The sequence below is a fragment of the Crinia signifera genome, chromosome 1, assembly GCF_055691185.1.
Source record: "Crinia signifera chromosome 1, ASM5569118v1, whole genome shotgun sequence".
In the NCBI taxonomy this organism is placed as follows: Eukaryota; Metazoa; Chordata; class Amphibia; order Anura; family Myobatrachidae; genus Crinia; species Crinia signifera.
In genome coordinates this window covers 250922071-250994159 of record NC_139217.1, presented here as the reverse complement: position 1 = coordinate 250994159, position 72089 = coordinate 250922071, and the positions used below count along the sequence as shown (strand labels likewise).

Here is a 72089-nt window from a genome sequence, read left to right as displayed (position 1 = left end):
GGGAGTAAAACTGTATAAAAACTGAAGGTGGAGCATGACAGTCGAAAACTGGCTCCATAATTTGCCCTCCTGTGTCCAAAGCCTTACATATGTGGTTAATCGTAGCTAAATTATTTATTTTGACTTAAAATATGTCCTTTATGTTGAAAGACAGCATGTACCCTCGGGATCCTGCGGATCACAAAAACCCTCATTTACCTGGGTGCTGCTGCTACAGCATCAGGGGAATTGCTCTTCTTCTCCCTGCACCCGGAAGAGGATCAGTGTTGGGAGGTTGGAGCACAGGTCCATCCAGTATAGCTATGTGCTGCTCCGACAAGTGTAAATGTCTTGCAGTGTGTGACCTTGTAAAGTGGGTTACTGTTGTATAGCTGGGGGTCGTGGTTGCAGCCCATGGTATTCTACGGTGCCGATCTTGATTTTATCAGTTAATTGTACCTGGCAAAGCATGCTTAGTAAATTCGGAATCGTGTCTAAAATATGCCAAACTTTATATATTTGACAAATTAACATTGTGTTTAAAGAATATACCCCTCTCTGTAGCTCTCTCTCTCCCTCTCTCTGTATCTCTCTCTCCGTCTGTACATATGTCTATCATGATTTAGTATTTCAATAAGTTGATTTCCTTATACTTCTGATGACTATCATTAACATGCTTGACCGGGGCTGAAATGCGGTAGTTTTTCAAATAAGTTTTCAAAAGTTTCTTGGTATTTATTGTGGAAACATTGTTGGTCCCTTTTACAACATCAAACCACATTATGGTGGTGTTTTTTATGAATTCTCTATGTTTTATTTAAAAAAAAATTAATGTGGTTGTTGTTTTTGTTTTTTTTATTTAACTTTCAGATAATTTTAAGTCATCATAAATATGTCTTCGGAAGGCAGTGAACAAGACAATGTTTCCCTAGTTTCTACAATATATCATACGGAAGAAGAATCCTCGTAATCGGAAATAAATGGAAAAAAGAATGGAAAAGTTTCGCAAAGAAAGCGTGCACCCAGATTTACAAGTTCGAAGAACGAAGTATTAATCGAGGAGATTTTGCGAAACTATAAAGTTCTATTCGGAAAATTTTCTGGTCTAAGCTATTCTTTTGAGAAAAAAAGAAGCTGTTTGGAAGAAGATTGCCAAAGAAGTTTCAGCTGTAGCCCAAGTCCCACGAACACCACTTGTATGTAAAAAGCGCTATTCAGATTGTAAGGTGTTAGTTAAGAAAAAGCTGTCAATGCAAAAACTGCATGCGCGAAAAACTAGTGGCGGTGGACCACTGAATATTGATTTGGCCAATTGGGAGATGAAACTTAGAGACAAAATCTCTCCGACTGCCTTGGGTGGAATTGAGGATAGCATTGACACAGAAGTTAATTCCTTCAAAGCTCATGCTGCAGGTAATTAGTTATAAATGTTTTAAAATAATAATGCTATTTTGGTCTAGATTATTATGTTTGCAAGTTGCTATATATCTCTTGTACATTCTAAAATACTGTATCTTTATTTATGATTTAGCGAATAACCTTTAGTCATATTTTGTTCGTTTTGCAGATGATTCTCAAATCAGAGGATTTGTACATAAATTACCTAAACGGAAGAAGTTAGTTAGCACTAATGCAGGTACAGTAATATTTTTTTTTTTTTTCAATTGTTTGTTTTTCCCACTTTTTTTTTAAATCAAAATTTCCCCTTTTTGTAAAGGTTTGGCTGCCATTAAAAATTCAAATTCACTGCTTCAAAGTAAGAAAATCCGTTCCAAATGTAAAGATGAGATCCAGTACTTGGGTTACTCAGATTTAAGTGCAGTGCCCAAACCTTCAAAGGAGAATTCAACATATTTGAAAGGTAGTTTTTTTATTTTTTTTATTTATATAATTGTAAAGTAACCATGTGATACCAAATTTTGGAATATATTGAAGAAACCAGGGTCTCTATTTCCCGCACTAAGAATGTTGCTGGAGTTCTGTAGGCTGTGATACGTAATCTTTGATTCATTACACGTACCAACCAAATCTATAACTAAGTTTATCATTATGGTATGATGAAATGCATGTGTCCCAGTTGCATATTTGCCTTGTATCAGGTGTTTGTTTAAAAATGTAGTCAGACAACCTATACCGGTTTTTCCCAACCCTGTTCCTCAAAACCCCCCATTAATGCATGTTTTGTTGGTCTCTAGATCCGAATGTCAAGGGTTTTCATTTTCACCACCTGTGGTTCCTTAAAATGTGTGCAATGTGTGAACCCGGCCCATTTGCTGTTTGATCGACCGCTAATTGTCAGATGGTATTCTATGTCATTGCAGCCGATGGACGCAAATGGGGTGTGTCCACTGAACCGTCCTAAGATTGTTGAACTGCGGCCTTTATACTGATTAACCATGGCCGTTACCAGCAGAACGGGCTGGACAGCTCCAAAAGTTGGGTCCGTTCTGCCATGATACCTTATCAATGTTGTTGTTAATGGCATCGACTGGTGATTTCCCCCAATTTTTCAACATAGATAAGAGCGTCAGCAGATTGAATATCCCCTTAAATAAATTTTTAGATGTTTTATTGTTTTTTTTGCATTGGGAAGTTTCAATTGAAACTTCATCCCAATAAAAAATTACCAGTTCAAAGACTGATTCATCCAATTCAGATTTTTAAGTAAAACAGTTTAGATGTTAGAGATTAGTATATCTTGAAGAGTATATCCAATAATGTGTGAATATTGTCTAAATGCTAATGTTAAAAAAAAAGCTAATGTTTAAATATTGTCTAAATGCGTAAAATAGTTTGTCTGCTGCAGTAAATTAGAATTATTAATAGTTGGATTTCAGTAGTGTTAATACCGATGAATGCTCTGTAAATCAAGAATGTAAAATATCCATTTTGTACTATTCTTAAAACAAATTATTTTTTATTTTCATTTTAGATTTTCCAAGCACCCTGACTAAAAAAAACCTTACATTGTGTGGTGAATTAGATTCTGATTCCCAATCAACCATTTTTAACACTGCAAGCACAAGTAATGAGAAACAAGTTTCTTCAGTTACAGTACACAAAGGGTCAGAGCCAAGTTCATATAGCAACGTCATAGAAAATTCTGAATATTGTGAGGTTCCTGATAGCTCAAATTCGGATTCACCACTACTTGTTAATGATAGTCCCCCTATTGTAATGAGTAAGCCAAGCACAAGTGCTATCCGAGAAATTTTTAAATCTGCTGTTGAGGATAATACCAACAAAGTGCATGCAGAGGTCCAAATAATTCAAAATGAGATTTTTGAATTCAGACAGGCTTTCAAAAGCTACAGTACAAGGAGCTTAGAAATAATGAACTCAGCAGTATGCCATTTTGGGGAAATAACCAATGCTCTCTCTGAAATGGCCAAATCAGTGAATGCATACTTGGAATTCCGGAAAAACAAAATGTTGCATGACCATGCAAGCTTTCAACTTAATGAAGATCATAACGTAGATGCTGACGATACACCAGCGGAAAATGGAAAAACAGAAAAAGAAAAAAAAGAATTGAATAGTAACAGTGACGATAGAAATGACCCTCGGCCAAGGCGTGTCTTCAAAAAACCTCGCCGATTCCAGGACCTTAGCAAATAATATCAAATAAGTATATTTTATAAAAAAATTAATTAGATTTTGAAAACTGAATCTCCAACTTTTCATTGTGCACAAACCCCTTGATTGGTATATCTTTAAATTTTCCAGAAACAGCTGTGCAGCCACATACATTTCTCCCTTTTTTAAGGCCATAACATTAATTTATTAGAGGTGTCTGCTAGTGGGGTCCCGTTGTGCACCACTAAAGCACCAACTCTTGAGCTCCCCCCCTTACCCTTGCTAATTTCCTTTCGGTTCCCCCAGTTTCAAAAATCTACTTTTCAAAGACGATTGCTGCACCCTAGCTCCCTGCCCTGCGCGCTAGCCATTACTCTTTTTACGGTGACGTTGGTGACAGACTTGGGTATGGTTGCCAAGGCTCCTGGGTACTCTGGAGCACTCAGGCACCTGAGTACACCCATGCCTCTACGAACATCCCTCTGCCTCCAACTAACGTCATTGCTGATTTTGCGGCTGGTAGTGGATACAGCGACTGCAGTGAAGCTCTGGATTACTGACGCCTGAGCAGAGGTGAGGTGGGTGGGTTGGGGGAGCATCCAACTTGTTTTTGGATTTGCAATGGCAGGACAAGCCTGGCCTTGTAGGTTTGATTAGCCCCAGTAAAAAAACACCAACCTCTAGTCTGTTAATTTAATCTGCACATGCATCTAGCTTTAGGTTTGACAACAGGACATGCAGGCTTTGCTTTATAAAAGCTTCTATAGGGTATCGCCACCCAGAGGGTGGTGATACCCTGCCAGGCGGAGACAGGGCGGATGGGTAATGGTACACAGGAAAATGCGGTAAAAAACGCGTTTTACTGCATTTTCCCTTTAGTACATCCCACTTTACTACGCTCCCTCTATGTTGACGGTAAAAAAAAGAAAAAAACTATTTACAATTTATCAATTTTTAAAAGATATTACAATAAAAATATTAAATAAAAAAACACTGTACTCCACTGTACTTTAACACTGTAAAAAAACACTGTACTTTGCTGCAGGACCTCAAAATTGTCTCATAACCACCAGAGACACATCATTTTCTTTAAAAAAATACCACATAACAGAGAACCACAAGAATGGGGGGAAAAAAACACAGTTTACATATAAACATTTATTTATATACATACATACATAAAACAGCGGCATGAATCGACTTTAGCAATGAACTCTATTTAAAACCAGATTACTCTACCTCTCCGCTAGTTAGATGAGGCGAGTTGTTACTGAGAGAAAAGGCCGCGTCGGGTCTTTCAGCATAAGGTGCGCGCGCCTCTCAAATACAAGTCTATGGAGAGAGCAGCGCGCACCGAAAGACTGAGGAATGCGGAAGTGCTGGGAAAAGCACAACACCGCAGGGGGACACAGAATACGGGGATATAATAACGGCGCCGTTAAAGACATTACAACGCGGCGAAGCAGGTTAGAGCATCTCCCCCATGAAAGTTTTCCCTGGAAGCAGCTCTGAACTCAGTCCTTTCCAGGAGGAATATAGGAGCCTTACTGAGGCAGAAGTCATCACAGAAGAGAGCCCAGAGTTGGACGTAGTTGAAAAACCTACTAGCCTGACATCTGTGCTTTCTCCACCAAGCTCTATTGCAGAAGACAATGCTTTTGTTGACCAACAACCTTGCCAAGCAACTTCCATGGATTGTGACGTAGTTGAAAAATCTACTGGCCTTACATTTGTGCTTTCTCCATCAAGCTCTATTGCCTTAAAAATTGCTTTTGTTGACCAACACCCTTACCAACCAACTTCCATGGAATGTGACAACATTCCATTTAAGGAGGCAGATATTTATAATAGTTAAAAACAAAACGGAGACTATGTTAGGCGCTCTTGGCTCACATTTCAGGTTAAAAATCGTAAGCGAGAATCATTTTTCTGCAGCATATGCATTGCTTTTTCAGATGCTACCTCACCATTTGTCAGTGGTTGTAAAAATTTCAGACACTGCCATCAAGCAGTAAATAAGCATGAATCCTCAAAAAGCCATTGTGATGCTGCTAATGCATACCTTATTGTGAAGAATACCAAAGGCATTGATACAATGATAAATAAAGATCATGTCATAAATCGAAATAAAGCAATATGTCAAAATATCGAAGTCATGAAGCGCATATTCGAGGTTGTAAAATTTCTAGGGAAGCAAGGCTTGCCATTTCGTGCCCATGGGACAAATGAATCCCTGTACAATCTTAATAACAGTGAGATAAACCATGGGAATTTTTTTGAAATTATTTTACTTCTATCCTATTATGATGTCCCGTTGAAAAATCATCTTGAAAAATGCATTCGAGAGAGTGAAAAAAGAAAACGTTTGCAAGAAAGAGGAATAGTTTCTGAAATTGGTGAAAAGAGATTTAGCATCCAGGTTGATTCCACACAAGATGCAGGAATTGTTGACCAAGCAACAATTGTCCTGAGGTATGTGAAAAAAAGAAGAGATCCAAGAACGACTAATCTCTGTTCTTCCAGTTACAGATGCATCAGGTCAAGGATTCAATAAGCTACTGATGGCTAATTTTAAATTGCTTGGACTTGACTACCATAAAATTGCTGGTGAATCATTTGATGGTGCAGCAAATATGAGGAGCTCCTATGTGGGTTTACGAGCACAGATTGCTAAAGAAGTGCCAGATTCCATCTACATCTGGTGTTATAGTCACATCCTTAATCTGTGCATCTCTGATTGCTGTGACGTACTAGAAGCAAAAAACTTCTTTGGTCTCTTAAATCGCATGGCATCTTTCATCCGAGATGTCCACAAACGAATGAACATATGAGCAGAACAACTTCATAATAGACAGGGGCAAGAGAAGTTTTTACGATTGCAGAAAATTGGTGACACGATGGTGGACAAAGGAGAAGACCCTTAAATGGCTATTTGGAGAGAAGCAAACTCTAGATTTGGATGCAATTGAGGTTTTATTTTCAATGTCACAATTGGCCAATTGTGATTCAAGGGCCACTTTTGAGGCTACAACATTATATGAAAAGCTGTGTGAGTTCAAGACCATTTTAACAGCAAATGTCTTCATTGCTATTTTTGATGTGATTGCTCCAGTTTCAAAATATTTGCAAACTAGCGGCCTTGACTTCATGGTTGCATGGTTGAAACCACCATAGACCAGCTTAAGAAAATTGAGTTTGATCAAATCAAAGACAAGGCTACACATTTTGCTTTAAAAATGAATGATCTGATCAGCACCAATGAAAATCCTTCTTTCGTACAGATTGAAACTGAGCTTCCACTGAAAAGAGTTGCTAAAAAGAAGCAAATGGCAGGTGAGAGCTCAGTTGATGAACGTCCAACTGAGGAAATGAAATGTTTTCATGTAGAAGTCTACAGACCAATTTTAGATCAAATTTCAGCAAGTCTCAAAGAAAGATTTTCTGAAAATAAGCCGTTGGTGATTGACACAGTGTATTTGGATCCTCGATTTTTTTAACATATTCGAAATGATTCACGACTACTTGAAGAGGGGACTCTTAAAAGAATTTCAGAATTGGCAAAAGTCAACAAAGAAACTCTTATTAGTGAACTGACTAGTTTTGCAAACCTTTTTCAAAGCTGACAGGGCACTTGGATGAAACAGACAGACAAGATACTCTACCTGAAGGAGAATGTTGGGATGTAGATGAAAATGAAGCTGTATTTGTTGGAATAGAGGATGAGAGAACAATGCAAGTCTTGTAAAAACTGCTTCCTCTGCTGTCATAAATTACTTCTGAAGCACAATCTTTATTCAGCTGCTTATGAAAATCTGTCTGTGGTATACGAGTATCTATTGACTCTATCGTTCACACAAGTTGAATGTGAAAGAGCTTTCAGTTAACTGAAAATCATAAAGACAAGACTGCGTGTTGCGATGGGACAAGACCTGCTTGAAGCACTTATGATAATGTCTGTCGAACGGGATCTTTTAGAACTTCTCCAATTTGAAAAAGTGCTAGAAATTGTCTGCGACAGTTCACCACTGATGAGATCATTATTAACTGTGTGAATGAGCTTCACGGGTTTGAGATATTTCGTTTTCAAACAGTTTATGCTTCATTATTTTATGTTATGCAAAGTACAAAAAAAGTTAATAGTTTTGCACCTCTACATAATGTTCAGCATTATGTGAATTTTTGTTAAAAGAAAAATCTTTACACATATTTTTGCATTATTTATGTTTTATTATTTTGCTATGAAAAAGTTATAATAAAGTATTTATAATATAATCAACTTCAGACCTAGGGGGTAATTTACTAAAGGAAATTTGTAAAAAAATAGGTGTATTTGTATCCAGAAATACACTTATTTTTGACATTTACTATCCCAAAAATACGGCAATTCGTATTCATATTGATAGCACATCAATACGACTACGAATTGCCGTATTTTCGGGATAGTAAATGTCAAAAATTAGTATATTTCTGCATACAAATACACCTATTTTTTTTACAAATTTCCTTTAGTAAATTTCCCCCCTAATCTTTTTTTAATTAATACATATTTATTTTAATTAAAAACCTGCATTTAACAATGCGCTGCTTATGGGCTACTTATGGGCTACTTATGGGTCAGTGCTTTAGACTTGCCCCCCAGGCTAAAATTTGCCAGCCAGCTCCTGGGTCACGGCCGTTGAGATTGCTCAACATGCATGTCCCTGTTATGCTCTCGGTCTGCAGAGAAATCATAGAGGGTATTTAATGTCCCTCCAGCCGCAGTATGTGAATGGTGCCTGACTGCAAGCTATATCCATGAAAAGGAAAGCTTTTCTTGGCAGAACAAGACCAACTACTTGTGTAATTGGACTCAGTGTGCAATACTTCCCTGTCCAATTATGTCGGGATAGACAGCATTGATTATGGCCCTGCTGGCCATCTTTGCCGTTGACAGATGCCCGCGAGTGATTGAATAATCCCCTTTAAACTTGTTATCCCTTCTTTCTGCTTCTTTAAAACTACAGATAGATACCTTTTTTGGGCAATGAACAATATTTTAAACAGGTGATTTTTGTATGGTTGATTTGGGCTCAAATCTATGATATACCCAGCAGTAACCTGAACATCCTGATATGGAAACAAAGATTTACCATAGGTATTTAGGAGGGCTGCTGACACGGCTATGTATTGCAAATGTATTGTAAGTGTATAGTGGTGCGGTGTACTAGTACAATGTAATGTATTACGATGTAATAATGAAGCTTATTGGAGTGACTGTAGCATCATCAGGGATTCATCAGGCTTGTTCTTAAGAGGGGATTGATATAAGATCTCTGTTTGGCCCTAACACTTGTATTATATCTATTATGTGTGGACAAGGGAATGTGGGTGCCTGTCAGGCGGCATGCTGCATCAATGCGACTACTGTCCCGAGCCGACCTCAGCACAAGGTGTTTATGAAAATACACCTATTAATTGCCCATAAATGAGAGAAACTCCAAGAGCCCGCTATGAAATCCAGAGCTCTATGTGTGATGGTCAAATAGAAGGGAACTGCAGTAGTATGCCAGTGACCGGCGGCGGTGGGCGTGACTCGCCCAGGCGTCCGCTGAGTGACAGCAGAAACTGCTATCTAGGAATGCTGTATAGGCGGGCTCTCTGCCTGATGCGGCTGTTGCTATGACTCCCGAGACGCTAGAAGCCGGATATCGCACAGACGGATATGACGTGTGCGGTGCACAGCCGTACTTCCGGTGCGTGTCACCGCTGAGCTTCCTGGTAATAGCAGGTGTAGGAGGTGATCGCTAGAACGGAGTGCATGGATAGGTGGCTGACAGGTAAGTCGCAGGTGCGGTGTGATTTTGGCGGGCACCCCGTTCCCTATTTAGCCATGAATGTCTGTAATCAGACCTTATGCCCTTGAGGAAGGAGGAGGACCTCCGAAACAGCTGTCGGGCAGATAGGGCCACGGGGTTAAGCTTATGTTGCTGTGAAGCTCCCCTTGAATGGATAAGTACTCCTGATATATTTTTTGCTTGATGCTTGGAAAATATTTATGGCTCTTCATGGAAATTAACTAAAAGTTTTTTTGGCTCAAAATGGTGGTGTGCTGGTTCTTATGTTCTAATACCAGAAATGGATTGGATCTCTGAATATATATATATATATATATATATATATATATATTTAATTATATATATTTAGATATATAATTATCCCTTATCATATTTATTGGATGCCCCATCCAAAAAAAAAAAAAACACAAATGTCCTCAGAACCAAAACTAACCATCAATAACCATAATGGCCAGTGTACAGGCGCACACCTTAATTAACTGTACACATAATTCCACACACCGTAATGACCAGAAGATATTATAGTACACAACCTAATGCACATGTTGAAATTACAGCACACACTGTAATGGCCTGTAGAAATAAAAGCACACACAGTAATGTGCAGGAACATACTATATAGCACACATAATAATGGCCAATAAATATTATATATTTGACAGTCAGCTGACCTCTACGGTCAGCTGACGACTGTCGTCTCTCCTCCACCCTGATCACTGCTTCCCATGCTAGAGTACAGGACTTTGCCCGTGCTGCACCCCTTCAGTGGAACGCACTCCCTCGCTCCATTAGACTCTCCCCGACCTTGCAAAGCTTCAAACGGGCACTGAAAACTCACCTTTTCATCAAAGCGTACCCTTCCACTGCATAAACCAGCTGGTTATCTGACCCCTTGCCTGTTTACATCCTGCTATCTAACCACCACCCCCTCGCTTGCACCTCTTGTAATCTGTCTGTCTCCCCTTCCTACTAGATTGTAAGCTCCTCCGAGTAGGGCCCTCTTCCCTCCTGTTGTCAAAGCCCACTTCTCTTCACATTTCACTCACTGCTCTCCTTTACTCCAACACCCAGTGACCATCTTCATACTTATCTCCATCATTGGCCTCAAGCCTCTAGTTGTATGTTGATTGGGTCCTCACTACTTACATTTAAGCTGTAATGTGTATTGAACTGTGGTGCTCTTTTATTTGTACTGTATTTTTGTTATTTATTCAATGTTATGCCAAGTTTTGTCTCCCTGTATTGTTCCTTTGTACGGCGCTGCGAAACACTTGTGGCGCCTTATAAATAAAATTATAATAATAATAATAATATATGTCACACCAGAGCCTGTCAAAACTGTCAAAAATCTAGGTACAAGGATGAAAGTATAGATGGCCAAAAAATAAGAATAACAGGCAAATGCCCGCTACACATGTCACAATCCCATGAAAAATTTACAACACAGGCCTCAATGCCCAATACACATTATGCAACACACCGTAAAACCTACTGCATACTACAGGACACACTGCATTGTCAACTACATAAACCGCCCAACATAATTAACATTACTGAGTAAAGTAAAAAAAAAAAAATACACATTGGGCGAGATTCACCAATATTATTCCTAAAGTTGCGTTAATTAACTCCTCCATTCGCGTTTTTTTTCTATATTATTTTATCAGCATGCACGATTTTTAAATGAAAATTTTCATTGTGCGTTATATGAGTGTACCTGCGATGTTCTGGTCTGCATTTTTTTTTCTGGAGCATGCGCAGTAGTGGCCAGACTATGCAGGTCCCTTTTCCCGCTTCTGTCAATCCCAGCCTGCAGACTGCTGAGCAGTAACTGGCCAGAGATGGAGCTGAGAGCTCCTCTGCTTCATCAGGTGGGGAGCTGTTTTGGGCTGCTGGTTTTATTTGGCTGCTTTTGGTCCTTTTATTATTTTCTTTATACTGCTGTTTTAAGTGTAATGCAGAGTGTTTTTTTGTCTCTTCATTTATATTAAGCTGTTTGCTTGTTTAGGGACTATTTTATTTATGTGCATGGATATGAGGGGGGAGGGGGGCTTAGGTTATTATTGATCCCGCCACCCATCAGGCTATCTGATTCCCTTACCTCCTTCAAGCGCTCCCTCAAAACCCACTTTTTTCGACTAGCCTATCCCTCCTCCTAACCTCTTTTACTCCTCCTATCCTGCCTCCGTTCCTACTTATCCTATCGTATTTCGTTGGTCCACCCACCTATTTTTAGTATGTTAACTCTTATGAGTAGGGCCCTCCTTCCGCACGTACTCACCCTACCTCATTACCTCACCTGTGCTCCTGTCCTGTTCTTCCCTTCCTCTACTTCATCTTCAGTCTCCTCGACAATTTTGACACCTACTTCTGAACTGATGCTGATTTTAGTTCTACCAGCTATACCCCTATTTATACTGTATTTTTCAACACACCCTGTATGTTACCTTGTAATTTGTTTTTTTGTTTGCTATGTACGGCGCTGCGGACACTTTGCGGCGCCTTATAAATAAACGTACTACTACTAGTGGCCAGACTACGCAGGTCCCTTTTCCCGCCTCTTTGCCATCAATGGTTACCATTTTTTGAATCATCGATGGTCGATGGCCATCCCTACTGAGCTGTAACTGGCCAGAGACGGAGCTGAGAGCTCCTCTGTTTCATCAGGAGGGGAGCTGTTTTGGGCTGCTGGTTTTATTGGTATTTGGCTGCTTTTGGTACTTTTATTATTTTCATCGTAGTGCTGTTTTAAGTGTAATGCCGAGTGCGTGCTTTTATCTGTTCATTTATATTAAGCTGTCTGCTTGTATAGGGACTATTTTATTTATGTGCAGGGATATGAGGGGGGTGTAGGTTATTATTGATCATGCGCTTTTCCTGCCTCTTGCAATCGCATCTAGGGATGGCCATCATTGTCTTTGCCATTGATGGTAAAAGTGCAACTGACCATCGATACTGTAGAAATATTCAATGGCTTACCATCGATGTTTTTACATATCGATGGTCATCCATTTTCAATGATTGTTTGGTCTGTGGGTAAATCAAAACGCGGGGGTGGGGCTTTGTGGGTGCCGGGGGCGGAGCTATGCTCCGCATCCCGGCACCTTGGGGAAAAAGCAGAAACGAAACTATTTGTTTAATCTTTACATCGATAATGGGAAATTATCTGGTTCTCCCCCATCGATGGCAAAACTATTCGACATCGGCCATAAACCATCAATGATTTCTAATCATCGATGGTCGATGGCTATCCCTACTCCCAGCCTGAAGACTGCTGTGCAGTAACTGGCCAGAGGTGGAGCTGAGAGCTTCTCTGCCTCATCAGGTGAGGAGCTTCATGTCATCACCCTATTCTTATGTAATTGGCACCCTAAGGGGTACTTGTGTATTAGAGAGCCCATTACGTAGTTTGCGTAGTGGTGCATTAAGAATACCAATACACCACTATGCTGGCTACGTAAACTACGTAACTTACATAACTTGTTCAGGAGCTGTGATCCACGTCATACCCCCAGTATCCACGTGGGTGAGGAGTAAATTTTATAAAGTGTGTCCAGCCACCGAGCCCGAAGCATGGCGAATGCAGCAATTCCCGCAAGGGGAGGCGGAAAGGCGTCCCCTTGCGGGGCTCGCTGCGCTTACCACACTTTATAAAATTAACTCCACGCCCACATGGATAATGGGGGTATGACTTGGATAGTGGGGATATGACGTTGTTAGTGTGTTGTGCTTTATACATACCCTCCTCCGGTCCGTCCACCACTATCCCCGCTGACGGTCACTCCCCGGCGCCAGCGTTCGGTCCCCCTCCTCCAGCAGTCACTCCCCCGCGCCAGCGTTCAGTCCCCTGTACGTAATTCAGCATACTGCCGCTGGGAAGCATCACATGGTTTCTAATTGCGTACATTATCCGCTGCGAGTGCCAGGGGACTGAACGCTGGCGCGGGGGAGTGACCGTCAGCAGGGATAGTGATGGATGTGTTGGCCGGACTGGAAGAGGGTAAGTTTGAAGCCCATTAAACACACACAATCAACTATATTATCACTGCGCCGGCTACACTGACATCGTACCTTAGGCTACATTGTCAGCGTAGTGTAGCCGGGCGCCCTGAAAAAACACATGTACCAAAAAATTTTCAGTAAAAAAAAAACAGTGTTGGGTCGTCCCCCCCCCCCCCTACAGCCGTAACCCGCACCTGGCTCAAAGAGCTGGGCCTTGTTTTTTTTCCCAAAATGAAAGTAAAGAAAGGGTCCCCTTTTTAAAACACCAACACCAGGCCCAATGGCCGATCCTGGCTCACAAAATTATGGATCACGGACCGGCAATTGGGTTTTGCTATTTAACGAAGAGTCCCAGCAAGCCTAGAACGCATACTGGGACTGGGATAACCACAAGTCTGGGGGTATGACGTGAATGAGGCCCGTTAATGAGCTTGCTGGACTCATATTACATAAGCATAATCTATAGTTAAATAAAAAGTCAAACATGTGTAAATAATTTATTACATTCTGAGCCCTTTCATCCAAATACTTACCAATGTTGGTAGGTCCCCTCCATCCATCTGTTTCTCCCGAATAGAATCTGTTATGGTACCTGGGGAAATAAGGCATACTCACAAGGGTTCGCTAGTGTAGATCACATCCTCTGGGTTCCATGAAGGGTGAACACGTGTGCAGAATGAAAGAGGGAGGGGGCATAGATGGGCAGAATGGAAGGGGGCATTGGCAATGATGGAAGGGGGAACAGATGGGCATAAGGGGAGGGGAAACAGGCTGGAGTAGGTGGCACAGACGGATTTGAGCCTGGGTGGGCCGCCATGCGGTGCTGACCAGGAGGTGGAGTGTAGGTCGGCCGTAGGGACAGATGCAAGTCCGGTGGTGGACTGAGTAACTGAACCGGGCTCGTGGAGCACAGCTGGATGAGAGGGCAGGTGGGCATGCGGCGCAGACCGGGAGGAGGAGGCCATCACCAGGTAGACATAAGTTGTAATTTAATAGTAGAAGATATTCATGTAGTGTGTTACGTGTTCAGGTTTTTTTTTTAAATATAGTTAATATAATTTAAAACTATTAAGTCAGGCAGGAGTGCCTTCTATAGAATTGAAATTTATTAATTTTGGAATCCTCTTACATATCTTCTCTTTGCCCTTTGGCTTCACTCACTCCCTCTAAAATTCTCAACCTTCATCTTCTATTCTCTTCTCTTTCCCCCACAGAAACTTCCATTTTTAGGTTTGCGTTTTGAATAGAGCACCGGTCTTTACCTAGGTCGCTATATAGGAGTGGGATCTGACAGTTTACCTTTGCCTCATTTTATCTTCTTGATACCGGTTGCTTGGTAAGTATGAATTTAAATTTTACCGGGTGGGGGGGGAGAGAACATTGTTTGTCTATATACTTTTTCAGAGTGCCATATGGACGCCTATGCACTTATACATACACATGTATTTATAATCCTGCCCGCAAAACACATAACTGCATATAGACTCATACCCATGTTCACACTTGTCAGACTACCTGCCCACATTTGCATTACATTTGTGTCTACCTGCACACCATCCAAATGAATATCCGTCAACATATGGAATTGATACAGTATGCTTTTTTTTAATATTTTGTTTTAAAATGTTAAATTTATTAAAATGGTCAATTATAGGGTTTTTAATGTTAACTTTTGAAAAGTCCTTATTTCCATTACTGCAAAAAAAATATGTAAATGTATATAATTTTATTCCTAATGATTTCATTTTGTAGCCCGACAAACCTGCTTTGTATGTTTTTTACAATGTTATATCTTAATTAAATACAGTACACCCTTTTTTTGTTTAAATTAATAATTTAGACTTTAAACAAATGGAAAGTGATGACTTCACTAACGAAGAAAAGGAAAATGTTCCTTCAGAATCTACATCTGAAGATGAAGATAATTTAATGCATAAAAGAGAAAAAAATACAAAAAAAAATATCTCCGAAATTCAGTTCCATTGAAAATGAAGTTATTATAAATGGAATTATTAAAAATTACAATAAATTGTTTGGAAAAGTTGCAGGACAAGCGTTCAGTCTCTCAAAAAGAGAATTAGGTGGGTATTCAATCCAAATGATCATGTCTTTAAAGTCGAGCATTTCATTATCTCGTTTAACACGACTAAAAAAATAGTGCCTGTCATCTCGACACCTCGCCTATGCAAAGTGTCAATCCTCTATTACTCTGCCTGTCGACGTGTGACCATTGACTTGTGACTCTGTAGGCATGACTTGCTCTCTTTCCGGCCTCGAATGACATTATATAAACCCATGTGCCTCGTGGCTTGGTGTCATTTCCTGGGTATGTCCGCTGGACGTCTCGGATTACTTCGGCAAGAGAAGCAAAATACTCAGATTTTTTTAATAATTCGGTGTTCTATTAGGTTTGTTAAACTGCCTTTTCACTGATATGTGTGCTCTTCCTTTGTGTTGATTTGTGAATGAGTTTTTGATTTTACTGTGTTTTTTTTTTTTGGGGGGGGGGGGGGGTTTGCTCCCCAATGTTGAGCAATGGTCTTCCATATTTTTTAAGTAAATTCTATAATTTGCCTGATGTTATTGTTTTCTATGTTGTGCTGTCTTGGTTGGTCCTTTTACGTCTGTTTGTGTTCATAATGGCTTTGGATGGGCTTTTTAAGGTAGCACATTTGTAGAGATATGTGCTCATGGGCGGGTGGCTACCTGCCTCCTCCTCGACGCAGACCACGCTGCGCTAGCTGGCTTAGATGGTTTGGCTCTTGCTGGGACCTGTGGTGCGTCTCATGCATAGAAGGTACAGGGCGTTGCCTATGATCCTGGGTGGCCGCCTGCCCCTTCGCTGCGCTGTCTGGCTTAGATGGATGGGCTCTTGCTGGGACCTGTGGTGCGCCACATGCATAGAAGGTACAGGGCGTTGCCTATGATCCTGGGGCTCATGGGTGGCCGCCTGCCCCGTCGCTGCGCTGGCTTAGATGGATGGGCTCTTGCTGGGACCTGTGGTGCGCCACATGCATAGAAGGTACAGGGCGTTGCCTATGATCCTGGGGCTCATGGGTGGCCGCCTGCCCCGTCGCTGCGCTGGCTTAGATGGATGGGCTCTTGCTGGGACCTGTGGTGCGCCACATGCATAGAAGGTACAGGGCGTTGCCTATGATCCTGGGGCTCATGGGTGGCCGCCTGCCCCGTCGCTGCGCTGGCTGGCTTAGATGGATGGGATCTTGCTGGGACCTGTGGTGCGCCACATGCATAGAAGGTACAGGGCGTTGCCTATGATCCTGGGGCTCATGGGTGGCCGCCTGCCCCGTCGCTGCGCTGGCTGGCTTAGATGGATGGGCTCTTGCTGGGACCTGTGGTGCGCCACATGCATAGAAGGTACAGGGCGTTGCCTATGATCCTGGGGCACATGGGTGGCCGCCTGCCCCGTCGCTGCGCTGGCTTAGATGGATGGGCTCTTGCTGGGACCTGTGGTGCGCCACATGCATAGAAGGATACAGCCACAATGTATTGATGCATTTTTAATTTTCAATTTTTTTTAAGAAATACAATGTCTACTTTAAAGAAAATAAAAAAAACCCAGATGCAAGTTAAGTCATCTGGAAGTGAAGACTTGCACATGGAAATTGGCAATGATTATGCAGCTTCTACTTAAAAAAAAATGTGTTACATTCAACAGGTATATTATTAACCCAAAATAATTCTTGCCTATATATTGTTAAAAATTTAATGTAATTTATAAGTATTTTTTCATTAATATAATGTATTGCTCCCTTGATGATATAATATATTACATAAATATATTTTTAAAAAGGATGAAATTAAGAATATTTCTTCTTCATCGGAGCAGACAGATAGCAGAATGGAAGTTACTATGGTTGCATCCTCCAAATGGAAATGCTATACCAAAAAAAAAAGGTCTCACTAGTGAAGGTAATTTTAAAAATTGGTGTTGGTGGAATGATTTTAATATCTGGGTCATTATATTTAGAATTAATCATTTAATTTTTGTTTTAAAAATATGTAGAAATCTATTGGTTAATCAGTGGTTCCCAAACTGTGCGAGCAGGGCAGGGAGTAGAGCTAGCTGGCAGCCTTATTCCCCCCCCCCCCCAATTTGCAGCACAAAGAAGCTGCCCCCAGCAAGCCATAATTAACAGGGAGCTGTACAGATGTGCCAGACAGTCCCCTCACGGTCTCCCCCTTCCCGGCTTTTACTACCACTATTTCCGGGGCTTGTGATTGCCAAGGCGCATTAATCTTGAGCGGCTGTTGCGCTGCTACTCAGAAGGCCAACAACCTGCTGCTTCCAGGAGCAGCCTCATGACACCTGCCACTCACAGGGATGGTTGACGGCCAGCTGACAAGGGTACAGGTCTGTGACTGCCTTAGGTAAATGCTCCTGTTGCTTCAGGGAAGGAGGGGACTGGGAAGGTAGAGCGGGGGGGGGGGGGAAGGGGTGTGGGGGTGGATTCAAAGGAACCCAGTCATACCTGTAGGGGGGGGGGGGGCGAGAAATATACACACAGTGATGCCTGTCTCTGTGTCTCTCTCTCTTTCTCCTCCATTTCTATCCATCTATCTCTCCGATCTCCATCTCGATCTCCTTTTTCTTTCTCTACCGTTCTCTCCATTTTTCACTTTGTTCTCCATCTCTCTCTACCTCCGCTCTCCATTTCTCTCTTTGTTCTCTATCTCCCTCCGTTCTCCTTTTCTCTCCGCTCTTTCTCTCTCTCTCTCTCCGTTCTATCTCTCTCCATCTATCTCTCCAATCTCCATCTCTCTCTCTCTCCTTCTTTCTCTCCTCTACTCTCCTCATTCCTCTCTCTTTTTTCTCCGTCTCTGTGCTCTCCATATCTCTCCCTCCGCTCTCCATTTTTCTGTCTTTCTCTTTGTTCTCTATCTCTCTCTCCTTTTCTATCTCTCACCCTCTGTTCCCCGTTTCTCCATCTCCTTCTCTCGCCCTCCATTCTCCATTTTCCTCTTTCTCTGTTCTCCATCTCTTTTTCTGCTCTCCATCTCTCTCCTTTTCTCTCTCTTTCCCTCCGTTCTCCTTTTTTCTCTCTCTCTCTGTTCCCCATCTCTTTCTGCTCTCCATCTCTCTCTCTCCTTTTCTGTCTCTCTCTTGCTCCAATCTCCATTCCTGTCTCTCTGTTCTACATCTCTCTTTCTGCTCTCCAACTCTCATGCCCTCCATTCTACAATTATCTCTCTCTCCTCTCACTCCCCATCTGTCTCTCCACTCTCTCAACCTCCACCCTTCATTGGCAACTCCAGAGAGGTGGCTATAGTGCATATCTATTAAGGAGTATAGTTTACATTGTAAAACTTATGCATGTTTATCTTCATAATTTTTAAGTATTTTTATGCTTTATGTTACAATGACTATAATTTTTTAACTAAAATATTTGTCTGTAATTAAACAGGAGACCAAAAAAATAGCTTCAAGTTCAGAGGAGGATTGTTCCATACACAATGAGGAGGCTGACCATCCAGATAAATCGTATCTAAGAACTTCAAAGAAACTACCTCAGGTTCAAAATTTTGTGATTATTTCAAAATATTCTTAAATATAATATGTTTTCAATAGTTATTCAAATCTGTTTCTTATTTCACATAATTCTAGACACAAGGCTCGGTAGAGTATTTTGAGGAGAAAAATAAATCCACCTCTACAAATGAAGACAGTGGAGATGATTGGTTGAAAAGTACAGAGTACAAGATATGCATGAAAAACTTGCATGATAAAAAAAGCAAACAAGCATCAAAACAGGTAATAAATGATTACTTGAAAATAACATAAGAATAAACAGTTGATATTTGAAATATTTATATTGTTAATTTTCTACATTCATTTAGAAAAAACATCCAAATCCTGCTGGCAAAACCACTCAAGTTGAAGTAGCCAGCAGAGTTAAGTCTACTGGAAATCCTCCAAATCCACCGAATCCTCCAAATCCACACACAGATGTCCCTACAGAGGATGAAGAGTATGATGATAGTAATAAAACATCAAAATGAGTGCGATATAGTGAAACAGAAAATCTAACGCTAGTTGAGGAGGTCGACAAGTTTTATGATGTATTATATGGTCCAAGATCCACTATAACTGCAACTAAGGCAAAGCAAAAGATATGGGCGGAAATTGCAAAGCGTGTTACAGCTGTAGCAGGTAATAAGAGGGATGCAAGAAATTGCCTGAAAAGGTATAGCGATTGTAGATGCCAAACCCCCCAAAAAATGGCCCAACAGAAACACTTGGATAGGCAAACTGGAGGAGGACCAGAGATTATTCTCAAGTGGCAGTGTTGGGAAAAAATAATCAAAAGACGAATGAATCCTAGTATGGTCCATGGATTAAAAAGCATTGTAGATGCTCGTGCACTTGCTACTACAACTACTAATTATGATGACGAAGTGTCACGAAAAGATAAAACTACAATGGGTAAAAACCTTTTATTTGTTTTTGTTTGTTTATTATACATTTTTAAATAAATCTTTTAAGTTAATATTACTTATGATAAAATATAGATTGTATTCAATATTCATGTTATAGTTGTTAATTATATCTTTAGAAAACTTAAACATTTTTCCAATGTGTAATATGTGAAGTAATTCAAAAATTTTTTTTTTTTTAATTATCAGAAAAACCCAAGAAACGACTGAAAAATTCTGGATTGAAAACACCAAAAAATTCAAATTCAGCCGAAGTACAAAGGACAATGACAATGTCCAAACAAAGAAGAGAATTTCAAACTCCAAGCATTTTCAATGACAGTTAGGTCAACGAAGGTACTTTTCATGGTTTTGAAACCACATTATCTGAAGTGTCTATAACCAGAGACAAAGGACAAAACCATAAATCAAGAAAACAACCACAAGCTGAATTACAAAGTAAATATGTCGATCATTTTAGACTTCTTTGAATTGTGTTTTTAATTTGCTTTATTCTATTATGGATGGATTTAAAAAATATGATACAGTTTAATTAAATTTATATTTAAATATTTTTTGAAATGTAGATTCAATGGAACAAACAGATGAAAGATCTGTGGTAACAGTTTTACAACACACTATTGAGGAACCATTTATTGTAGATGAGGAAGTTGAAGAAGTTGAGGAAGTTCATACTTCTAGTCCAATACGTAAGTATTCCTTAAAAAAATGGATATATAGCATACAATATATTTAATAATTAATTATATATTATATTATTTACAGCTTCAAATGATGTTCATGGAACCTATCCAGCTACACAACATCATGAAATAATAAGTGAAGATTTGCAAGCGATTCAAAATGTTGTTTCTAATTTAAAAAGTGGGCAGGAGGAATTTCACCATACAATAAATGTTAGGCTACAATCCATGGATGAGTCTCTGAAAGAAGTTAGCAATACCATGTTACTTTTGCTTGAAAGCTCAAATGTCAATGAAAATTTACAAAATATATGTGAAGAGCAAAGCTGTAACAATGATGCTATTACTATAATGGCACAGGCACATAGTTTAATCTATTTTTTACACCATAATCAGCCCGATGCCCACTGCCCAGGGGCATCGGGGACAGTACCAGGCTTCAGCCTGGTCAGGTAAGTCCTGGAGGGGGGGACCCCTTCATTGGGGGGGTCCCCACTCCCCCAGGGCCCCTGGCCAGGCTGACCGGTCAGGGGGTTAATGTTTTGGCCGCGGGACCTTATATCATAAGTGTCCCCTGGCTGTGACATTACCCTGCTGGCTGGTTGTGCCTGGGACCGGTTCTTAAAATACGGGGGACCCCTAGTCATTTTGTCCCCCGTATTTTGGGAACCAGCCCCGGACCTGGAGCCTGGGGCTGGTTGTTAAAAATCGGGGAACCCCTATTTGTCAGGTTCCCTGATTTTTAATTACCGGCTCCAGGCTCCGTCAGCCTGGTGCTGGTTACGGCTGTGGGGGGGACCCCACGCCGTTTTTTTTTTAAATTTATTTATTTTTCTCTTTTTTTTTTACACCTTGCAGCCTGCATGGATCTGACTGATCCGTGCAGACTGCCTGTACGAATTCGTATTAGCGGCCGTATATATGGCCAGCTAATATGAATCATTACACCATCGGAGGGTTACAAAGCAGTCGTATCTGACTGCTTTGTAATTTCCCCTCCGGAACACGACTTTGCATACGACTAAAACAGTCGAATGCAGCCGTAGGGGAAATACCAATACGAAAAACTAGGTTTTTCATATTGGTAAATTTCCCCCATAATTTCTACCCACAATCAGAAAAACATACTGATAGGTTAATTGTTTTTTAATGAAGCATATGCAGTAACTGTTTGGCACCTATATGGGGGCAGTACTTGGATGCTTGTGTTGGTGCTGTCAGTCCAAAATGTACCAGTAACTTCCAAAGTTTTCCATTGCAATGTACCATATGCTATTCTGTATGGAGTGTAAATGGGTAGGACATGTGAGCTATCCTACCTAGTGAATTTGTATGCACAGTTCAAATGAGGCCTTATCACTAATTAAAAAAATATATATAATTATTTGGTGTGGGGGGGGGAGGGGGCAGCCGTTATTGTTGTGCCTAGGTGTGCCCCCCTTAAATACGCCCCTGGATCACACACATTATGACATTGCAATTATAATGTGCAGCAATTAGTACTTTAGTGGGGTCTTTATGGTTAAGCTGCCAATATGCTTATATACTGTAGGAAATTTTTGGTACCAAAGGTCAAGCGTCCTATGATGAGGTGTTTAACCTGGATGATAACAACTCCTGTTGATTAAACACCTGCTGTTGGTGACTACTTGGATCGTACTCTTTGGGAGAATTCAAATGTTTGCTGCGCATCCCAGCACACATGCGCGGCCGCCGGCAGTATTCAAATGTTTCTGCCAACGGGCGGGCAAATATCATTTTAGCTCATTACCCCCGGGTATAGCAAATTAAACATTGAGAAAAGTCAATGGTTTGGAGGCACAAATGGGGCTTCTTTCTTCAAGCCAATTAGTTTGGTTGGGTTTAGCCACTTAACCCGACCTTAATGGGCGTGATAAGCGCAATCAAAACATTGACCACTGGCTACAAGCATGAATTAGGCCCTATGTATGTATCTGTTAATGTGAATCCTATGCATTGGCTGTACATGCAGCCTGCAGGATGTTGTGATGTCACAGAGGTCAGAGGCTCAGGTTCTCAGTGACCAGTAACTGCCATTACTGCTCAGTGGTGACAGTTGGAGCTTGGTGTTGATCTGCTGCAGACATGAACTCTTCTGAAGAACCAGCTGAGGGTCCCCCGGCCGCCAAAAAAATGAAGCAGGAGGATGAGCAGAAAGTCGCCTTCATAGCAGCATTGGGCCTTGTCCCAACGGACAAAGTGGCTGAGATAAAGAAGAACTCTCAGATGAGGGGGATGAAGAGGCGCCGTAAACCCAATCCCAAATACTGTAACGGCACAAACAACCCATATGTGTCTCGGAAAGACTACATCCCTGAGTGAGAGGTGGAGAGAGGAACGGATAGAGGAGAGGAGGCTTAGATAGGCTTAGATGTGTTACTAATACGTTGGCATAAGTTAGATATTAAGATATTCATTTTAATTCTTTAAGAAATTCATTTTAATTCATTAAGAAATTCATTTTAATTAATCCTAATTAATTAATCATTTAATTTAGTTATATAGATAAAAAATAGGTAGATATCTATCTATCTATCTATCTAAGCCACACAGGCCCGTAATATTTCCTGCCGATCAGATCTGGGCTCTGTATAATGGACCTGCACATAAGCTAGAAGACTTAGGACATGTCCTACATTATATGGCCATGCTCCACCATACTGAGTCTTCATGTGCTGCTGCTTGGGGTACATAGAAATGACCCCGCTGCCTCTCTAACCCTCCACCAATTCCTAAACCACATAAGAGACAGAACAGAAAACAGTGCAGCTCATCCACCGGGCGGGAGAGCAAATAACAAGCAGGGTGCAGCCACAGCTGGGACTGTAATACAGGAATAATGCCCAGGTGCCCCAAGTGTCAGACACTGATGCAGAGGAACAAGATTCTGCGCTGTCACCTAATCATGGAAACCACAAGAACAAGGTAACTAGATGCTGTAGGAACCAGCAATAAGATAATGTATGTGGAAATATCTGAATAAGTCTCCTGCTATTGTTCATACTGGCCACGCATTGGGGCTACTGGAATTGATCTATAGACTATAGATGGGTACTATAGATCTCAGCTGTATACAGTCATTGTTTATATATATATATATATACATACATATATATATACACAGCATGCCTCCCAACTGTCCCGATTACAGACTGTCCCACAAGTTGCAGACTGTACCGCTGTCCCATTTGGTGGTTGCAGTGTCCTATGGGGGGGGGGGGGGGGAGACTGGGGCAAATTGGTGTAGTCAGTGTTCACCGCTGTTGATTGCTGAATTCAGTGCAGGAAGCGCGCCAGGGTTTCCCGGTTGCTTAGGGAGGGCTGGGCACACCTCCATATTGGGGGGTTGCGGCGCTCCTACTTCTAGTGTGGCAACTAGGAAGGTCGTGGCACTTTAAAAACTGTGAGGCATGATTTCCCTCGGTAGGGGAATCTTATATTCAGTGTGGAGATGACGGCCCTCACGGGACGAGCACGTTCTCTGTAGTAATTGAAATTATTTTCTCAAATCATGCATACGATTATGCACTTTGTATGCATATTCCTGACAAGTATGTCCATGGATTAAAAAGCATTGTAGATGCTCGTGCACTTGCTACTACACCTTCTTATTATGATGACGAAGTGTCACGAAAAGATAAAACTACAATGGGTAAAAACCTTTTATTTGTTTTTGTTTGTTTATTATACATTTTTAAATAAATCTTTTAAGTTAATATTACTTATGATAAAATATAGATTGTATTCAATATTCATGTTATAGTTGTTAATTATATCTTTAGAAAACTTAAACATTTTTCCAATGTGTAATATGTGAAGTAATTAAAAAAAAATTTTTTTTTTAATTATCAGAAAAACCCAAGAAACGACTGAAAAATTCTGGATTGAAAACACCCAAAAATTCAAATTCAGCCGAAGTACAAAGGACAATGACAATGTCCAAACAAAGAAGAGAATTTCAAACTCCAAGCATTTTCAATGACAGTTAGGTCAACGAAGGTACTTTTCATGGTTTTGAAACCACATTATCTGAAGTGTCTATAACCAGAGACAAAGGACAAAACCATAAATCAAGAAAACAACCACAAGCTGAATTACAAAGTAAATATGTCGATCATTTTAGACTTCTTTGAATTGTGTTTTTAATTTGCTTTATTCTATTATGGATGGATTTAAAAAATATGATACAGTTTAATTAAATTTATATTTAAATATTTTTTGAAATGTAGATTCAATGGAACAAACAGATGAAAGATCTGTAGTAACAGTTTTACAACACACTATTGAGGAACCATTTATTGTAGATGAGGAAGTTGAAGAAGTTGAGGAAGTTCATACATCTAGTCCAATACGTAAGTATTCCTTAAAAAAATGGATATATAGCATACAATATATTTAATAATTAATTATATATTATATTATTTACAGCTTCAAATGATGTTCATGGAACCTATCCAGCTACACAACATCATGAAATAATAAGTGAAGATTTGCAAGCGATTCAAAATGTTGTTTCTAATTTAAAAAGTGGGCAGGAGGAATTTCACCATACAATAAATGTTAGGCTACAATCCATGGATGAGTCTCTGAAAGAAGTTAGCAATACCATGTTACTTTTGCTTGAAAGCTCAAATGTCAATGAAAATTTACAAAATATATGTGAAGAGCAAAGCCTTAACAATGATGCTATTACTATAATGGCACAGGCACATAGTTTAATCTATTTTTTACACCATAATCAGCCCGATGCCCACCGCCCAGGGGCATCGGGGACAGTACCAGGCTTCAGCCTGGTCAGGTAAGTCCTGGAGGGGGGGGACCCCTTCATTGGGGGGGTCCCCACTCCCCCAGGGCCCCTGGCCAGGCTGACCGGTCAGGGGGTTAATGTTTTGGCCGCGGGACCTTATATCATAAGTGTCCCCCGGCTGTGACATTACCCTGCTGGCTGGTTGTGCCTGGGACTGGTTCTTAAAATACGGGGGACCCCTAGTCATTTTGTCCCCCGTATTTTGGGAACCAGCCCCGGACCTGGAGCCTATCAGAAAAACATACTGATAGGTTAATTGTTTTTTAATGAAGCATATGCAGTAACTGTTTGGCACCTATATGGGGGCAGTACTTGGATGCTTGTGTTGGTGCTGTCAGTCCAAAATGTACCAGTAACTTCCAAAGTTTTCCATTGCAATGTACCATATGCTATTCTGTATGGAGTGTAAATGGGTAGGACATGTGAGCTATCCTACCTAGTGAATTTGTATGCACAGTTCAAATGAGGCCTTATCACTAATTAAAAAAATATATATAATTATTTGGTGTGGGGGGGGAGGGGGCAGCCGTTATTGTTGTGCCTAGGTGTGCCCCCCTTAAATACGCCCCTGGATCACACACATTATGACATTGCAATTATAATGTGCAGCAATTAGTACTTTAGTGGGGTCTTTATGGTTTAGCTGCCAATATGCTTATATACTGTAGGAAATTTTTGGTACCAAAGGTCAAGCGTCCTATGATGAGGTGTTTAACCTGGATGATAACAACTCCTGTTGATTAAACACCTGCTGTTGGTGACTACTTGGATCGTACTCTTTGGGAGAATTCAAATGTTTGCTGCGCATCCCAGCACACATGCGCGGCCGCCGGCAGTATTCAAATGTTTCTGCCAACGGGCGGGCAAATATCATTTTAGCTCATTACCCCCGGGTATAGCAAATTAAACATTGAGAAAAGTCAATGGTTTGGAGGCACAAATGGGGCTTCTCTCTTCAAGCCAATTAGTTTGGTTGGGTTTAGCCACTTAACCCGACCTTAATGGGCGTGATAAGCGCAATCAAAACATTGACCACTGGCTACAAGCATGAATTAGGCCCTATGTATGTATCTGTTAATGTGAATCCTATGCATTGGCTGTACATGCAGCCTGCAGGATGTTGTGATGTCACAGAGGTCAGAGGCTCAGGTTCTCAGTGACCAGTAACTGCCATTACTGCTCAGTGGTGACAGTTGGAGCTTGGTGTTGATCTGCTGCAGACATGAACTCTTCTGAAGAACCAGCTGAGGGTCCCCCGGCCGTCAAAAAAATGAAGCAGGAGGATGAGCAGAAAGTCGCCTTCATAGCAGCATTGGGCCTTGTCCCAACGGACAAAGTGGCTGAGATAAAGAAGAACTCTCAGATGAGAGGGATGAAGAGGCGCCGTAAACCCAATCCCAAATACTGTAACGGCACAAACAACCCATATGTGTCTCGGAAAGACTACATCCCTGAGTGAGAGGTGGAGAGAGGAACGGATAGAGGAGAGGAGGCTTAGATAGGCTTAGATGTGTTACTAATACGTTGGCATAAGTTAGATATTAAGATATTCATTTTAATTCTTTAAGAAATTCATTTTAATTCATTAAGAAATTCATTTTAATTAATCCTAATTAATTAATCATTTAATTTAGTTATATAGATAAAAAATAGGTAGATATCTATCTATCTAAGCCACACAGGCCCGTAATATTTCCTGCCGATCAGATCTGGGCTCTGTATAATGGACCTGCACATAAGCTAGAAGACTTAGGACATGTCCTACATTATATGGCCATGCTCCACCATACTGAGTCTTCATGTGCTGCTGCTTGGGGTACATAGAAATGACCCCGCTGCCTCTCTCACCCTCCACCAATTCCTAAACCACATAAGAGACAGAACAGAACACAGCGCAGCTCATCCACCGGGCGGGAGAGCAAATAACAAGCAGGGTGCAGCCACAGCTGGGACTGTAATACAGGAATAATGCCCAGGCGCCCCAAGTGTCAGACACTGATGCAGAGGAACAATATTCTGCGCTGTCACCTAATCATGGAAACCACAAGAACAAGGTAACTAGATGCTGTAGGAACCAGCAATAAGATAATGTATGTGGAAATATCTGAATAAGTCTCCTGCTATTGTTCATACTGGCCACGCATTGGGGCTACTGGAATTGATCTATAGACTATAGATGGGAACTATAGATCTCAGCTGTATACAGTCATTGTTTATATATATATATATACATATATATATATACACAGCATGCCTCCCAACTTTCCCGATTACAGACTGTCCCACAAGTTGCAGACTGTACCGCTGTCCCATTTGGTGGTTGCAGTGTCCTATGGGGGGGGGAGACTGGGGCAAATTGGTGTAGTCAGTGTTCACCGCTGTTGATTGCTGAATTCAGTGCAGGAAGCGCGCCAGGGTTTCCCGGTTGCTTAGGGAGGGCTGGGCACACCTCCATATTGGGGGGTTGCGGCGCTCCTACTTCTAGTGTGGCAACTAGGAAGGTCGTGGCACTTTAAAAACTGTGAGGCATGATTTCCCTCGGTAGGGGAATCTTATATTCAGTGTGGAGATGACGGCCCTCACGGGACGAGCACGTTCTCTGTAGTAATTGAAATTATTTTCTCAAATCATGCATACGATTATGCACTTTGTATGCATATTCCTGACAAGTATGTCCATGGATTAAAAAGCATTGTAGATGCTCGTGCACTTGCTACTACACCTACTAATTATGATGACGAAGTGTCACGAAAAGATAAAACTACAATGGGTAAAAACCTTTTATTTGTTTTTGTTTGTTTATTATACATTTTTAAATAAATCTTTTAAGTTAATATTACTTATGATAAAATATAGATTGTATTCAATATTCATGTTATAGTTGTTAATTATATCTTTAGAAAACTTAAACATTTTTCCAATGTGTAATATGTGAAGTAATTAAAAAAAATTTTTTTTTTTAATTATCAGAAAAACCCAAGAAACGACTGAAAAATTCTGGATTGAAAACACCCAAAAATTCAAATTCAGCCGAAGTACAAAGGACAATGACAATGTCCAAACAAAGAAGAGAATTTCAAACTCCAAGCATTTTCAATGACAGTTAGGTCAACGAAGGTACTTTTCATGGTTTTGAAACCACATTATCTGAAGTGTCTATAACCAGAGACAAAGGACAAAACCATAAATCAAGAAAACAACCACAAGCTGAATTACAAAGTAAATATGTCGATCATTTTAGACTTCTTTGAATTGTGTTTTTAATTTGCTTTATTCTATTATGGATGGATTTAAAAAATATGATACAGTTTAATTAAATTTATATTTAAATATTTTTTGAAATGTAGATTCAATGGAACAAACAGATGAAAGATCTGTAGTAACAGTTTTACAACACACTATTGAGGAACCATTTATTGTAGATGAGGAAGTTGAAGAAGTTGAGGAAGTTCATACATCTAGTCCAATACGTAAGTATTCCTTAAAAAAATGGATATATAGCATACAATATATTTAATAATTAATTATATATTATATTATTTACAGCTTCAAATGATGTTCATGGAACCTATCCAGCTACACAACATCATGAAATAATAAGTGAAGATTTGCAAGCGATTCAAAATGTTGTTTCTAATTTAAAAAGTGGGCAGGAGGAATTTCACCATACAATAAATGTTAGGCTACAATCCATGGATGAGTCTCTGAAAGAAGTTAGCAATACCATGTTACTTTTGCTTGAAAGCTCAAATGTCAATGAAAATTTACAAAATATATGTGAAGAGCAAAGCCTTAACAATGATGCTATTACTATAATGGCACAGGCACATAGTTTAATCTATTTTTTACACCATAATCAGCCCGATGCCCACCGCCCAGGGGCATCGGGGACAGTACCAGGCTTCAGCCTGGTCAGGTAAGTCCTGGAGGGGGGGACCCCTTCATTGGGGGGGTCCCCACTCCCCCAGGGCCCCTGGCCAGGCTGACCGGTCAGGGGGTTAATGTTTTGGCCGCGGGACCTTATATCATAAGTGTCCCCCGGCTGTGACATTACCCTGCTGGCTGGTTGTGCCTGAGACTGGTTCTTAAAATACGGGGGACCCCTAGTCATTTTGTCCCCCGTATTTTGGGAACCAGCCCCGGACCTGGAGCCTATCAGAAAAACATACTGATAGGTTAATTGTTTTTTAATGAAGCATATGCAGTAACTGTTTGGCACCTATATGGGGGCAGTACTTGGATGCTTGTGTTGGTGCTGTCAGTCCAAAATGTACCAGTAACTTCCAAAGTTTTCCATTGCAATGTACCATATGCTATTCTGTATGGAGTGTAAATGGGTAGGACATGTGAGCTATCCTACCTAGTGAATTTGTATGCACAGTTCAAATGAGGCCTTATCACTAATTAAAAAAATATATATAATTATTTGGTGTGGGGGGGGAGGGGGCAGCCGTTATTGTTGTGCCTAGGTGTGCCCCCCTTAAATACGCCCCTGGATCACACACATTATGACATTGCAATTATAATGTGCAGCAATTAGTACTTTAGTGGGGTCTTTATGGTTTAGCTGCCAATATGCTTATATACTGTAGGAAATTTTTGGTACCAAAGGTCAAGCGTCCTATGATGAGGTGTTTAACCTGGATGATAACAACTCCTGTTGATTAAACACCTGCTGTTGGTGACTACTTGGATCGTACTCTTTGGGAGAATTCAAATGTTTGCTGCGCATCCCAGCACACATGCGCGGCCGCCGGCAGTATTCAAATGTTTCTGCCAACGGGCGGGCAAATATCATTTTAGCTCATTACCCCCGGGTATAGCAAATTAAACATTGAGAAAAGTCAATGGTTTGGAGGCACAAATGGGGCTTCTCTCTTCAAGCCAATTAGTTTGGTTGGGTTTAGCCACTTAACCCGACCTTAATGGGCGTGATAAGCGCAATCAAAACATTGACCACTGGCTACAAGCATGAATTAGGCCCTATGTATGTATCTGTTAATGTGAATCCTATGCATTGGCTGTACATGCAGCCTGCAGGATGTTGTGATGTCACAGAGGTCAGAGGCTCAGGTTCTCAGTGACCAGTAACTGCCATTACTGCTCAGTGGTGACAGTTGGAGCTTGGTGTTGATCTGCTGCAGACATGAACTCTTCTGAAGAACCAGCTGAGGGTCCCCCGGCCGCCAAAAAAATGAAGCAGGAGGATGAGCAGAAAGTCGCCTTCATAGCAGCATTGGGCCTTGTCCCAACGGACAAAGTGGCTGAGATAAAGAAGAACTCTCAGATGAGAGGGATGAAGAGGCGCCGTAAACCCAATCCCAAATACTGTAACGGCACAAACAACCCATATGTGTCTCGGAAAGACTACATCCCTGAGTGAGAGGTGGAGAGAGGAACGGATAGAGGAGAGGAGGCTTAGATAGGCTTAGATGTGTTACTAATACGTTGGCATAAGTTAGATATTAAGATATTCATTTTAATTCTTTAAGAAATTCATTTTAATTCATTAAGAAATTCATTTTAATTAATCCTAATTAATTAATCATTTAATTTAGTTATATAGATAAAAAATAGGTAGATATCTATCTATCTATCTATCTATCTAAGCCACACAGGCCCGTAATATTTCCTGCCGATCAGATCTGGGCTCTGTATAATGGACCTGCACATAAGCTAGAAGACTTAGGACATGTCCTACATTATATGGCCATGCTCCACCATACTGAGTCTTCATGTGCTGCTGCTTGGGGTACATAGAAATGACCCCGCTGCCTCTCTCACCCTCCACCAATTCCTAAACCACATAAGAGACAGAACAGAACACAGCGCAGCTCATCCACCGGGCGGGAGAGCAAATAACAAGCAGGGTGCAGCCACAGCTGGGACTGTAATACAGGAATAATGCCCAGGCGCCCCAAGTGTCAGACACTGATGCAGAGGAACAAGATTCTGCGCTGTCACCTAATCATGGAAACCACAAGAACAAGGTAACTAGATGCTGTAGGAACCAGCAATAAGATAATGTATGTGGAAATATCTGAATAAGTCTCCTGCTATTGTTCATACTGGCCACGCATTGGGGCTACTGGAATTGATCTATAGACTATAGATGGGAACTATAGATCTCAGCTGTATACAGTCATTGTTTATATATATATACATACATATATATATATACACAGCATGCCTCCCAACTGTCCCGATTACAGACTGTCCCACAAGTTGCAGACTGTACCGCTGTCCCATTTGGTGGTTGCAGTGTCCTATGGGGGGGAGACTGGGGCAAATTGGTGTAGTCAGTGTTCACCGCTGTTGATTGCTGAATTCAGTGCAGGAAGCGCGCCAGGGTTTCCCGGTTGCTTAGGGAGGGCTGGGCACACCTCCATATTGGGGGGTTGCGGCGCTCCTACTTCTAGTGTGGCAACTAGGAAGGTCGTGGCACTTTAAAAACTGTGAGGCATGATTTCCCTCGGTAGGGGAATCTTATATTCAGTGTGGAGATGACGGCCCTCACGGGACGAGCACGTTCTCTGTAGTAATTGAAATTATTTTCTCAAATCATGCATACGATTATGCACTTTGTATGCATATTCCTGACAAGTATGTCCATGGATTAAAAAGCATTGTAGATGCTCGTGCACTTGCTACTACACCTTCTTATTATGATGACGAAGTGTCACGAAAAGATAAAACTACAATGGGTAAAAACCTTTTATTTGTTTTTGTTTGTTTATTATACATTTTTAAATAAATCTTTTAAGTTAATATTACTTATGATAAAATATAGATTGTATTCAATATTCATGTTATAGTTGTTAATTATATCTTTAGAAAACTTAAACATTTTTCCAATGTGTAATATGTGAAGTAATTAAAAAAAAATTTTTTTTTTAATTATCAGAAAAACCCAAGAAACGACTGAAAAATTCTGGATTGAAAACACCCAAAAATTCAAATTCAGCCGAAGTACAAAGGACAATGACAATGTCCAAACAAAGAAGAGAATTTCAAACTCCAAGCATTTTCAATGACAGTTAGGTCAACGAAGGTACTTTTCATGGTTTTGAAACCACATTATCTGAAGTGTCTATAACCAGAGACAAAGGACAAAACCATAAATCAAGAAAACAACCACAAGCTGAATTACAAAGTAAATATGTCGATCATTTTAGACTTCTTTGAATTGTGTTTTTAATTTGCTTTATTCTATTATGGATGGATTTAAAAAATATGATACAGTTTAATTAAATTTATATTTAAATATTTTTTGAAATGTAGATTCAATGGAACAAACAGATGAAAGATCTGTAGTAACAGTTTTACAACACACTATTGAGGAACCATTTATTGTAGATGAGGAAGTTGAAGAAGTTGAGGAAGTTCATACATCTAGTCCAATACGTAAGTATTCCTTAAAAAAATGGATATATAGCATACAATATATTTAATAATTAATTATATATTATATTATTTACAGCTTCAAATGATGTTCATGGAACCTATCCAGCTACACAACATCATGAAATAATAAGTGAAGATTTGCAAGCGATTCAAAATGTTGTTTCTAATTTAAAAAGTGGGCAGGAGGAATTTCACCATACAATAAATGTTAGGCTACAATCCATGGATGAGTCTCTGAAAGAAGTTAGCAATACCATGTTACTTTTGCTTGAAAGCTCAAATGTCAATGAAAATTTACAAAATATATGTGAAGAGCAAAGCCTTAACAATGATGCTATTACTATAATGGCACAGGCACATAGTTTAATCTATTTTTTACACCATAATCAGCCCGATGCCCACCGCCCAGGGGCATCGGGGACAGTACCAGGCTTCAGCCTGGTCAGGTAAGTCCTGGAGGGGGGGGACCCCTTCATTGGGGGGGTCCCCACTCCCCCAGGGCCCCTGGCCAGGCTGACCGGTCAGGGGGTTAATGTTTTGGCCGCGGGACCTTATATCATAAGTGTCCCCCGGCTGTGACATTACCCTGCTGGCTGGTTGTGCCTGGGACTGGTTCTTAAAATACGGGGGACCCCTAGTCATTTTGTCCCCCGTATTTTGGGAACCAGCCCCGGACCTGGAGCCTATCAGAAAAACATACTGATAGGTTAATTGTTTTTTAATGAAGCATATGCAGTAACTGTTTGGCACCTATATGGGGGCAGTACTTGGATGCTTGTGTTGGTGCTGTCAGTCCAAAATGTACCAGTAACTTCCAAAGTTTTCCATTGCAATGTACCATATGCTATTCTGTATGGAGTGTAAATGGGTAGGACATGTGAGCTATCCTACCTAGTGAATTTGTATGCACAGTTCAAATGAGGCCTTATCACTAATTAAAAAAATATATATAATTATTTGGTGTGGGGGGGGAGGGGGCAGCCGTTATTGTTGTGCCTAGGTGTGCCCCCCTTAAATACGCCCCTGGATCACACACATTATGACATTGCAATTATAATGTGCAGCAATTAGTACTTTAGTGGGGTCTTTATGGTTTAGCTGCCAATATGCTTATATACTGTAGGAAATTTTTGGTACCAAAGGTCAAGCGTCCTATGATGAGGTGTTTTACCTGGATGATAACAACTCCTGTTGATTAAACACCTGCTGTTGGTGACTACTTGGATCGTACTCTTTGGGAGAATTCAAATGTTTGCTGCGCATCCCAGCACACATGCGCGGCCGCCGGCAGTATTCAAATGTTTCTGCCAACGGGCGGGCAAATATCATTTTAGCTCATTACCCCCGGGTATAGCAAATTAAACATTGAGAAAAGTCAATGGTTTGGAGGCACAAATGGGGCTTCTCTCTTCAAGCCAATTAGTTTGGTTGGGTTTAGCCACTTAACCCGACCTTAATGGGCGTGATAAGCGCAATCAAAACATTGACCACTGGCTACAAGCATGAATTAGGCCCTATGTATGTATCTGTTAATGTGAATCCTATGCATTGGCTGTACATGCAGCCTGCAGGATGTTGTGATGTCACAGAGGTCAGAGGCTCAGGTTCTCAGTGACCAGTAACTGCCATTACTGCTCAGTGGTGACAGTTGGAGCTTGGTGTTGATCTGCTGCAGACATGAACTCTTCTGAAGAACCAGCTGAGGGTCCCCCGGCCGTCAAAAAAATGAAGCAGGAGGATGAGCAGAAAGTCGCCTTCATAGCAGCATTGGGCCTTGTCCCAACGGACAAAGTGGCTGAGATAAAGAAGAACTCTCAGATGAGAGGGATGAAGAGGCGCCGTAAACCCAATCCCAAATACTGTAACGGCACAAACAACCCATATGTGTCTCGGAAAGACTACATCCCTGAGTGAGAGGTGGAGAGAGGAACGGATAGAGGAGAGGAGGCTTAGATAGGCTTAGATGTGTTACTAATACGTTGGCATAAGTTAGATATTAAGATATTCATTTTAATTCTTTAAGAAATTCATTTTAATTCATTAAGAAATTCATTTTAATTAATCCTAATTAATTAATCATTTAATTTAGTTATATAGATAAAAAATAGGTAGATATCTATCTATCTAAGCCACACAGGCCCGTAATATTTCCTGCCGATCAGATCTGGGCTCTGTATAATGGACCTGCACATAAGCTAGAAGACTTAGGACATGTCCTACATTATATGGCCATGCTCCACCATACTGAGTCTTCATGTGCTGCTGCTTGGGGTACATAGAAATGACCCCGCTGCCTCTCTCACCCTCCACCAATTCCTAAACCACATAAGAGACAGAACAGAACACAGCGCAGCTCATCCACCGGGCGGGAGAGCAAATAACAAGCAGGGTGCAGCCACAGCTGGGACTGTAATACAGGAATAATGCCCAGGCGCCCCAAGTGTCAGACACTGATGCAGAGGAACAATATTCTGCGCTGTCACCTAATCATGGAAACCACAAGAACAAGGTAACTAGATGCTGTAGGAACCAGCAATAAGATAATGTATGTGGAAATATCTGAATAAGTCTCCTGCTATTGTTCATACTGGCCACGCATTGGGGCTACTGGAATTGATCTATAGACTATAGATGGGAACTATAGATCTCAGCTGTATACAGTCATTGTTTATATATATATATATACATATATATATATACACAGCATGCCTCCCAACTTTCCCGATTACAGACTGTCCCACAAGTTGCAGACTGTACCGCTGTCCCATTTGGTGGTTGCAGTGTCCTATGGGGGGGGGAGACTGGGGCAAATTGGTGTAGTCAGTGTTCACCGCTGTTGATTGCTGAATTCAGTGCAGGAAGCGCGCCAGGGTTTCCCGGTTGCTTAGGGAGGGCTGGGCACACCTCCATATTGGGGGGTTGCGGCGCTCCTACTTCTAGTGTGGCAACTAGGAAGGTCGTGGCACTTTAAAAACTGTGAGGCATGATTTCCCTCGGTAGGGGAATCTTATATTCAGTGTGGAGATGACGGCCCTCACGGGACGAGCACGTTCTCTGTAGTAATTGAAATTATTTTCTCAAATCATGCATACGATTATGCACTTTGTATGCATATTCCTGACAAGTATGTCCATGGATTAAAAAGCATTGTAGATGCTCGTGCACTTGCTACTACACCTACTAATTATGATGACGAAGTGTCACGAAAAGATAAAACTACAATGGGTAAAAACCTTTTATTTGTTTTTGTTTGTTTATTATACATTTTTAAATAAATCTTTTAAGTTAATATTACTTATGATAAAATATAGATTGTATTCAATATTCATGTTATAGTTGTTAATTATATCTTTAGAAAACTTAAACATTTTTCCAATGTGTAATATGTGAAGTAATTAAAAAAAATTTTTTTTTTTAATTATCAGAAAAACCCAAGAAACGACTGAAAAATTCTGGATTGAAAACACCCAAAAATTCAAATTCAGCCGAAGTACAAAGGACAATGACAATGTCCAAACAAAGAAGAGAATTTCAAACTCCAAGCATTTTCAATGACAGTTAGGTCAACGAAGGTACTTTTCATGGTTTTGAAACCACATTATCTGAAGTGTCTATAACCAGAGACAAAGGACAAAACCATAAATCAAGAAAACAACCACAAGCTGAATTACAAAGTAAATATGTCGATCATTTTAGACTTCTTTGAATTGTGTTTTTAATTTGCTTTATTCTATTATGGATGGATTTAAAAAATATGATACAGTTTAATTAAATTTATATTTAAATATTTTTTGAAATGTAGATTCAATGGAACAAACAGATGAAAGATCTGTAGTAACAGTTTTACAACACACTATTGAGGAACCATTTATTGTAGATGAGGAAGTTGAAGAAGTTGAGGAAGTTCATACATCTAGTCCAATACGTAAGTATTCCTTAAAAAAATGGATATATAGCATACAATATATTTAATAATTAATTATATATTATATTATTTACAGCTTCAAATGATGTTCATGGAACCTATCCAGCTACACAACATCATGAAATAATAAGTGAAGATTTGCAAGCGATTCAAAATGTTGTTTCTAATTTAAAAAGTGGGCAGGAGGAATTTCACCATACAATAAATGTTAGGCTACAATCCATGGATGAGTCTCTGAAAGAAGTTAGCAATACCATGTTACTTTTGCTTGAAAGCTCAAATGTCAATGAAAATTTACAAAATATATGTGAAGAGCAAAGCCTTAACAATGATGCTATTACTATAATGGCACAGGCACATAGTTTAATCTATTTTTTACACCATAATCAGCCCGATGCCCACCGCCCAGGGGCATCGGGGACAGTACCAGGCTTCAGCCTGGTCAGGTAAGTCCTGGAGGGGGGGACCCCTTCATTGGGGGGGTCCCCACTCCCCCAGGGCCCCTGGCCAGGCTGACCGGTCAGGGGGTTAATGTTTTGGCCGCGGGACCTTATATCATAAGTGTCCCCCGGCTGTGACATTACCCTGCTGGCTGGTTGTGCCTGAGACTGGTTCTTAAAATACGGGGGACCCCTAGTCATTTTGTCCCCCGTATTTTGGGAACCAGCCCCGGACCTGGAGCCTATCAGAAAAACATACTGATAGGTTAATTGTTTTTTAATGAAGCATATGCAGTAACTGTTTGGCACCTATATGGGGGCAGTACTTGGATGCTTGTGTTGGTGCTGTCAGTCCAAAATGTACCAGTAACTTCCAAAGTTTTCCATTGCAATGTACCATATGCTATTCTGTATGGAGTGTAAATGGGTAGGACATGTGAGCTATCCTACCTAGTGAATTTGTATGCACAGTTCAAATGAGGCCTTATCACTAATTAAAAAAATATATATAATTATTTGGTGTGGGGGGGGAGGGGGCAGCCGTTATTGTTGTGCCTAGGTGTGCCCCCCTTAAATACGCCCCTGGATCACACACATTATGACATTGCAATTATAATGTGCAGCAATTAGTACTTTAGTGGGGTCTTTATGGTTTAGCTGCCAATATGCTTATATACTGTAGGAAATTTTTGGTACCAAAGGTCAAGCGTCCTATGATGAGGTGTTTAACCTGGATGATAACAACTCCTGTTGATTAAACACCTGCTGTTGGTGACTACTTGGATCGTACTCTTTGGGAGAATTCAAATGTTTGCTGCGCATCCCAGCACACATGCGCGGCCGCCGGCAGTATTCAAATGTTTCTGCCAACGGGCGGGCAAATATCATTTTAGCTCATTACCCCCGGGTATAGCAAATTAAACATTGAGAAAAGTCAATGGTTTGGAGGCACAAATGGGGCTTCTCTCTTCAAGCCAATTAGTTTGGTTGGGTTTAGCCACTTAACCCGACCTTAATGGGCGTGATAAGCGCAATCAAAACATTGACCACTGGCTACAAGCATGAATTAGGCCCTATGTATGTATCTGTTAATGTGAATCCTATGCATTGGCTGTACATGCAGCCTGCAGGATGTTGTGATGTCACAGAGGTCAGAGGCTCAGGTTCTCAGTGACCAGTAACTGCCATTACTGCTCAGTGGTGACAGTTGGAGCTTGGTGTTGATCTGCTGCAGACATGAACTCTTCTGAAGAACCAGCTGAGGGTCCCCCGGCCGCCAAAAAAATGAAGCAGGAGGATGAGCAGAAAGTCGCCTTCATAGCAGCATTGGGCCTTGTCCCAACGGACAAAGTGGCTGAGATAAAGAAGAACTCTCAGATGAGAGGGATGAAGAGGCGCCGTAAACCCAATCCCAAATACTGTAACGGCACAAACAACCCATATGTGTCTCGGAAAGACTACATCCCTGAGTGAGAGGTGGAGAGAGGAACGGATAGAGGAGAGGAGGCTTAGATAGGCTTAGATGTGTTACTAATACGTTGGCATAAGTTAGATATTAAGATATTCATTTTAATTCTTTAAGAAATTCATTTTAATTCATTAAGAAATTCATTTTAATTAATCCTAATTAATTAATCATTTAATTTAGTTATATAGATAAAAAATAGGTAGATATCTATCTATCTATCTATCTATCTAAGCCACACAGGCCCGTAATATTTCCTGCCGATCAGATCTGGGCTCTGTATAATGGACCTGCACATAAGCTAGAAGACTTAGGACATGTCCTACATTATATGGCCATGCTCCACCATACTGAGTCTTCATGTGCTGCTGCTTGGGGTACATAGAAATGACCCCGCTGCCTCTCTCACCCTCCACCAATTCCTAAACCACATAAGAGACAGAACAGAACACAGCGCAGCTCATCCACCGGGCGGGAGAGCAAATAACAAGCAGGGTGCAGCCACAGCTGGGACTGTAATACAGGAATAATGCCCAGGCGCCCCAAGTGTCAGACACTGATGCAGAGGAACAAGATTCTGCGCTGTCACCTAATCATGGAAACCACAAGAACAAGGTAACTAGATGCTGTAGGAACCAGCAATAAGATAATGTATGTGGAAATATCTGAATAAGTCTCCTGCTATTGTTCATACTGGCCACGCATTGGGGCTACTGGAATTGATCTATAGACTATAGATGGGAACTATAGATCTCAGCTGTATACAGTCATTGTTTATATATATATACATACATATATATATATACACAGCATGCCTCCCAACTGTCCCGATTACAGACTGTCCCACAAGTTGCAGACTGTACCGCTGTCCCATTTGGTGGTTGCAGTGTCCTATGGGGGGGAGACTGGGGCAAATTGGTGTAGTCAGTGTTCACCGCTGTTGATTGCTGAATTCAGTGCAGGAAGCGCGCCAGGGTTTCCCGGTTGCTTAGGGAGGGCTGGGCACACCTCCATATTGGGGGGTTGCGGCGCTCCTACTTCTAGTGTGGCAACTAGGAAGGTCGTGGCACTTTAAAAACTGTGAGGCATGATTTCCCTCGGTAGGGGAATCTTATATTCAGTGTGGAGATGACGGCCCTCACGGGACGAGCACGTTCTCTGTAGTAATTGAAATTATTTTCTCAAATCATGCATACGATTATGCACTTTGTATGCATATTCCTGACAAGTATGTCCATGGATTAAAAAGCATTGTAGATGCTCGTGCACTTGCTACTACACCTTCTTATTATGATGACGAAGTGTCACGAAAAGATAAAACTACAATGGGTAAAAACCTTTTATTTGTTTTTGTTTGTTTATTATACATTTTTAAATAAATCTTTTAAGTTAATATTACTTATGATAAAATATAGATTGTATTCAATATTCATGTTATAGTTGTTAATTATATCTTTAGAAAACTTAAACATTTTTCCAATGTGTAATATGTGAAGTAATTAAAAAAAATTTTTTTTTTTAATTATCAGAAAAACCCAAGAAACGACTGAAAAATTCTGGATTGAAAACACCCAAAAATTCAAATTCAGCCGAAGTACAAAGGACAATGACAATGTCCAAACAAAGAAGAGAATTTCAAACTCCAAGCATTTTCAATGACAGTTAGGTCAACGAAGGTACTTTTCATGGTTTTGAAACCACATTATCTGAAGTGTCTATAACCAGAGACAAAGGACAAAACCATAAATCAAGAAAACAACCACAAGCTGAATTACAAAGTAAATATGTCGATCATTTTAGACTTCTTTGAATTGTGTTTTTAATTTGCTTTATTCTATTATGGATGGATTTAAAAAATATGATACAGTTTAATTAAATTTAATTTTAAATATTTTTTGAAATGTAGATTCAATGGAACAAACAGATGAAAGATCTGTAGTAACAGTTTTACAACACACTATTGAGGAACCATTTATTGTAGATGAGGAAGTTGAAGAAGTTGAGGAAGTTCATACATCTAGTCCAATACGTAAGTATTCCTTAAAAAAATGGATATATAGCATACAATATATTTAATAATTAATTATATATTATATTATTTACAGCTTCAAATGATGTTCATGGAACCTATCCAGCTACACAACATCATGAAATAATAAGTGAAGATTTGCAAGCGATTCAAAATGTTGTTTCTAATTTAAAAAGTGGGCAGGAGGAATTTCACCATACAATAAATGTTAGGCTACAATCCATGGATGAGTCTCTGAAAGAAGTTAGCAATACCATGTTACTTTTGCTTGAAAGCTCAAATGTCAATGAAAATTTACAAAATATATGTGAAGAGCAAAGCCTTAACAATGATGCTATTACTATAATGGCACAGGCACATAGTTTAATCTATTTTTTACACCATAATCAGCCCGATGCACACCGCCCAGGGGCATCGGGGACAGTACCAGGCTTCAGCCTGGTCAGGTAAGTCCTGGAGGGGGGGGACCCCTTCATTGGGGGGGTCCCCACTCCCCCAGGGCCCCTGGCCAGGCTGACCGGTCAGGGGGTTAATGTTTTGGCCGCGGGACCTTATATCATAAGTGTCCCCCGGCTGTGACATTACCCTGCTGGCTGGTTGTGCCTGGGACTGGTTCTTAAAATACGGGGGACCCCTAGTCATTTTGTCCCCCGTATTTTGGGAACCAGCCCCGGACCTGGAGCCTATCAGAAAAACATACTGATAGGTTAATTGTTTTTTAATGAAGCATATGCAGTAACTGTTTGGCACCTATATGGGGGCAGTACTTGGATGCTTGTGTTGGTGCTGTCAGTCCAAAATGTACCAGTAACTTCCAAAGTTTTCCATTGCAATGTACCATATGCTATTCTGTATGGAGTGTAAATGGGTAGGACATGTGAGCTATCCTACCTAGTGAATTTGTATGCACAGTTCAAATGAGGCCTTATCACTAATTAAAAAAATATATATAATTATTTGGTGTGGGGGGGGAGGGGGCAGCCGTTATTGTTGTGCCTAGGTGTGCCCCCCTTAAATACGCCCCTGGATCACACACATTATGACATTGCAATTATAATGTGCAGCAATTAGTACTTTAGTGGGGTCTTTATGGTTTAGCTGCCAATATGCTTATATACTGTAGGAAATTTTTGGTACCAAAGGTCAAGCGTCCTATGATGAGGTGTTTAACCTGGATGATAACAACTCCTGTTGATTAAACACCTGCTGTTGGTGACTACTTGGATCATACTCTTTGGGAGAATTCAAATGTTTGCTGCGCATCCCAGCACACATGCGCGGCCGCCGGCAGTATTCAAATGTTTCTGCCAACGGGCGGGCAAATATCATTTTAGCTCATTACCCCCGGGTATAGCAAATTAAACATTGAGAAAAGTCAATGGTTTGGAGGCACAAATGGGGCTTCTCTCTTCAAGCCAATTAGTTTGGTTGGGTTTAGCCACTTAACCCGACCTTAATGGGCGTGATAAGCGCAATCAAAACATTGACCACTGGCTACAAGCATGAATTAGGCCCTATGTATGTATCTGTTAATGTGAATCCTATGCATTGGCTGTACATGCAGCCTGCAGGATGTTGTGATGTCACAGAGGTCAGAGGCTCAGGTTCTCAGTGACCAGTAACTGCCATTACTGCTCAGTGGTGACAGTTGGAGCTTGGTGTTGATCTGCTGCAGACATGAACTCTTCTGAAGAACCAGCTGAGGGTCCCCCGGCCGCCAAAAAAATGAAGCAGGAGGATGAGCAGAAAGTCGCCTTCATAGCAGCATTGGGCCTTGTCCCAACGGACAAAGTGGCTGAGATAAAGAAGAACTCTCAGATGAGAGGGATGAAGAGGCGCCGTAAACCCAATCCCAAATACTGTAACGGCACAAACAACCCATATGTGTCTCGGAAAGACTACATCCCTGAGTGAGAGGTGGAGAGAGGAACGGATAGAGGAGAGGAGGCTTAGATAGGCTTAGATGTGTTACTAATACGTTGGCATAAGTTAGATATTAAGATATTCATTTTAATTCTTTAAGAAATTCATTTTAATTCATTAAGAAATTCATTTTAATTAATCCTAATTAATTAATCATTTAATTTAGTTATATAGATAAAAAATAGGTAGATATCTATCTATCTATCTATCTAAGCCACACAGGCCCGTAATATTTCCTGCCGATCAGATCTGGGCTCTGTATAATGGACCTGCACATAAGCTAGAAGACTTAGGACATGTCCTACATTATATGGCCATGCTCCACCATACTGAGTCTTCATGTGCTGCTGCTTGGGGTACATAGAAATGACCCCGCTGCCTCTCTCACCCTCCACCAATTCCTAAACCACATAAGAGACAGAACAGAACACAGCGCAGCTCATCCACCGGGCGGGAGAGCAAATAACAAGCAGGGTGCAGCCACAGCTGGGACTGTAATACAGGAATAATGCCCAGGCGCCCCAAGTGTCAGACACTGATGCAGAGGAACAAGATTCTGCGCTGTCACCTAATCATGGAAACCACAAGAACAAGGTAACTAGATGCTGTAGGAACCAGCAATAAGATAATGTATGTGGAAATATCTGAATAAGTCTCCTGCTATTGTTCATACTGGCCACGCATTGGGGCTACTGGAATTGATCTATAGACTATAGATGGGAACTATAGATCTCAGCTGTATACAGTCATTGTTTATATATATATACATACATATATATATATACACAGCATGCCTCCCAACTGTCCCGATTACAGACTGTCCCACAAGTTGCAGACTGTACCGCTGTCCCATTTGGTGGTTGCAGTGTCCTATGGGGGGGAGACTGGGGCAAATTGGTGTAGTCAGTGTTCACCGCTGTTGATTGCTGAATTCAGTGCAGGAAGCGCGCCAGGGTTTCCCGGTTGCTTAGGGAGGGCTGGGCACACCTCCATATTGGGGGGTTGCGGCGCTCCTACTTCTAGTGTGGCAACTAGGAAGGTCGTGGCACTTTAAAAACTGTGAGGCATGATTTCCCTCGGTAGGGGAATCTTATATTTAGTGTGGAGATGACGGCCCTCACGGGACGAGCACGTTCTCTGTAGTAATTGAAATTATTTTCTCAAATCATGCATACGATTATGCACTTTGTATGCATATTCCTGACAAGTATGTCCATGGATTAAAAAGCATTGTAGATGCTCGTGCACTTGCTACTACACCTTCTTATTATGATGACGAAGTGTCACGAAAAGATAAAACTACAATGGGTAAAAACCTTTTATTTGTTTTTGTTTGTTTATTATACATTTTTAAATAAATCTTTTAAGTTAATATTACTTATGATAAAATATAGATTGTATTCAATATTCATGTTATAGTTGTTAATTATATCTTTAGAAAACTTAAACATTTTTCCAATGTGTAATATGTGAAGTAATTAAAAAAATTTTTTTTTTTTAATTATCAGAAAAACCCAAGAAACGACTGAAAAATTCTGGATTGAAAACACCCAAAAATTCAAATTCAGCCGAAGTACAAAGGACAATGACAATGTCCAAACAAAGAAGAGAATTTCAAACTCCAAGCATTTTCAATGACAGTTAGGTCAACGAAGGTACTTTTCATGGTTTTGAAACCACATTATCTGAAGTGTCTATAACCAAAGACAAAGGACAAAACCATAAATCAAGAAAACAACCACAAGCTGAATTACAAAGTAAATATGTCGATCATTTTAGACTTCTTTGAATTGTGTTTTTAATTTGCTTTATTCTATTATGGATGGATTTAAAAAATATGATACAGTTTAATTAAATTTATATTTAAATATTTTTTGAAATGTAGATTCAATGGAACAAACAGATGAAAGATCTGTAGTAACAGTTTTACAACACACTATTGAGGAACCATTTATTGTAGATGAGGAAGTTGAAGAAGTTGAGGAAGTTCATACATCTAGTCCAATACGTAAGTATTCCTTAAAAAAATGGATATATAGCATACAATATATTTAATAATTAATTATATATTATATTATTTACAGCTTCAAATGATGTTCATGGAACCTATCCAGCTACACAACATCATGAAATAATAAGTGAAGATTTGCAAGCGATTCAAAATGTTGTTTCTAATTTAAAAAGTGGGCAGGAGGAATTTCACCATACAATAAATGTTAGGCTACAATCCATGGATGAGTCTCTGAAAGAAGTTAGCAATACCATGTTACTTTTGCTTGAAAGCTCAAATGTCAATGAAAATTTACAAAATATATGTGAAGAGCAAAGCCTTAACAATGATGCTATTACTATAATGGCACAGGCACATAGTTTAATCTATTTTTTACACCATAATCAGCCCGATGCCCACCGCCCAGGGGCATCGGGGACAGTACCAGGCTTCAGCCTGGTCAGGTAAGTCCTGGAGGGGGGGGACCCCTTCATTGGGGGGGTCCCCACTCCCCCAGGGCCCCTGGCCAGGCTGACCGGTCAGGGGGTTAATGTTTTGGCCGCGGGACCTTATATCATAAGTGTCCCCCGGCTGTGACATTACCCTGCTGGCTGGTTGTGCCTGGGACTGGTTCTTAAAATACGGGGGACCCCTAGTCATTTTGTCCCCCGTATTTTGGGAACCAGCCCCGGACCTGGAGCCTATCAGAAAAACATACTGATAGGTTAATTGTTTTTTAATGAAGCATATGCAGTAACTGTTTGGCACCTATATGGGGGCAGTACTTGGATGCTTGTGTTGGTGCTGTCAGTCCAAAATGTACCAGTAACTTCCAAAGTTTTCCATTGCAATGTACCATATGCTATTCTGTATGGAGTGTAAATGGGTAGGACATGTGAGCTATCCTACCTAGTGAATTTGTATGCACAGTTCAAATGAGGCCTTATCACTAATTAAAAAAATATATATAATTATTTGGTGTGGGGGGGGAGGGGGCAGCCGTTATTGTTGTGCCTAGGTGTGCCCCCCTTAAATACGCCCCTGGATCACACACATTATGACATTGCAATTATAATGTGCAGCAATTAGTACTTTAGTGGGGTCTTTATGGTTTAGCTGCCAATATGCTTATATACTGTAGGAAATTTTTGGTACCAAAGGTCAAGCGTCCTATGATGAGGTGTTTAACCTGGATGATAACAACTCCTGTTGATTAAACACCTGCTGTTGGTGACTACTTGGATCGTACTCTTTGGGAGAATTCAAATGTTTGCTGCGCATCCCAGCACACATGCGCGGCCGCCGGCAGTATTCAAATGTTTCTGCCAACGGGCGGGCAAATATCATTTTAGCTCATTACCCCCGGGTATAGCAAATTAAACATTGAGAAAAGTCAATGGTTTGGAGGCACAAATGGGGCTTCTCTCTTCAAGCCAATTAGTTTGGTTGGGTTTAGCCACTTAACCCGACCTTAATGGGCGTGATAAGCGCAATCAAAACATTGACCACTGGCTACAAGCATGAATTAGGCCCTATGTATGTATCTGTTAATGTGAATCCTATGCATTGGCTGTACATGCAGCCTGCAGGATGTTGTGATGTCACAGAGGTCAGAGGCTCAGGTTCTCAGTGACCAGTAACTGCCATTACTGCTCAGTGGTGACAGTTGGAGCTTGGTGTTGATCTGCTGCAGACATGAACTCTTCTGAAGAACCAGCTGAGGGTCCCCCGGCCGCCAAAAAAATGAAGCAGGAGGATGAGCAGAAAGTCGCCTTCATAGCAGCATTGGGCCTTGTCCCAACGGACAAAGTGGCTGAGATAAAGAAGAACTCTCAGATGAGAGGGATGAAGAGGCGCCGTAAACCCAATCCCAAATACTGTAACGGCACAAACAACCCATATGTGTCTCGGAAAGACTACATCCCTGAGTGAGAGGTGGAGAGAGGAACGGATAGAGGAGAGGAGGCTTAGATAGGCTTAGATGTGTTACTAATACGTTGGCATAAGTTAGATATTAAGATATTCATTTTAATTCTTTAAGAAATTCATTTTAATTCATTAAGAAATTCATTTTAATTAATCCTAATTAATTAATCATTTAATTTAGTTATATAGATAAAAAATAGGTAGATATCTATCTATCTATCTAAGCCACACAGGCCCGTAATATTTCCTGCCGATCAGATCTGGGCTCTGTATAATGGACCTGCACATAAGCTAGAAGACTTAGGACATGTCCTACATTATATGGCCATGCTCCACCATACTGAGTCTTCATGTGCTGCTGCTTGGGGTACATAGAAATAACCCCGCTGCCTCTCTCACCCTCCACCAATTCCTAAACCACATAAGAGACAGAACAGAACACAGCGCAGCTCATCCACCGGGCGGGAGAGCAAATAACAAGCAGGGTGCAGCCACAGCTGGGACTGTAATACAGGAATAATGCCCAGGTGCCCCAAGTGTCAGACACTGATGCAGAGGAACAAGATTCTGCGCTGTCACCTAATCATGGAAACCACAAGAACAAGGTAACTAGATGCTGTAGGAACCAGCAATAAGATAATGTATGTGGAAATATCTGAATAAGTCTCCTGCTATTGTTCATACTGGCCACGCATTGGGGCTACTGGAATTGATCTATAGACTATAGATGGGAACTATAGATCTCAGCTGTATACAGTCATTGTTTATATATATATATACATACATATATATATATATACACAGCATGCCTCCCAACTGTCCCGATTACAGACTGTCCCACAAGTTGCAGACTGTACCGCTGTCCCATTTGGTGGTTGCAGTGTCCTATGGGGGGGGGAGACTGGGGCAAATTGGTGTAGTCAGTGTTCACCGCTGTTGATTGCTGAATTCAGTGCAGGAAGCGCGCCAGGGTTTCCCGGTTGCTTAGGGAGGGCTGGGCACACCTCCATATTGGGGGGTTGCGGCGCTCCTACTTCTAGTGTGGCAACTAGGAAGGTCGTGGCACTTTAAAAACTGTGAGGCATGATTTCCCTCGGTAGGGGAATCTTATATTTAGTGTGGAGATGACGGCCCTCACGGGACGAGCACGTTCTCTGTAGTAATTGAAATTATTTTCTCAAATCATGCATACGATTATGCACTTTGTATGCATATTCCTGACAAGTATGTCCATGGATTAAAAAGCATTGTAGATGCTCGTGCACTTGCTACTACACCTTCTTATTATGATGACGAAGTGTCACGAAAAGATAAAACTACAATGGGTAAAAACCTTTTATTTGTTTTTGTTTGTTTATTATACATTTTTAAATAAATCTTTTAAGTTAATATTACTTATGATAAAATATAGATTGTATTCAATATTCATGTTATAGTTGTTAATTATATCTTTAGAAAACTTAAACATTTTTCCAATGTGTAATATGTGAAGTAATTAAAAAAAATTTTTTTTTTTAATTATCAGAAAAACCCAAGAAACGACTGAAAAATTCTGGATTGAAAACACCCAAAAATTCAAATTCAGCCGAAGTACAAAGGACAATGACAATGTCCAAACAAAGAAGAGAATTTCAAACTCCAAGCATTTTCAATGACAGTTAGGTCAACGAAGGTACTTTTCATGGTTTTGAAACCACATTATCTGAAGTGTCTATAACCAAAGACAAAGGACAAAACCATAAATCAAGAAAACAACCACAAGCTGAATTACAAAGTAAATATGTCGATCATTTTAGACTTCTTTGAATTGTGTTTTTAATTTGCTTTATTCTATTATGGATGGATTTAAAAAATATGATACAGTTTAATTAAATTTATATTTAAATATTTTTTGAAATGTAGATTCAATGGAACAAACAGATGAAAGATCTGTAGTAACAGTTTTACAACACACTATTGAGGAACCATTTATTGTAGATGAGGAAGTTGAAGAAGTTGAGGAAGTTCATACATCTAGTCCAATACGTAAGTATTCCTTAAAAAAATGGATATATAGCATACAATATATTTAATAATTAATTATATATTATATTATTTACAGCTTCAAATGATGTTCATGGAACCTATCCAGCTACACAACATCATGAAATAATAAGTGAAGATTTGCAAGCGATTCAAAATGTTGTTTCTAATTTAAAAAGTGGGCAGGAGGAATTTCACCATACAATAAATGTTAGGCTACAATCCATGGATGAGTCTCTGAAAGAAGTTAGCAATACCATGTTACTTTTGCTTGAAAGCTCAAATGTCAATGAAAATTTACAAAATATATGTGAAGAGCAAAGCCTTAACAATGATGCTATTACTATAATGGCACAGGCACATAGTTTAATCTATTTTTTACACCATAATCAGCCCGATGCCCACCGCCCAGGGGCATCGGGGACAGTACCAGGCTTCAGCCTGGTCAGGTAAGTCCTGGAGGGGGGGGACCCCTTCATTGGGGGGGTCCCCACTCCCCCAGGGCCCCTGGCCAGGCTGACCGGTCAGGGGGTTAATGTTTTGGCCGCGGGACCTTATATCATAAGTGTCCCCCGGCTGTGACATTACCCTGCTGGCTGGTTGTGCCTGGGACTGGTTCTTAAAATACGGGGGACCCCTAGTCATTTTGTCCCCCGTATTTTGGGAACCAGCCCCGGACCTGGAGCCTATCAGAAAAACATACTGATAGGTTAATTGTTTTTTAATGAAGCATATGCAGTAACTGTTTGGCACCTATATGGGGGCAGTACTTGGATGCTTGTGTTGGTGCTGTCAGTCCAAAATGTACCAGTAACTTCCAAAGTTTTCCATTGCAATGTACCATATGCTATTCTGTATGGAGTGTAAATGGGTAGGACATGTGAGCTATCCTACCTAGTGAATTTGTATGCACAGTTCAAATGAGGCCTTATCACTAATTAAAAAAATATATATAATTATTTGGTGTGGGGGGGGAGGGGGCAGCCGTTATTGTTGTGCCTAGGTGTGCCCCCCTTAAATACGCCCCTGGATCACACACATTATGACATTGCAATTATAATGTGCAGCAATTAGTACTTTAGTGGGGTCTTTATGGTTTAGCTGCCAATATGCTTATATACTGTAGGAAATTTTTGGTACCAAAGGTCAAGCGTCCTATGATGAGGTGTTTAACCTGGATGATAACAACTCCTGTTGATTAAACACCTGCTGTTGGTGACTACTTGGATCGTACTCTTTGGGAGAATTCAAATGTTTGCTGCGCATCCCAGCACACATGCGCGGCCGCCGGCAGTATTCAAATGTTTCTGCCAACGGGCGGGCAAATATCATTTTAGCTCATTACCCCCGGGTATAGCAAATTAAACATTGAGAAAAGTCAATGGTTTGGAGGCACAAATGGGGCTTCTCTCTTCAAGCCAATTAGTTTGGTTGGGTTTAGCCACTTAACCCGACCTTAATGGGCGTGATAAGCGCAATCAAAACATTGACCACTGGCTACAAGCATGAATTAGGCCCTATGTATGTATCTGTTAATGTGAATCCTATGCATTGGCTGTACATGCAGCCTGCAGGATGTTGTGATGTCACAGAGGTCAGAGGCTCAGGTTCTCAGTGACCAGTAACTGCCATTACTGCTCAGTGGTGACAGTTGGAGCTTGGTGTTGATCTGCTGCAGACATGAACTCTTCTGAAGAACCAGCTGAGGGTCCCCCGGCCGCCAAAAAAATGAAGCAGGAGGATGAGCAGAAAGTCGCCTTCATAGCAGCATTGGGCCTTGTCCCAACGGACAAAGTGGCTGAGATAAAGAAGAACTCTCAGATGAGAGGGATGAAGAGGCGCCGTAAACCCAATCCCAAATACTGTAACGGCACAAACAACCCATATGTGTCTCGGAAAGACTACATCCCTGAGTGAGAGGTGGAGAGAGGAACGGATAGAGGAGAGGAGGCTTAGATAGGCTTAGATGTGTTACTAATACGTTGGCATAAGTTAGATATTAAGATATTCATTTTAATTCTTTAAGAAATTCATTTTAATTCATTAAGAAATTCATTTTAATTAATCCTAATTAATTAATCATTTAATTTAGTTATATAGATAAAAAATAGGTAGATATCTATCTATCTATCTAAGCCACACAGGCCCGTAATATTTCCTGCCGATCAGATCTGGGCTCTGTATAATGGACCTGCACATAAGCTAGAAGACTTAGGACATGTCCTACATTATATGGCCATGCTCCACCATACTGAGTCTTCATGTGCTGCTGCTTGGGGTACATAGAAATAACCCCGCTGCCTCTCTCACCCTCCACCAATTCCTAAACCACATAAGAGACAGAACAGAACACAGCGCAGCTCATCCACCGGGCGGGAGAGCAAATAACAAGCAGGGTGCAGCCACAGCTGGGACTGTAATACAGGAATAATGCCCAGGTGCCCCAAGTGTCAGACACTGATGCAGAGGAACAAGATTCTGCGCTGTCACCTAATCATGGAAACCACAAGAACAAGGTAACTAGATGCTGTAGGAACCAGCAATAAGATAATGTATGTGGAAATATCTGAATAAGTCTCCTGCTATTGTTCATACTGGCCACGCATTGGGGCTACTGGAATTGATCTATAGACTATAGATGGGAACTATAGATCTCAGCTGTATACAGTCATTGTTTATATATATATATATACATACATATATATATATATACACAGCATGCCTCCCAACTGTCCCGATTACAGACTGTCCCACAAGTTGCAGACTGTACCGCTGTCCCATTTGGTGGTTGCAGTGTCCTATGGGGGGGGGAGACTGGGGCAAATTGGTGTAGTCAGTGTTCACCGCTGTTGATTGCTGAATTCAGTGCAGGAAGCGCGCCAGGGTTTCCCGGTTGCTTAGGGAGGGCTGGGCACACCTCCATATTGGGGGGTTGCGGCGCTCCTACTTCTAGTGTGGCAACTAGGAAGGTCGTGGCACTTTAAAAACTGTGAGGCATGATTTCCCTCGGTAGGGGAATCTTATATTCAGTGTGGAGATGACGGCCCTCATGGGACGAGCACGTTCTCTGTAGTAATTGAAATTATTTTCTCAAATCATGCATACGATTATGCACTTTGTATGCATATTCCTGACAACATTATTTAAATAAAATTTTAATGTTAACATATATATATATATATATATATATATATGTGTGTGTGTGTGTGTGTGTGTGTTTTTATGTTCCCACCTATGTTTTTTTACTAAATGTGTACTATTTAACTGACATATATCACATGTGACATTGCATTTCTTTTTGGCACTAGATGTTAATATCATCCATAACCTCACCAGTAAGCAGCATCCACCAGAGTATCCTGCTCCCAGGTCTGGAAAGGAACCGCATCAAGTACAGACACCGTGCAACTAAAATATGTTTTTTGGTACGCATATCCTTATTACTATATAGCTATATCACTAATAATACACTTTTAGGTGCCTGTTTCTCTCCCCCACATCTCCATACTGTGTGTGTGTATATATATAGATATATATATATATATATCTATATATAGAGCAGGGAGACCAGGAATACAGTGCACCAAGGCCCTACCATCCCTTCCTCAACGGAGTGCCAGTCCCTCTCTCTCTATATCTATATATATAGATATATATATATCTATATATCTATATATATAGGGAGAGACAGAGATCCCCAATCCGCGCTCAAACCAGCGTGAGCAGCACCTCTGAAGGATCCTCTGTCAGACAGAATCCAGCATATAGATATGAGAAGAAAAGAAAGTTTCAGAGGGAGGTAAGAATCAAGTCAATACAGTCAAAACAAATATTTGAATTCTCGCCCTAAGGTGCATATTTATTTTGCGGAAATAAGAAATGATGTACTACCCAATCGTTCGGGTCCCATTTGGCCCCATGTCTGATGGTGGGGGTTTTGCGCATGTGCTTACGCCAATATGCACATGCGCAGTTCATGAGAGCGAGCGGCTTTGGCAAGTTTCTCACTCACCGAGCCCTTCGCTCCAGACAGGGAGGACAGGTGCGGCCGCGGGGGAACACCCAATGTTTTATGGACATCCCCATGAAAACGCTGGAAATTCCCCTGGGTACGTAGGCGGGTCGATACCTGCTCAGTTCCCTCCCCCTTTTCGGCGATCTGCGGCAGAAATAAAAGTCAGTTCAGACTAACTACTATTTACAACGGGGAGAAAAATCATTTGATGGTTGACGACCATCGAATGAATTCTCTCCCCTTCGGTCGCATGGGTGCGCTGCTACTGAGGGCTGGGGAGGAGGGGGGTACTACTATTGACGCCTTGGGAGGGGGAGTACTGCCACTGAGGGCTGGAGAGGGGACAGGTTCTGCCACTGAGGGATGGGGGTGCTGCTACTAAGGGCTGGGGAGGGGGAGTACTGCCACTGAGGGCTGGGGAGGAGGCAGGTTCTGCCACTGAGGGATGGGGGTGCTGCTACTAAGGGCTGGGGAGGGGGAGTACTGCAACTGAGGGCTGGAGAGGGGGTAGGTGCTGTTTCAGAGTACTTGGAAGGGGGGGTCCTGCTATTGAGGGCTTGCGAGGCATTAGGGGGGACTTAGATCTAGGCTGCAGAGGTGGAAGTTAGGTTAGGCTGTGGGGAGAAGAGGTTTGGGTTAGGCTCCGTATGTATACCATATATATGTATATATAAACACATACATTCAGAAACCCCCCCATAAAATTCCTGCGTTTGCCCCTGTAACCGCACATGTACACGGCCGTTACTGTAAAGGGCTCATACCAAATCCTCTCTGGGTACTTTCTGCCATATGTGATCTAGGCTGCGATAGAGGAATACATGTTCTATATACAGTATGGGGCTTTATTACTTCACCAACTTCCTACCCTTGGCCATTGATTACAGAGATATTACATATTACATATTACATTACCAGCGCTGTGTCTAACAAATGTTTTGTACTTTGGAAGGTGGTGCGATATGTGCGAGAAGCTGGAGATAAATATGAGATGACAGAATAATGGAAGTGATGAGCAGAGCGGCGGAGCCATTAATATTTATCTCGTACATGGCTCCATCATCCAGTGACTGTATGTGGTCTCTCAGCCTCAGGAGCGGCAGGATTAATGTTTGCCTCGTACATGGCTTCATCATCCAGTGACTGTATGTGGTCTCTCAGCCGCGGCAGAATTAATGTTTGCCTCGTACATGGCTTCATCATCCAGTGACTGTATGTGGTCTCTCAGCCGCGGCAGAATTAATGTTTGCCTCGTACATGGCTCCATCATCCAGTGACTGTATGTGGTCTCTCAGCTGCGGCAGGATTATTGTTTGCCTCGTACATGGCTCCATCATCCAGTGACCGTATGTGGTCTCTCAGCTGCGGCAGGATTAATGTTTGCCTCGTACATGGCTCCATCATCCAGTGACTGTATGTGGTCTCTCAGCCTCAGGAGCAGCAGGATTAATGTTTGCCTCGTACATGGCTCCATCGTCCAGTGACTGTATGTGATCTCTCAGCTGCGGCAGGATTAATGTTTGCCTCGTACATGGCTCCATCATCCAGTGACCTATGTGGTCTCTCAGCCTCAGCCGTGGCAGGAGGGATATTATATACACGTGACCATTACATCATGTGTTCTGTTACACATATATGTATCGTAGAATAAATAATGAAAATGCACATGACTGATTGGTGCTCATTTACTGTCACTTGCTTCCTTGTATACTGCAGTCATTACTGAGATACCAGCACAGGTGCTGACGCGTTTCACTTCTCATGTAAGCTTATATGGGCCTATGGTGTTAGTACTCAGGAGGTAGCACCTTGGCTTAGACCCTGGATGGATCATACTCGCTTCCCTTCAAGTCACTATTATGAGCAGGTGTTGGTAGTGGTAGACCAGCAAAATAATGTAAATTCATTAATAGAAATCAGATTGGGGGCCGTCACCTTTCCAAAATAAAACAGAGTAGAGGATTGTAATAAATATGTAAATCCGCATGGAATCTCTAGTAACAGTGACAGTGAGGCCATACTCTTCCTGTACACCTGCCCCTGCTGGCTAATGGATTCATTATACCACCTTGAAATAGCATCGGGGTATTAACTAAAGAACCAATCAAGGACCATTATTTTTCCCTGGCCTGTTACAGCAATGGGAAACTCCTGGGAAATGAACAGTAAGTAGGCCCTGGTGGTCCAGCTGGTGAGTAAACCTGCATCTTGAGACTTTGGGCCTTTTTCTGGTTGGTGCGTACTTTCCCGTATTCTTTCGGATGGCGTTTTTTAGCCATCTGCGCATGCGTGGGGAACGCTATGCGCATGTGCCACGCACGGTCTCCGTACTTGTTCTCACTAATACCGTACAGAATTGTGCACCGCAATCACTCGGGAAATATGGGCGTGTTATGGGCGTCATTCGGAATGACACAGGGGCGTACTTTCAAAGTGGGCTAAACAGGGCGGAAACATGGGCGGACACGGGGGAGTGCACTTATTTTGGTGGGCGTGCATTCGGACAGCACGCCGAATGCACGCGAACAAAAAGGCAAGAAATGTGCGGTGTCCATAAGAAAGTATTGCTTTGCGGACACCACTCGGTCATGCGCTAGGCAATCGGAACGCCTAATCAGGACGGACGCACCTCAACCAATGTCAGCTGAACACAATACAATCTCCTACTTTACTCATTACTTGTTAATTACACGCTTCTCACTGCTTCAATTGGAACCATTGCAGCTTAAAGGGAACATTACATGCTGCACTTGTCACACACTTTTACACTGCAAATAATGAACCCAACTTAATATAAATAATACAAATACACATGTCACTTCTACATGTAACAATTAAATCACACATTTGGGGGAAACAAAAAAACATTTATTAAAGGAACTTATAAAATAAATTAGAAATCATCACAAAATAAAAGGTAGCATACCAGCAATAAAAGTAAATATATAATAAATGTATTATAGACATACATAGCCACAGCAGAATCATTAGGAACACATCAGGTGGCTTCACAACAAAAGTATAGCACCAACATTTCAAGTACAGCAGACAGTAATGCTAGCCGAAACAGGGCAACAGGGGAACCAAACATGACATTCGAAGCGAGGGCAAATGTGGGTACCCTCGGCAAGGAATTGGACACAGGAAGCTGACACACACAGCTCAATGAAAGATTTGGGAAGACATAAGGGTGGAGATTAATGTGGACACAAGTTCATTTGCGGGCACGTTTGCCCCTGGCAGGCTCCTTGCCACGTGCAGCAGCTCTTCCGCCACGGCCACAGTCAGATGGTGGGCCAGGTGGAGCACATGCTGGGGAGGGGGTGGATCTTCTTCCCCCTCTGGCAGCAGGGAGTGCTGATGTTGGTAATGCACCAGAAAAGGATGCTATCAGGACCCTATTGCTGGTAACTAGCTCCACCATAAGATCATTATGGCGGAGGAGGAGTTCATTTTGCCGCAGGGCTTGATCAGCCAGCACCTGCAGGCTAGCAGCAATAGATTGCTGGCTGGCACTCATAGCCTGCAGGCTCTCAGCTATACTCTGCTGGCTGCTGATCAAACCCTGCAACACCTCCTCGGTCCTACGCACCCACTCTGATGCCGACTCTCCCTGCTGCTGAATATTCCCAAGCACATGCCCCCACGTGGACAATTCAGCCGCGGACATTGGCTGCTGCTGCACGGGCCTGCTACTGGGGCCAGGTGGCACAGACTCCTCAACCTCCTCAAGAGATGCTTGACCAAGCGGTGGGGATGCTGTTCAAAGATAACATTACAATTACAACACATTCCATGCCAAATTGGAACCAGCTACTTTTAATTACCTTCAAGCAAAGAAGCCATGACTTCCGCTGGGGACTCGCTGTCCATGGTGCTCACCCCCCGGAGCTCCTCCACTGCAATGCAGCACTCTGCCATCTGTTCCAGGGTGGTGAGCTGCAGCTTTCCAGGCATGAGGCCAGCCCCAGAGGTGTGGCTGTGTTCCCACCGCTGGGTCAATTTCTTCTTGAGGTTCGCTTTGAAGTCGTGCCACCTGCAATCAAAAGTGTACATATTAATACATGTCACTCCTCATGTTTGCTGTAGCACCCATTGCAATCTGCAACATAATACAACATGTGCCTCCTGACACCAAACTTACATTATATAAATTTTGAAACCCAACCCTTAGTACATACACTTACACTCACCCTACAATAACTATCAATTCAATGACATGGCAAACATGTCTGTGCCTCCAAGCAACGTGACCGGCCATTGAGCAACTACATCTAATATCTAATGTAAACATTACTGGACTTGTACTGCTCAAATGTAACACACATGAACTTGCCTCTTCTTAACGTGCTCCGTCTAACAAACTTGTGGAGCCACCGTATTAATCTCCGCCGTTATGTCCTCCCAGATCTTCCATCTCCTTGTGTGTGTCAACTTGTCCTGTGGACACTCGATCCAATCCCGTGCCCGGGGCACCAGAATGGCTAGCTCCTGCGCTTCGTATGCCATGTTCCTGCTGCTTGGTTCCTCTGTTATCCTTTTTCGGCCACGCCCACGGCCACCTGTCGCTGTACTCGAAGTGCTGGCCAGGCTACTCTGTTGGGAAGCCACCTGTTGTGGTCCCAATGATTCTGCTGATGCTGAAGATGGGCCTGCTGCCGATTGGCTTGATGTCGATGGCCCAGCTGGCTGCTGTTCTCACACTGGCTGGTCTGGGTTGAGGGGGACATAGGTGGTGTTGGACTCCATGCGGGCTAACAGGTTCTGCAACACCTGGTCTTCCTCTGATTCAGAGCCAGCCATGTTAGAAACAACTGTGTGCCTTTGTAGCACAACTTTCAATACTTTTTGTGTAATAGGCGTAAATCAGCAACAACCTGCGTTCCGTGCGGCAGCGTCACGTACGGCTGCGTACGCCGTGGTGTGTGTGCGGCGCATAGGCCGCGCCCATAGTAGCTGTAACTCGCTTGTACAAAACCTGGCGTCAGATCAAACTGTAATGTAGGTGACCTGTTTAAAGATTTGTTGCCATGAACACCTGTAACGTTATGCAATCCTAAATGCTATCTGTCAATGTTCAGTAGCACTGTGTTAGTCTGGAGATTGTCCATAAAAATAAATTTCCCCAATCCATTTTCAAATCCGGCCCAGAAGTCCTGCAATAGTGATCACTGATGTCATGCACAACACATGTGCTAGGCCTATAAATAGTGCATAGCAGCTAGGTGCATTTGTCTCCAGAGCTGTATTGGGCCAGGTTGTAAGGTAAGCATTCTGCTGCTCCAGATTGTTGGTACAGCATTACAGAAATATGTTACCTGGCCACCATTTAACTGACAGATGTTAAACGTGTGTAGCACCATATAATTGTGAACTACATGTCCCAGCGTTATTTGAATTGTTTTTATGTAGTTATTGAGCAGTTGAGCACACCTGTAATACTTACTTTGTGTTTACTTCTTACATGTTTTAAAGACATTTGTCTTTAACAAGGTGTGTGGTGAGCTAATATTATTGTAACTTCTTTATAGATTAATATGGATCTGTGGGACTACACTGGGCGCCCCTGCATTGTACGTATATTTGCATCAAATGTGTCAAATTTGGGAACATCACCAATCTTTGCATAGGTCTATCCTTATTTATTAACTTTTTGTTGTAGCTTGCTGAAGCTGTAATGCAGTACATGGGTGAGAGGCTAAGGGCACTTGCGGCTCACCCCACTCGTCACCCAAGGAGGCCAGGACGTGCTAGAATCTTCCACACACGGGTGACACTCTTTGGGATGCCCGATGATGAGGTACTTACTAGGTACAGGTTACCCCCACATGTGATTCTAGATATACTCTCTTTAATTGAGAGTGATCTAGAACCTCTTCATGGGCTCACGACAGCAATTCCGCCTCACACACAGCTGCTGGTGGTGTTGCATTTCTGCGCCTCGGGATCCTTCCAACAAGTAGTGGCAGTACTTGCTGGAATATCTCAGCCGGCTTTCAGCCGAATCCTGAGGCGTGTGACGTCAGCCATGTTTAGGCGCAAGGGGCACTTCGTGGCCATGTCTTTTGCACAAGAGACCCTTCACGGAAGCCAGCAGGCATTCCATCAAATTGCTGGCTTCCCTAATGTGATAGGGGCTGTGGATGGCACCCATGTACCATTTGTGCCTCCATCAAGAAGTGAGAAGATCTATAGGAACCAAAAATTGTTCCACTAACTGAACGTGATGGTGGTATGTGGCCCATCCATGGAAATTCTCACCTTCAACTCGAAGTTTCCCGGAAGTGCCCATGACTCGCATGTTATCCGACAAACCGGGATTTGGCAAAGACACCAAGAGCTTGAAGGCCGTGATGCGTGGGTTCTGGGTGACTCCGGTTACCCATGTACGCCCTGGCTACTTACGCCGTACAGCTCCCCCGAACCAGGTCCACAGGAGGCATTCAATAGGGCGCATGTTGCCACCAGGCAAGTGGTGGAGCGCTCAATTGGCCTGTTGAAGGGTCGATTTAGAGTGCTCCACCGCACTGGTGGTGACTTACAGTATGCGCCTGAAATGGTGTCGAGGATTGTGGGCCTGTGTGTTTGTTTTCACAACATAGCTGTGCGGCGTGAGATACCCTTTGATGAGTGGGAGGTTCCATCTGAGACGCAAGACCCGCCCATGCGCCCATCCCGCTCCCCGGAAAGCAGACGTGGATACCAGCTGCGGGACTCTGTGGCCCTGAGATACTTCAGGTACATTTCTGAATGTTGTCCAGACCAAACATGTTTTGGATCTATTATCCCCATCAAGGTTGACAATGACTTAAATTTTGTGTCCTCCGAATTAAACATTAGGCAGCATGGCCTCTTAATGGCAATAGCACTACGTATTGTGTTTGAGGTGTATTGGTTTAAGGCCAATATTGCACGTATTGTCCATAGATTTGAAATCATATTTTATGTATTCATTTTTTTAGCTGAGCTTATCATCCGAGTCTGGTGAGTACATTGAATTTCTTACTTTTTTCACCATGTATGTGTGGGATGTGGATGTGAATATTTTTGGTTCAGATGTATTTTTGATGATCACATATATATATGTGGATTTTGGGGGGTTAGTTCAAAATATATAAGCAGTAGGAGGTAGGCAGGCAGGCAGGCAGCCAACCAGGCAGGTGTCCAATGTAATGGCGAAGTGCTAGTATGTGTATGTGTTTTTTTCTCATAAATGTACGCATACACATAAATGCATACAGTAAGTAATGCGAAGTACAGCTAAGCGATGCCAAGCTATAGCACGCGTTGCTTGGTGGTGCGATGTTATCGCCGATGTTTGGGCGCATACACAACGTCCATATGGATAATAAAGTTAATACCAAATAGTAAAGTTAACAACCAATCACAGGACAGGAAGTATTTTCATGTGCCATTGCTAAAATGGCTGCCTACCAGCGAGCACCATCCTTCTCCACTGCGGAGCTGCTGTCGCTGGTGGCAGTCATGGAGAGGAGACTGGGGCAGGCAGGCCCCTTCATCAGCAACAGGGACAAGCGCCTGGCATATGTTGCGGCCCGGCGCCACATATTCGCCCGCACTAATGTGCAAAGGTCCATCGCCCAACTGGAGAGGCGATGGTCTGACCTGCGGAGGCGGGAGCCGGAGCGGCTGCAGGCTCTGAGGCGGCGTCTTCAACGCTGTAAGTATTTTCGCAAAATACATATAATTGACAGTGGGCCAGATTCTCTCAGCTTCAAAAGTGATAAAATGGAGAGTAATAAACAGGCAGCCAATCAGCTCCTACCTGTCATTTTTCAACTACAGTCTGTGACATGACAGGAAGGAGCGGATTGGCTGCCTGTGTATCACTCTCCATTGTATCACTTTTGAAGCTTAGTGCATCTAGCCCAGTGAGTGTTTGCATTTTCACATTATTGAATAATAACATTACATGAGGTCAGTTGGGTGTTTATGACATAGAAATGCCATATACTATATGTGTGATATATAACACATATATAATGTGGTTAGGATATGTACTTGGTCAATTACAATGCCAAATGACACTGACCCATTTTGTTTGGTTAACCCACAGCACGGGAGAGAGCCAGACAGGCCAGAGAGGAGGAGGCCCAGGAGGCGGCTGAGGAGGCCGGCGAGGAGGGGCAGGAGGCCTCAGATGAGGGGCAGGAGGTCGCCGAGGAGGCCCAGGAGGAAACATCTGACGCCCTGGAGGTCCAGAAGGTCGCCCTGGAGGTGGAAGTGGAGGGCCAGGTTGAGGTGGAGGAGGCGGGACAGGTGGAGATGGAGGAGGAGGTTGAGGGCCACCATGAGGTGGAATACCTCACCTCCACCACCCCTACACACACCCCTCCCCCTAGCCAATCAACAACCTCCACTTTGTACCTCCCCCCCCGTGTATCAAGAGGCCGTACCCCTTGAAGAGCTGCCACCGCCTCCAAGTGGGGAGGAAGAAGAGCCGGTGGAGGTGTCTGGCAGGGGTAAGTAGACGTAATGACTCATGACTAACTTAGGGACAGTTATTTATGTGGCAAAGATGATGACATTTTGGTATAATAGAGTAAAGAGTAGTCCAAAGAAATGTAAAACAACTGACACACTTTGGCCTTATAGGGCCATGCTGCAACCGTGCAATGTGCAGGCTCATGTAGGTGATGAGTGTTTCTTTAAGCAGGGTCTTTGTATAGAAGACAAAAAAAACATCAATGGAATATCGGCAGGCAAGATTTCTAACGGAGTCTCAAGTGTCCAGTTCTCCTGGGCCACCCTGTAGCCAGTGGTCCTGTGTTGTTGCCATGTATTTTTGAATGTACTTATGTAGGATGTATCGAACTTAGAAATTGTTTGGTGTATGGAAGCAGATTAGTGATGCACTTTCACCTGTCTGGCAATGTGACAAGGAATCATGAAGCAATAGGTTAGAGTGAGTAGCGTAGGCTTTTAATGTGTTATCTCTTATCTATCTATCTATCTATCTATCTATGTATCTATCTATCATGCAGTTTAGCTATTAAGCAGTAACATGCAGGTATATATGTATGGCTAAATGTGGCATGTTGTTGTGGGTGTAGGTTTCGAGTAGATTGGGGAGTCTTTGGCCAGGACAACTGTGAGTGATCCTCAAGTGTGGTTGTGATTTTGATATATACATTGTGAAATGTATATGTCACACAAGTGTGTATGTGTGTGTGTATGTGTGTGTATGTGTGTGTGTGTGTGTGTGGTGGCAGCATCATGATCATATATTTGCTGCCATTAGATACAGGATTGCCTAAGTATTTGTTTGTGTGTATGATTTCTCATGGTGTAGGTACTTAGGATTGACTGTACAAGGTGTACCTGAGTAGCATAATTAATGTTGTACCCCCTTTCTCATGCCCACAGATTACCAGGAGGCAGCCCAGGGTGTGCGAGGGGCCCTCATGAGGTTGCGGGAGGACCTCATGGGGATGGCTGGCCATGTGCAGGACCTCTGCGACCTGCTCCTGGATTAAGAGTTTTATTTTCTATTTATGATTTTGATAATAAAAGTTACTGTTTAATTAAGAAGTTGTCTGTGTGTTATTTTAGTATTTTACATTAAAAGTATAAATAGCATATCAAATAAAATCATGGTGATGTTTAGTTATGTACGCAGCAAAAGGGTAGATCACATTTTTATCCCCATAGAGAATGTTAGGATTAATGTATAGTGCTTGTAAGTGTTTAAGATCAATTAGATAAATAATAGATGACCAGGAGCAACAATCCCTTTTCAAAGTGGTTTGATAATTGCCTAAGTGTGTCATGTGATCTATTTGGGAACTCAGATAAGAGTAGTGTGGTTTTGTGCGTAAGTACACCGCATCTGTGCGTACTGGCCGGTTCGCGTCCGTTCTGACGCGGGAAGGCCATGCATACGCGGTCAGACCGTGCAGAATCTGAGTGTTTCCCCCGCACACGCATAGTTTGTATGTCATCCGTGAACACGCCCTGTTCTTAAAGAGTGAGTCCGTCCGTATGCGGAGGACCGGTGGGCGTTTCTACGGACGATATCCGCACACCACCGCACAGCGTGGCGTGCGGACCGCTCCGAAAGAATTCGGAAATTTACGCACCAACCAGAATAACCTCCTTTAATAGGTATTCTTGTTAGGGATGTGCACCGGACACTTTTCGCGTTTTGGGTTCTGATTACCTTCAGGTTTTGGGTTCTACTGGGTTTCCCCCTCAACGTTTTGGTTTTTGGGTTCTGATTTTTTTTTAAAAGCATAAAAAACCCTAAAATCGCAGAATTTAGGTGTATTTTTTCTCCTACACAATTATTAAGCTCAATAGCATTCATCTACACTCATTTCCAGTCTATTCTGAACACCTCACAATATTGTTTTTAGGCCAAAAGGTTGCAGAGAAGTAGTTGGATAACTGGGCGGCACAAACACTAGACTGATACGGCACACTTACTAGCACCCCTGGACTAATATGGCACACTTAGCATCACCCCTGGACTGATATGGCACACTTAGCATCACCCCTGGACTAATACAGCACACTTGGCAGCAAGGAATTGGGCACTGACCAATAGTGGTGTAGCAGGCAGAAGAACTCAGTGAGTTACTTGCACAGTGCCGGTGACCAGGGGCGGATTGGCCCACCGGGAAACCGGGCTGTTTCCCGGTGGGCCGGCATATTTTCAGTGTGAAGGGCCGCCCTCCCTCCTTAACTCTCGCCGCAGCCCATACCCACTGCGGTCCCATAATGTGTAATGGGCATTGCGGTGTGTCAGATAATGTGTAATTGGCATTGCGGTGTGTCCCATAATGTGTAATGGGCATTGCGGTGTGTCCCGTAATGGGCATAGTGGTGTGTCCCATAATGTGTAATGGGCATTGCGGTGTATCCCATAATGTGTAATGGGCATTGCGGTGTGTCCCGTAATGTGTAATGGGCATTGCGGTGTGTCCCGTAATGTGTAATAGGCATTGCGGTGTGTCCCATAATGTGTAATGGGCATTGCGGTGTGTCAGATAATGTGTAATTGGCATTGCGGTGTGTCCCATAATGTGTAATGGGCATTGCGGTGTGTCCCGTAATGGGCATAGTGGTGTGTCCCATAATGTGTAATGGGCATTGCGGTGTGTCCCATAATGTGTAATGGGCATTGCGGTGTGTCCCGTAATGTGTAATGGGCATTGCGGTGTGTCCCGTAATGTGTAATGGGCATTGCGGTGTGTCCCGTAATGTGTAATGGGCATTGCGGTGTGTCCCATAATGTGTAATGGGCATTTCGGTGTGTCAGATAATGTGTAATTGGCATTGCGGTGTGTCCCATAATGTGTAATGGGCATTGCAGTGTGTCCCGTAATGGGCATTTCGGTGTGTCCCATAATGTGTAATGGGCATTGCGGTGTGTCCCATAATGTGTAATGGGCATTGCGGTGTGACCCATAATGTGTAATGGGCATTGCGGTGTGTCCCATAACGTGTAATGGGCATTGCGGTGTGTGTGTATGTGTGTATATATATATATATATATATATATATATATATATATATATATATATATATATACATACATGAAGAAAAAGGTGTAGAGGTGCGCTCAGAGGATAGTTTCACCAATCAACAATTGGAAAAAATATAAAACATTTATTTCGTACAGTAAAACAATTAAAAATACTTTCGTAAAAGAGCTTCTTATTTGAAGTCAATTATACAATTTCATGGTGTGTCATTATCATCCAGTACAGCTTTGATCATAGGTGTTGAAAGATCACGCAGAAGCCTACGCGTTTCGTCCACTAGGGACTTCTTCAGGGGTAATACACCAGGATCTATGAATATAGTATACCTTGGTTCGATACAAGTGGCATATAGTAAATAACCCTTTTGGGAATTATAGAGGGAGATGTGGTCACAGGGGTTATTCCGGTGACCCTGTGATACTCCACTTAGTGATGGGTATAATGGAATCGAATCGAGAAGCACAAAAAACACCTCCCCGACAGATGACTTATTTTCCAACTGTACAGTCAATTCTGAATTAGTTAGCCTCAGTCACAATCTGCGCCTATTCTGCAGCCTGAGGGGCTGGGGACATAGTCAGCAGCTCAAAAAACCACTAGCCATGCCCCCACAGCGGCAAAAAATTGGGCGTAGCCTCGTTGAAATAGGCCACACACCCCGCCCAAAAAACGGGGCGCGCCTGCGGCGCGCAGCAACGGCCCCCCCCCCTTAAGGGCTGCTTCAAGATATTTCCCGGGCTGGTTTTAATTCCCAATCCGCCCCTGCTCTGTGACTTCCCCTGCGCACAGATTGTCACTATATCAACTCCGTCCAAGGGTCCTGATTCAGTCCTGTTAGAAGGCTGCAATTTTTACAGATAAACAAAACCATGCTGCACTGCAGGTGGGGCAGATGTGACAGATGCAGAGAACTATATTTTGGTGGGGTGTGTTGAACCCAAAATCTAAATTGCAATGAAAGAATGAAGCCGCCAGTAATTACCCTGCACAGAAACAATATACCTCACCCAAATCTAACTCTATGTACATGGTTTTGTCCATCTTCAGAAATGGCAGCCTTACTGAGAGGGCTGAATCAGGCCCTATAGCATCTTCCCAACGAGTGTCCTGCAGCCAGAACAACCCAGGTTATTTAACTGCACCAATCAGGGAAGTCTGTAGGAGTGAGGCTATGGGATAAATGTAGTAAAACTTCTAAAATTGAAAGTGATGTCTATTATTTCTCTATTACATCCTAGTAAATGACATAATCTGATTGTTTACTATGGGCAACATTTTTAGAAGCTTTAGTATATTTACAAGGACCTAGTTGAGTAAGTTTGGGCTCTGATGAGACCAGGATAAATCTGTTTGTTGTCCGTCAGTGTGGGGCGCCTAACCCCGCCCTCCATCACAGGGACATGGTGGCTTCCAACCAGGTGCTACATCTTTGGCCCAAAGATGGAAATCACTCTCCAGGTCAGAGCTATAGGGAGGATGGTCCATGGCCTCCCGTTGATAGCGTCATAACAACTATCTATGGTGGTTGGCTGAGTGTGGCCCCTGTTTTCATGACATAATGTTATCTAGTTATGAATGTCGGCTGCTAAGGTGCAGAAGTCTGATCACACTGCACTCCTCAATTTGTGTCCATGTGTCCGCTAGCTTATGGTTGTCATTCCACTTATCAAGCTTAGTGGTACGCCACCCTGCAGCCAGTAGCGCATAGCGTGGCAGTGGTGCCCTCATAGCATCTCCCTTCTACCTCTATGCAGCCCTCTGTGTGTCACACACAAAGGAGGCGTGGCCAACACAGAGCACCGGGAGCCCCTTTCAGTGTTGGATACAATAGGATCATACACTACACATAAGACCACAATAGAGTGTACATGTCATGTTGGAGGCCTATAGACAATAATAATTTTATTTATATATTCCTCCATTGTAGTTACTTTACAGACATAAAACAAACACATTTTACAAAAGATTTTGTATTACAGCAAGTAGAAAAACACACAGGAAAAACAAAAAACCCTAGAGGGCACAGTAAGCACAATGCATAGTTGGTGCAGGATTTTTGGGTAATAAATTCCACAGGTTAAATATTCCACCCCTGGAAGGTACCAGGTAAGGCAGCCATCTTAATTAATTAAACAGGTTGGAGTCCCAACATTCAAGACTGCACACCTCAGCTTGGCACTATGAGGGTAAGTCCTACTATACATATATGCTGAGTGTTAGTCTGTGGGACTGTGTTTGGGGCGCAGGGCTCTTTGGGCTGCTGTTGCTGGGCTGCTCCATGGCATCATATCGTACACTTTCCTTCACCCCTTTAGTTTGTTTAATATATATGTAGCACCCTTCACATTTATTATTACCTCTTACTTAGGTAAGTCTTATCACATATAATTTCCCCTATCCCTTTTACTTTCACTTCAATTTCACACTAATGTGATGCCATGGGGTGGCTCTGCTGGGCTGGCCTGGGGGGTCCTGTGCCCTGGACCTGTCTCAGAGTAGTGTTAGGGACTTGTCCAATTGAGGTAACCTGGACATGGTGGACAAGCCGATAATAATGGCCATCATTATGCTAATAACCTCCAATGCAATATAGCAAAGTTATTAAAAGGTTTAGCATTTATATTTAGTGTGCACCTGCAAACTCCTCCTCCTGCTTGCTGCACTACAGGTCTCAGCAGGTAGCACCTCATATGTCCAGGGTGTGCAGTTTAGGGCCCCTCCCCCTAAGGCAGCCATCTTACCCTGGGTGGAATAGGTTGTGCCTAGAGTAGATTCTCGCTGTGTCAGTAGAACCATAAATATGATGCTTCTGTAAAATTAGATATTTTTAAACTGTTGTGAAACTTAAGGTGCCCATACATGGTGTGTATTTTGGATGCGATGTGCACTCTCGTGCACCGTACAGAAATCTGTGCATCCCATACTTTTAGAACAAGATTGTGTCGTATCTAGAAGAAAATGTATGTTGCCGTACCGTGTATGGGCACCTTTAGATATGCCTTTTATAAGAGTCAGAGTTATTGGATTTTTACAGTGTCAGGCTGTAGGTGCCTTTGTGGCTGTTATATAGGGTACACTCTGTGAGATTTGCACTATTATTCTATATGATTTTGCTTATACAAGCAAGATCTTATAGAAAATCAAATGGTCTTTCTACAGTCGATGCAGATTAGATCCCAATGCGCGCTACCGTGTACTGTAAATTGAATAGAAAAATAGTGTTGTCAGATCTGTACTACTGTATATAGTTAAATTGTATACATTTTGCGCATCATTCACTTCAATTCCAATCGGGTCGGGATCGAATCACAAGCAAATTCACACGATGTGTACCCACTGTGCTCCCCTGGTCCAAAAGTTTCTTAATGAAAAAAAAAAATGAAATGTGCTTAACGATCACCCTTGGTTTCTGTTATATTGTGGACATACAGTGGGGCAAAAAAGTATTTAGTCAGCCACCAATTGTGCAAGTTCTCCCACTTAAAAAGATGAGAGAGGCCTGTAATTTTCATCATAGGTATATGAGGAAAAAAAATCCAGAAAATGACATTGTCTGATTTTTAAAGAATTTATTTGCAAATTATGGTGGAAAATAAGTATTTGGTCAAAAACAAACAAGCAAGATTTCTTGCTCTCACAGACCTGTAACTTCTTCTGTAAAAGGCTCCTCTGTCCTCCACTCGTTACCTGTATTAATGACACCTGTTTGAACTCTTTATCTATATAAAAGACACCTGTCCAACACTTCAAACAGTCACACTCCAAACTCCACTATGGCCAAGAGCAAAGAGCTGTCAAAGGACACCAGAAACAAAATTGTAGACCTGCACCAGGCTGGGAAGACTGAGTCTGCAATAGGTAAGCAGCTTGGTGTGAAGAAATCAACTGTGGGAGCAATTATTAGGAAATGGAAGGCATACAAGACCACTGATAGTCTCCCTCGATCTGGGGCTCCCCGCAAGATCTCACCCCGTGGGGTCAAAATGATCACAAGAACGGTGATCAAAAATCCCAGAACCACACGGGGGGACCTAGTGAATGACCTGCTGAGAGCTGGGACCAAAGTAACAAAGGCTACCATCAGTAACACACTACGCCGCCAGGGACTCAAATCCTGCAGTGCCAGACGTGTCCCCCTGCTAAAGGCAGTACATGTGCAGGCCCGTCTGAAGTTTGCTAGAGAGCATTTGGATGATCCAGAAGAGGATTGGGAGAATGTCATATGGTCAGATGAAACCAAAATAGAACTTTTTGGTAACAACTCTACTCGTCGTGTTTGGAGGAGAAAGAATGCTAAGTTGCATCCAAAGAACACCATACCTACTGTAAAGCATGGGGGTGGAAACATCATGCTTTGGGGCTGTTTTTCTGCAAAGGGAACAGGACGACTGCTCCGTGTAAAGGAAAGAATGAATGGGGCCATGTATCGTCAGATTTTGAGTGAAAACCTCCTTCCATCAGCAAGGGCATTGAAGATGAAACGTGGCTGGGTCTTTCAGCATGACAACGATCCCAAACACACTGCCCGGGTAACAAAGGAGTGGCTTCGTAAGAAGCATTTCAAGGTCCTGGAGTGGCCGAGCCAGTCTCCAGATCTCAACCCCATAGAAAATCTTTGGAGGGAGTTGAAAGTCCGTGTTGCCCAGCGACAGCCCCAAAACATCACTGCTCTAGAGGAGATCTGCATGGAGGAATGGGCCAAAATACCAGCAACAGTTTGTGAAAACCTTGTGAAGACTTACAGAAAACGTTTGACCTCTGTCATTGCCAACAAAGGGTATATAACAAAGTACTGAGATGAACTTTTGTTATTGACCAAATACTTATTTTCCACCATAATTTGCAAATAAATTCTTTAAAAATCAGACAATGTCATTTTCTGGATTTTTTTTCCTCATTTTGTCTCTCATAGTTGAGGTATACCTATGATGAAAATTACAGGCCTCTCTCATCTTTTTAAGTGGGAGAACTTGCACAATTGGTGGCTGACTAAATACTTTTTTGCCCGACTGTAGATGTGGTTCTAATTTTAAACATATTTTATAATTGTAACCCACCAGCTTTGGTTTTGTATATCATTTAATAACATAATCTAAATATTTTTTTGATCCAGGACCACCAACTGGAGGCACCCTTTCAAAGTGTCCCGAGATACCCCAGGGTGCCTCGGGACGCAGTTTGGGAACCACTACATTAATACCTTCCCAAATAACCACTGTGTATATACCCACTAACCATCGATGGAGCAGTCAGGACTTTTTATTGAGCCAGCATAGCTGACAGCCAGTATTTCATACTCTACCATCCACTATGGCATGATGGGAGAATAAAATATTGCCCAACGCATAGTGAGCCATGCGTAGGAATGTGGAGCACTTCCATTGTGTCCATGTCAATTATGTCAACATTTTGATAAAAAGCATGATAACCTCAAGTAAACCTCCTCATGTTGACCTTCTGATCCTGTTGACCCTCAGCCATGTCAACCAAATGTTTGTTGTCCTGAATATAGTCAACCCTATAATCTATACCCTGTGCAATGAATAGGTTGATGCCTAGACATTATTGACATACCCATGGTAGACACTGAGAGTAGGTCGACACAAGCAACAGTTTAAAATTGACATGTTTGACACTGAAATGAGGGCACATTTTTATCTTTTTTAATTGTCTCTCGACATAGGTTGTTCGTTGACCTACTCTCAGTGTCTAACTAGTTATTGTCTATAATTTATAGGTGTCAACATATTCACTGTCAACCATTATTGGTCAATATTGAGAAGGTCAACCTAGACATTGTCAACCCAGGGACCGGAAATAGTTTGTGCACTGTGCCACTAATCTTTTAAAAAATGTGTTTATTTTTATTAGGTTTGCATTCTTAATTGATATGTACAGGTCGAGTATCCTGTATCCGAATATCCGTTATCCGAATTATTCCAGAAAGTGAAAAAAAATTTTTTTTTTGCTAAAAACTCACTGGGGACATATGTAACAGCATCACTGGGGACATGATATGTAACTGGCACTATATATGTGCAAGACAATGATTGCTTGGCATTCAAATTCAGTGCTGAGATAGTACACACATTTTGTTTCACGTTTTGAAACCTTGTTTTTTGAACAATTAAAATATGTTTGTGTGTATTTTATGTGGTAATAAAATATATTTGTGTGTATATTATGTGTTTATACAGCATAAATGCAAGATACTTCAAAATACATCATTGAAATATTAAAATATTCCGAAATACGGAATAATCCGTTATCCAGAATTCTCCTGGTCCCGAGCATTTTGGATACGGGATACTCAACCTGTATATTGTTTTGTTTTTTAAAACAGAAATGTCCATTACAACAGACAAACAGTTTACAACAGGATTCATTGAAATCTATAAGGCCAACGAATGTCTGTGGAAGCCTGGATGCAAGGACTATTCAAACAAACAAAAAAAGGATCGGGCCTACCAACAATTAATGGAGTATTATAGAAGCAAGAGAAGTGGTGTGGATCTTGCATGTGTGAAGAAAAAGATGGCAAACTTGTGGACAGTGGGCATTATTCTAGTTAACTCGGACGGATGCGTATTTTTGGACGGCCACCGAGTGTTCTTAACACCGCCTAGCCTATGGATTACTCACACCGTCCGAATGCGGTAAGACGCCGAGCGAATGGACCGCGAGTGGATGTTTCATGTGAACAACTCCCCCATCTGTGGGAACCTGCCCCATCCTCCGATGGTCGCCGACCATTGAATGATGGACCCGAGCGGTCAGACAGCTCCGAGTGCTCCAGACCACTAGAACATTTCTCCGTGCGAAAGCAGGGATATGGGCGGGCAGCTGGCATCCAGCTATGTTATTTTTATATCGCACACATTTTGTAATCGATTTCTTTTGAAGCTAATGTAATATTGTGTGTACAGCGTAGCTTCTGATAGGAGCACAGGCCAATTGCCCTAACAGACATGGGGAAATCACTAATTACTAGTCTGTACTGTGTATGGGTCAGTGTGTCTGCACTATATCAGTCATATTTAATCCATGTCCTAATAATTATATTTTTAATTATAGCCATCTACCCCGGATATGGAGAATACCTCACTCCAGAGTCTGCTGGAGAGGGGTCTTCTGTGGTGTCATCTAAGGCAGAAGAGGGGTCTTCTGTGGAGTCGTCTCAAGCTGTTCAAATAATAGGGCCAAGGCAAAAGGCTCGCTATTCACGATCTACTTCTGCGGCCACCACCTCTAAACAATTTTGCAAGCGTGCATAGGAAATGCTTCAAAGGCCACCAGACAACATACGACAGTTTTAAACCGACATTGATTCGCAGATGCGTGAAATGCCACAAAGTTTATGGCAAACTTTCAGACCTGGATCTAATGCCTGATTCTTGTCGGCGCTCACACAATGCCCAACAGCAACACTCTCCATGCCCCCAACCTGTGCCTTATCCACCGATTTATCTTCCGCAACAGCAACCCAATTTTCTGCAGGGAACCCAACCAACAACCACACTTCCCACCGCAAATCTGTCCTCTGGAGTGTACTCAGCACTACTGACTACACAGGCCTCCAGATTTTTTTCAATTCTAAATTTGTTATATTAAAATCATATTTTTCACTTTTGTTTTGAAAAATAGTTCAAACACGATACTTCGAGTTTTTGTATCAAAGAACTTTATCCAAAACATCTTGTGGGCTTTTAAAATATTCCAAACTGTTCTTCTCTGCTAGATCTTTCTACCTTTACCAGGAGCGCATGAGTTATTTCTTATCTATACTTCTCTGCTAATTATTTCCAACTACTTTCCGGGATGATTGTGTTCTTGTATGTAGTTTTCCTACCACCTGTTCTTCTCTGCTAAATTTTTTCATCCCTCTAATATACACACAGCTGCCTGTAACTTTAGAATGTCAGACCAAATGGGTTACATGTATCAAGTACGGACACATAGGTGGTCCTATAGATACGATATACACTGGACACTTAACAGATTAAGCTCTTTGATCATTTGGAGACTGCAGCCTCATTACTAGTATCTGTGACTATATTGCGATTTCTATCCTCTATGCTACCTCTATAT

General features: G+C 41.9%; 2 long non-coding RNA genes across 2 annotated transcripts; both read left to right on the top strand.

Annotated features, from left to right (window-relative positions):
* Positions 1 to 24406: 24406 nt before the first annotated feature.
* Positions 24407 to 44167, top strand: LOC146027758 (uncharacterized). The gene is made up of 11 exons (XR_014455145.1): positions 24407 to 24649; positions 24778 to 24900; positions 28326 to 28574; positions 28703 to 28825; positions 32260 to 32508; positions 32637 to 32759; positions 36185 to 36433; positions 36562 to 36684; positions 40119 to 40367; positions 40496 to 40618; positions 44050 to 44167. It is a non-coding gene; the product is annotated as an uncharacterized LOC146027758 (long non-coding RNA).
* Positions 44168 to 44242: 75 nt separating this feature from the next.
* Positions 44243 to 48100, top strand: LOC146027747 (uncharacterized). The gene is made up of 3 exons (XR_014455139.1): positions 44243 to 44298; positions 44427 to 44549; positions 47983 to 48100. It is a non-coding gene; the product is annotated as an uncharacterized LOC146027747 (long non-coding RNA).
* Positions 48101 to 72089: the final 23989 nt, after the last annotated feature.